We start from the raw sequence: 71,367 nt of genomic DNA, 5'->3' as shown, positions 1-71,367 counted from the left end.
TATTCATCTTCTGGTAAGGTCTGTTGAGGTGAAAGGACATCTTCAACCTTCTAGTGGAAAAGGCAACCCTGCCCATGGCAGGGGGGAGTTGGAACTAGGTGATATTTAAGGTCCCTTCCAACACAAACCATTCTATGATTCTATGAATCCAGGATTATGGGCAAGGGTTGCTTCTCCATGTACTGCCCCAGGGTCCTGGCAGTGTTTGGGACCCAACCCTGGAGGTGGCAACCTGTCCCCAGAGATACCCACAAAGGAGCTGTGGTTTGGTAGAGCCAATTCCTCCCTTTATTTTCCCTGCTGTCACCCCAAGCACGGCCGTGTTTCAGCAAGGGAAGAGCAGACGGAGCAGGCAGGGACCTCTGTGCCCGTGCAACCGGGATAATGCGAAGGGCTGAGACTCCTTGGGAATGAGTCAGATCAGGCTGAGAAATGCTCTCTTCCTAGGAGACTGGCACAGGGGAGCTGTTTTTCCCTAAATGCAGCATGGAAGACAGAAGAATATGCTTTCAGGAAAAAAAAAAAGCTGAGCTTCATTGTGCCCAGTACTGAGCTCACCCCCTGCAGAGACAAGGGCTAGGGCCAGCTCCCATTTGAGATCCCTGAGGCTCCAAATTAAAGTGATCGGGGGAGTGGGGTCGCCCCCCCGACGATCTCCTAATCCCCTTTACATGCTCCTTGTCCCATCCCATTACCCGCCTTGGCGGTTGCCCAAGCAATGATCATACAAGAGCCCTACTCAGACCTACTCAGACCAATGCTGAGCTGCACTTCGTTATTTAATAATATTTAAGGTGAGCAGATTGCAAACAGACACCCACTCCCTTCCCCCCAGAAATCTACATTACTCTGAGGCTGATTATTTTTTTTTTTTTTTCTTTTTCTGCAGTGTCTCTGCTATGTTTTGCAAACACCTAATGGCTGCGGAGCTATTGCAAACTCAGAGCCTGGAAGAAGCCGGATCCCTCCCATTCCATTTTATTTTGTTGTGCTGTACGGATCCCCCCATGAAGGGGTATCACTGCAATGGGCATTTGAAACCGGAGGAGACCTGAGATACAAATAACAGTGACAGCCCTAGTGTGTTGAAACGATGGCTGGCAGGGAGAAAACCCACGGCAGCCAAAACAGGCTCTTTCCCACTGAAAAGTGTATCCCATAGGATACAGGGGTTGAGCAGACAAAGCCAAGGGAATCAGCTGGACACAGCTCCTCACTGGAAACACGGCTCTTGGTTTTCATCCATTTTATCCCCCTCTCCATGGAGGTCCCCAGTCTAGAAAAGCTCCGTAGGGCAGAGCAGTACCAAATAATACAGGGAGCATCACAGGAAAATAGGGAGGGGTCTCCTTAGCCCTAATCGGGTGCCCGCTGTGGGAGAAGAGGATGCAGAGGTAGGATTTGGGTGGTGTGGGTGCAGGGATGTGCATGGCACCGGGGTGTGCTGGCTGGGCTTGGACAAGGGCTTGTGCTGGAAGGGGTGTGGACTGACAGTATTATTTTAGCAATTAGCCCCAAGCTGTTATAAAGAGCTCTGAAGAAGTTCTGGGTGATTTTTTTTTCTAATTTATTTTTCTTCCTCCTGCCTCAGTGTTAACGTGAGCTGTAAGGGCCAGACCTGAGCAGGTGGAAACCTGCTCAGCTCAGCTCAGCACACAGTGCCTGCTTCAAAAATCAAAGGTAGCTACGCCCTGTGAGGCCCCCACGTTTTATCCCATTATGTCTGTGCTGCACAAGCTGACAAACCTTTCTGGGGCTTTTGCAAATCTTGGGGAGGGGGGTCAGAGGAAGCAACAGGTGATCATCCCGAAACCTGGCCACAGTCTTCCCTGTTACACCTCATGCAGTGCAGAAAAATCCCCCTGAAGGTTCTGAGTGCCCCTACGCTGCTCCAAAACCCACCAGCCTCATTGTATGGGAGGACTCAAACCCTGCCCTGATTTCCAGCCTGTCCCAATCAACAGGGAGCCTCCTTGCTGGCCATCTCCAGGGGATTTCGGCAAGGTGGGAGACTGTGGTTAGGGGGGTACAATGCCAAGACCCTAACCTCGCCGTGTCATAGCCGGCATGTCGAACCCCAGTGCTGAACTTCATGGTGGATGGGGTCCCCATCACCCCCACCCCGATGCTCCCCAGGGATCTGGTCCCTGCTGCTACCCCTTTCCGCGAGGCTAGAAAAGCTGGGGGGCCTCTCTGGCACCAGACATCTCTCAGGCAGGTCCCGTACCGGGTTCACGAGGTGTCCCCGGGTTGCAGTGGAGTGTCCCCAGGGTGACTGCGCCCCCTCCCAGCCCTGGCACGGCCAAGCCAATGCCAGCAACAAACTTACCGGGGAATGATTCAGAGGGAAGATTGCGTGGACATCTTGGCTCCCTCCTTCCGCCTTGCGTCTCCAGCTTGATATTTGCAGAGCAGTGTCACCAGTGCCTTCGGGAGACTGTCTCATCCTCCTCTCCGTCTCGCTTCAGAAATCTCTCTGTGTGTGTGGTGTTTTTTTTTTCATTTAAGGGACTTTTTTTTTTTTTCTCCAGCGGTTGCGTCAGGCCTGTTGCCTGGAGACAGGCGAGCTATTCCAGTTTGAGCTTTTCAGTCCAGATTTCCTCTCTCTCTTTCATTCATACCACCAAGCCCTGAACCTACCTCCCACCAAGCAATAACCCTGGAGAGACCTGAAAGGGAGGAGCTGCGCAGCCCGGGTCCTAAACATCCTCGACTCCAGCACCTAAATGAGGGAGGAGGGGTAGCGATGGGGAACAGGGATGACGGTGTGCTTTCAAGGGCATGGACCCAAAAGGCTTGCAGGAGATGCCTGTAGAGCTGGTGTACTCCCAAAGGAGCCTGTGGCTCTTCCCAAAACGAGCCAGGCTGATGTTGTTGCATGCCACAGAGAGCTATGAGCCTTTCTCCAAGGAGTCTGGGGTCCTCTGGCACTCGGGAGAGGTTTGGGATAACATTTTCCAGATGCCACAGCTTGCCCAAGGGTCAGTGTGTGCGTGTGGAGGGCAGAGAGTTTTGCAAAGCTACATCAGCATCTCCGGGAAGCCCTGGGGTGGGTGTCTCGGGGCACCGTGGCAAGTACCCACTTGCTGGCACCATCCATCCCCAGACAGAAACCAGCTCAGAAACCAGCCTTTGCCTGTCTTTTGTACTGGGAAAGAGCCTGTTGCTCCCACGTCTCCTCCAGCGGGGCTAGAAATCATTTTAGCTGCTTCCAAGAAGCAAAGGCAGGGGACAGAGAGGGTTTCGTTCCTTCATCAGGTGCTGAATGTTAACCCCTCAAAGCCTGGGGACAACTCGCAGAAGCATCCCACATGTCTGTCTCCACGTACAGCTGTTGCACATCTGATGTCTCAGGACCACTGGCTGTGCTTGTGAACCTGGTGGTGCGAAGGGTTAAGTATTGACCACCAACACCTGACCATCCAGGTCTCTTCCCACATTCAGCTTTTCTGAAAGAAAACCCCTCACAGTCTCTTTTTTTTCCCTTTTTTTTTTTTTTTTTTTTACACTTCCCTTCTCCTGCCTAAACCATCCCTTGGGCATTGGGGGATTTACAGATTTACAGCCCTTTCCAGAGTTCGGCATGCCAACTGGGGCATTACAAACCCCATCACAGAGCTGGGATTTCCCACCTCCCTTCAAATGCCAGCCAGACCAGCAGTGCCCCTCATCTCCCCCAATTAATTTAGAGGCTGTGCCTGTACCACACCGAGCGCAGGGGGAGCGGGCGTCCTGTGAGATGCGACAACGCAGATTCAAAGAGCGAAGAACAGCATTTTCACATTTTTGATGCAAACGCAATTTTTTTTTTTTTTTTTTTTTTTGCTTTGCCAGCACCCTTTTTTCTCAGATTTCAGATATGCATATGCAAACTCAGTCTGGTGATCAGTTCTTGCTGAGCTGAGCTGCAGGCAGTCACCCGACTGCTTACACCCGCCCTTCCTTGGATTGCTGGCAATGGAGAGGGACCAGGGAGATGGGAGAGCTGTTTGTTGTCTTCACGCAGACCTACAGCTGCATTTAAGCTCTCAGCAGCAAACGGGTGGTTCAACATTTCCTGCAACATCTCATCAAAATAAAAACTGGGTCCGTGCCGATGAACCAAATGATGTCAAGGAATGGGCACAGGAGTCGGGTGAAACACAGTCCTTGGTCTGATTTTGGTGTAGTAGGGGCAATCCTGGGATAAGGATCAGGAATGAGCAAGACCAGGGTCCCTTCCCCACAAACAAGTTGGATGCAGCCACCCAGATTTGATAGCCGAGAGCACTTAATTGCACGGATGTGGCCAGACAGGGTCAGTTGGCCTCAGGGCCAGAGACTAGCTCTAGCATGGGTCAGTTTATTAGCGGAGGTGTCACTGCCAAGGCTGGACAACTATCTCACCACAGTGACAGACCACACACTGTCACCCACTCCCTCTTCTGTAAATGTTTATTTTTAATTCAGTTCTGTAATGGATCTCAAATGAGCTGCCATAAGACACCAGTGAAAAGCTGAAGCCGGGTCCTCTGAAGTCTCTTCATGGGTTTTGAATGTTTTCTGGCCTGGATTTATCTCATTTAAGTTGTCTTCACCCAAAAGACTCGTGATGGGGAGCTGCTGAAGAGCAGTGATGCAGCTCTAACCTCAACCACCTGCAGTGGGCACCTGAGATTAGGTGTGATGAGTCAAAATAAACCTGTGCAACACTAACACTGACTGTACCTATCGATCATTTTTTTTTCCTTTTGAGAGGCCTTTCTGTTGCACTCCAAGGTTCAGAAGCTGCCAGTTCTGTAGGTACATCCCACAGCATCTCTGGGCACAGCACCTCTTCCAGAGAACACCTGCATCCTATAGAACACTTGAGTCCAAGCCTGGGTCTTTGCTGGAATGTGGTTTTGCAAAGACCAAGCTGGGAATTTCCTGCTGTAGTGGTAATTCCCTCCAGACTTTCTTGGGAACCCTAATCTCTTGTGCCAATCTGAGCACCACAACAGATGTGCCCTATAGCCAGCTAAATGTCATCTGAACCTTTTGAGCAGCCTCTATTGCCAGAAATGGGCAGCAATGGTCATTCCTCTACCATAATGGCAGCGGTTCAACACAGCTCAGATTTGAACCATCTGCTTCTTGTCCTGGCTCCTGGCTTTGGGGAATTTCTCCTTGTAGACATCCTGCCAACAGAGCATGGAGGAGCTGGACCTCTCAGCAGGGGCATGCGGCCATTCTGTGGGATCACGTACTTGGGAGCACCTTGGAGGAGCATCAACGGTTGCTTCTCAGTTGGTCACGAAATAAATACCTTTTCCCCAAAGCAAAGTCCTTGGGGCTCACCCTGCCCAGGCTGGGATGGAGAGAGGAGGCTGTGGTTCTCTCGACCATCACTGTCTTATCCTAGCAAAGTACAGTGTCTGCGCTCTTCACAGAGACTTGTACAAGGAAAGTCCTCTGATGTCATTGGAGGGCCACCTGGGAGCCAGTCAACCTGGAAATACAGCAGAGACACCTACAGAGGGCAGCAGGTCTCCAGCTAATGGTGTCCTGTGGTCAACCCAAGGGAACAAATGCAAACATAGAAGACCTGCAGAGGATTGTGGTCACCTGGCTGCTCATCTCCATGGATCACTGAGGGATCTGGGACTGACCTTGTTCAGTATTGCTCTGCTGTTTAGTCTGGGTCAGCTTGTTTAAGAGATGTCTTTTCCCAGCTGGGATGGGTTTCTGAGCAACACAGGGTGAATAGCCCACTGCAAGGGCAAGTGCCCTGGACCCGTGTGTTTGGCCCTGCTCTGCTTCTAGATGATGCTGAGCATCCATCCACTACCCTGCTGAAATGATGTGCATGCTGGGACTGAGGAATTGCCTTTCCCATGGAAAGGGATGTCCACTCCTGCCTTCAGGCCCAGCCTGGAGTGTGGTGCAGATTAACTGTTAATTACTGGAACGTGGCACAGGGAGGAATTGGGCTTCTGGAAATCTGGAATAATGTGTTAGAAAGTGCTGGGGCTGCTTCAGTGCTAGCAATAGGGAAGCTGTTTTTTGGACCACATATCCTGCATGTGGATGGAGGTAGAGCAGTGGTTTAGGGATACAGGGGAAAGACGGTGGCATGTGAAGTGCTTCAAGAACAAGGCAAGGGGCTGTAAATATTTCACTCCTATTTAGAACAGTTCTTAGCCCTGGCCCTCCTCATTCAAATATCATCCCTGTGAGCCGTTAGGTTTCTTTCTCAATATTTTCAGAGGTTGGTATTTTGTTTTACTTTGAATTTCCAAACCAGTGGTATTATTGGTCCATCTGTCAAACCCTCCTACCAAATAACTGGTAAACTTTCTGGTGAATTCTAGCTGAGTGTGGTAAAGGGCAAGATGTTTCAAAGATGCAAAGAGGTGACTGAGCAGAGGAGTGAGGAGGCTAAGCCCACTACAGGAAAAGCTGAACAGTGACCATCACTAGGATGTTAAACACCAAACCATCGAGAGGATATCAGGTTTCATAAGTTTCACAGCCATGGAACATTTTGATGCCTTTTTTATTGTGTGTGGCCTCAGAGTATCAGCGATATTTTCTCCACGAGTTTCTCCCAGGTAAGCCAACCTCAAAGGCAAAAGCAAGGGACAATTGTGCCTGAAGTCCTACTGAAATCATGGCAGGAATTTTCAGCCCACTTGTTTTTTCACAGGTGAAAAGAAATCAATTTGATGACTCCAGAATTAACTTTGCAAGTGTGTATATTGAGTTAGTGAATTATTCCTCCCTCCAACTCTAAAATTTTAAAGTTCCCAAGCCCTGAAGAACTAGAAATAATTTCCAAAGAAAATCAAAACCTTTTCCAAAGATTTGAAGTTACTAATTTGTAATGACTTTCCTTTGATATACCTTCTAATCTGATTCATTGCAGCAACCCATAGTTTGCTTCTGAGATTTAAAGTCTAAGGACTGATACATAGTTTTTTCCACTTCTCTATTTCGCTGTAAAAAGGACTTGAGTTCCACTTGCATCCAAAATACTTGTAAATTAGTTTCCAGAACTGTTAGTGAACCCCAAATTCCCCTTCCAATCTTACCTGGCTACCCAGTAAGGCATCTTCACTGAAAAACAACAAGAGTGGAAGCACCGTGGCTGGACATCATCTCCCCAAACTTCAGTTTAAAAATCCTGTGTTTATGTTCAACTCATTTCCTTAGCTTCCTGAGGCAAGGAAGGGAGAGAGGAGAGGGAGAGGAGAGGGAGAGGAGAGAGAGAGGAGAGGGAGAGGAGAGGGAGAGGGAAGGGAGAGGGGAGGGAGAGGAGAGGGAGAGGGGAGGGAGAGGGGAGGGAGAGGGGAGGGAGAGGGGAGGGGAGGGGAGGGGAGGGGAGGGGAGGGGAGGGGAGGGGGAGGGAAGGGAAGGCAAGGCAAGGCAAGGCAAGGCAAGGCAAGGCAAGGCAAGGCAAGGCAAGGCAAGGCCATCTCAGATACCTGCTTTAGGTTGGGATGAATGAATGACAAAGAGACAAGCTGCAGCATCTCTGTCCTTGTCACTCTCCTCGGTGTCAGTCAGTTTCTACTTGCTCTCATGACAAAAGTTGGGTAAAATTTCCTGAATTTGTAGCTGATTGACAGAAAATATAGTTTCACTTTAGCCCTTAACAAATTGAGTCTGGACAATAGCTTCAGTTCAGGGAAAAAAAAGAAAGATGAATAATTGGTTTTGACTTTTTTTTTTCAGCCCAGCAGTTTGAATTTTCATGTTCCTGGATCAAACTGACCCTTTTAGGGGGCATTAAAATGAAAAAAAAAAAAAAAAAGTTGTTGCTTTTCAGATTCTTCCGCTTTTTTTTTCATGTTTTTGGACCAAACTGACCTATTTTTGGGGCATTAAAATGAAAGCAAGTGAAATATTGTTGCTTATTAGATTCTTCTACTTTGTTGTTTTTTCAGCCTAGTGAATAAACCATAAAATCAAACATTTGCAACACTCCTGATGACCACTATTCCAGAGAGATCCATACTTTGGAGGTTTTCCCCATCTCCCAGACAGCCATCAGCAGGAGGCCATTATCCCAGCCAACAATGCTACCTGAAACTGCAAGACCTAGACCCAAGATTCAATCTTCTTTTACATAAAGTTGTCATCCCTCATCTCAAAAAAGAGTTAAACAGCCTGTCTCTCAACCAGCCACAGGCAGGATACCTGTTGTCCTGTTTGATGAAGCTTTGGCTGGCTTGCCTTTCTGCTTGTCTCCATGCTGCAGAGGCTGTAGGCAAAATCCAGCAGGATCAGTAGGTGACACATATGAGCTTCTTGGCTTTCAGATGGGTTGGCGGGTCTGAAACCCAGCTGATGAGGGTGAAAATGGGAACGATGGAGCTTTGCAGTGTTGCACGGTGCCCAAAGACCCTTGGGGATAGCAGGCACCAAAACATCCCAGTGCAGTGAGATCTGAGCTGGTCCCACCACAGCTTCAGGTGGGCATGGGGTGCTCAGCCCAGGCAAAGCTTTTTGCAGTACAGCAAGTAGCTAATTGCACAAGCTAGAGAGAAGGGAAATCTTACAAGATCTTACATACAAGCGATAAAGAGATATCAAGATGTGCTGTCAGCTGTCTCCTGTATCTCTCTTCCCCCGTGCCCTAAATGACATCAACTGTCTTGTACTCATTGCCGAAAGGCAGCCAGCTCTGAGGAGGAACCCAGCCACTCTCTTTAGATGAGATTTTAAGTAGAAACAGAACCTCAAATGGAAAGTAAGATTACAGCACTGTAACCTAGATGATTACAAAAGGGGAAATTGTTCAGACTAGAACCTGACTGGAGACAAACTCTCCCAAAGGTTAAGCACATGAAATAAATATCTCCAACCCTGCTATTGGCCCAGGCTGCTCGTAGCTGTGAATGGGCCAATCTAGAAAACTCAAGGACCCATATTTCTCCTCCCATTTGCAGACCAGTTTTACACCCCGTGGCTCCAGGGGATGACTTTCAACTCACACTAACCTGAACAAGAGCGATTCAGGGCATCATTTGTAGCAGGACGGTACTTTTTATAGCCCACCGAGCCTTTGCGGGTAACGGCTCTTCTAAGGTAGACACCGTGATAACATTAGCGCTAAATGAGCAGTGTGGTTATACTGCCAGCCCTTAATTGCTATAAGTGTAACAAACCCGTTCGATTTGTCATTCAGCTGTTGTCGACAGGAAACCACTAACAGCAGTCAACTGACAACACCAAGAAGAATTAGGGTTTCTCTTTCTACATGCTCTAAGGATTAAAATTTATTAAGACGAGCTTATGTTCTTACGTGTGCACCCTGCAAGAGATTTTTTAACTCCAGTGGACAGCTAGGATCGAGCAGGATATGATTTAATCTGAACACAGGACTTGCCAGGTAAGTGCAAATGATTTTCCAGCAATTTTGCTTCATTCCTGCTGCCTGTTTATTGCGGGGCACTCCATTGGGTGCATTCCCTTAGAGCACTGAATAATTTGGCCCATCTATGGACCGGTGGTAATTAAGCCCTTAAAGATTGGGAGTGGGATGTTCAATGGGCCATACTGCTGCCGCAGATCAGGGCAGGGTGCATCTCTTTCTTTCCTTCTGGCTGTGCCTCAGTGCTGAAATCAGGGCACTCTCTGAGGTGGGACTGATGCTGTAAGGCAGACGCTGATCCAGCAGATTGTCTCTTGGGCGTAGATCAATCTCTTTCTCTTAAAAAAAAAAAAAGAAGTAAATGAAAGTCCTTTAAATAGCAGAGGATGAATGAGTTTCTTCCAGCCAAATTCCTTGGAGAGGGGAGAAAGTGAAATCGGGGACCCAATTCTGAATTTAAGGGGAGGTGGAAGTTTGGATGCTCAGGGACCAACTCAGCAGCCTTTGCTGATTTGAACCCGTGGATGCTGCATACAATTCAGAGAAGGACTGAGGCTTTAATTCCCCTTCAGCCAAGAGGCACATTTGAGGATGAGGGTCTTTGCTTTCTTTTGCCCCACAGATGGGTTGGATGGTCATCTTGCAGGTAATACTTTAATTTCACCAGCTCCTCCACTCAAGCTGGTAAAACAGTGGCAGATTAATGCTGGTTGTGGAAAAAGCTTCTGGCAAGTTGGACATCTCCAACAGAGTTAGAGGAAGGATGGATTTACTGCTTCTCTCCCTGGTCCCTTCCCATCCCCACACATGCAGAGTCTACACTGAGTCTGTAACTTTCATTCTTGGTTGAAATTTAGGCCAGACTCAAATTTCCACCTGATAACTCTCTCTAGCTATCATATAGCATGGATAGCTCAGAAGCCACCTTGTTTGCTGTGCCACTTTCTGAGGGAAAGAGCAGTTGCAGCATCTTGGGTATTTGCATCTCAGACCTCCTCGGGTGTTTGCTCGGGGCTTTGTGGCCAGCGATGCCAGGCAAGGCAATGCTCTTCAAGGTGCTTTGGTTACCCTACTTGTGAAAGGGAGGCATTTCTTGCTTGTCTTGCAGGGCTGCTGTGATACTTAATTGATTGTGAATCTTTAAAAGTGCAAAATCAGGACAAGGTGGGTACACCGTCAGCAGCGGGGGTTCCTGCTGCACGTAGAGCACGCGCACGTGGTCCCTGCTCTGGTACATGCTGGAGAAGAGAAGGCAGATGGAAATTAAGAAAAAAGGACAGCTGCAGGGCAGCAAAGGCACTCTCATTAATACGCTTGATTAGTCATTCTGTCAAGGTTTAAGTAATTTTTATCAGAAGATTTGAGGGCTGCAAAACTCGTGATTTCGTGCCCACATTTTGTTTTTTCTCCCGGACCTCCTGCAGCATGATCATCACACTGATCCACACTGAGAAAAACTTCTGGCCCGTTCTTGTTTTTTTCTGCTGAAATAGGGCAATTGCTGAACCTTGAGGGTTACGAAGTTGAAGGCTGAATTTTCTGATGGAGGAGGAAAGACCCAAAACATATCTAAGTGAAAATTTCACAAAGATGCTACTATTTTTTCTTTATCTACTTTTCTAATGACTTTCCATGTTCTGCTTCATCAGTGTGAGGTGTTCTGGCATGTGTTTATACCCTGGGCTCTCAGCTGAGACAATGTGCTCCCCAGCCCCCGTTAAATAAGCCTGCAGGCTAAACATCCCATTTCTGCCCGATTTGGGCTGTGCATCCATTTCAGAAAAGGATATAATCTCTTTTATTTCTGCCTTGTGACTTCCTGACTGACTGACGTTTCAGCCTTTAATTCTCCGTGGCACCTTTATGGACACATCAGAATCCAAAAAAGTCCTGTGGACTTATTTAGGTGCAGGCAAGGCTTTCTGTCATCCCGGTCAGGTGTGGAAACAGGTTGTCATGGATTTCGTGGGGGTCGCAGCACTGTGTTGAGCAGAGTAGGAGCACTTGGGCACGATATTACTTCATCATTATTTGTCTTCCTTCCTTATCCTCATTCTTTCCATTCTCTCTATGTTAGAAAGGGAATTTCTTCACCACTCTTCCATGGTTGACAGGACTCTGGAGGCAGCCAAGCGTTGACTCCATGTGAGTGAGGTCCCTTGCAGTCAATCTTTTCCTACAGGCCCACGGGGTTCAATCACAGGCAAGAATTTTGCAAGATACCTGGGGCTAAATAGTGCTGGAGCCCTTGGCAGCCCCAAAGTTTCCATTCAGGACTTCATTCTGTGTGATACAAGTCAGCTTTCTCGTTAAGTCAGCATCACATTGCAAGATTAGAAGCAGGTGAGGGGATAAAAAAGGATGCAATTTCCCCTTGGCCAAGGTCTTGGCAACAAGATTACAGCCTCAGGGTCCTGCTGCTCATTGTGGAAGAAGTGGCTGCACCACTGGACATCTCTGTGAAACTCAGAAGTACGTCACGGTACGAAACAGGATATACAGGGTCATGGTTATTGCTTGAAAATAAATGCTAAGGCACAACACATGCAATATGAATGTAAACCAGACCTTCTGTATTTCATGCTGGATAAGCTACAAGCTTTTCACAGGTCCGTCTGTCTTCCATATCAGGATTAAATCCACGTGAATTTGTTTCACCAGCCAGCCAAAAATACCCCCCCTCAAAAAAAACAAAGCTCAAAACGCAGCAGCTCCTTGTGTTGAAATAAAAAATAGGTTTCTAATTATAATTTTTTCCAAGAAAATGTTGCAACTGAGCTGGAGAACAATGTTTCAGGGTTTTCATGGAGCAATTTTGCCTTTGTTAATGTTGGTCAGTTTTAATTTGGAAAACATTGTGGGCTTTCCTAGTCAAACTTCCAAACCCAATTATAAATGTCGAAAGGAGAGGGACACAGTTGAGAGAAGGTGCAGAAAGTGTGATCAGTGAGGAATTTTTGCAAGAAGTAATATTTTTTCATTTGCTGAGGCCACTGCAAAGAAGGAAGAAATAAACTTGTCCATCATGGGCAGGACAAGCAGATGTAGGTCTTTCAGTGAAGGACATTAGTGCTGCTAGTTAGGAAGTAATTTTAAGGCCATGGGAATAGGAGGGCTGGGATTGACTGGTAGGGAGCAATGAGAATTTCCATCACTGAAAGCGTTGAAGCGCAAGTTAGGTAGTACGTATGTCCACCAGATTAATGACCTTCTAGGGGACAGTCCTACATTTCTTCCATTCCACAAAATATATGTGGCTTCTGAGGTGAAATGTGCTTTTCAAAATCTCTCTCCTGCATTTCCCACTCTTTATTTTTTTATGTATTTGTGAAATTATTCTCCAAATTTGACCGAATCTCACTGATCATTTCTGCTCCTCTGGAAACTGTGACGTGCTATCAATCAAAAAGCAGCGTGCAGGACCCCTCGGGTCCTGTGTGTTAGGCACGTAGGAGACAGAGCAGAAACAGAAAACACATGTTTTACAAATTAATCCGTTGCTACTTAATGAGGGGAGAAGAGTTAAAAATTATTCGGTTGTTCAGGATGTCTGGTCTGCCTTACTGATGGTTGAATATGCAACACTTTTGGTGGCTGAAGGTTGGTTGAAAAACTCTTTCAAGGGTACTTATGGCCAAGATACAGAAGAGGTGATTGGCCCTGTGCCCAGGTCCTTGGGGTCCTGATATACTACATTACGGTGTATCTTTGTACACAGAAGGTCACATCCTCTCTTTTTCTCAGACCTCTCTGCTTCCCCAGGTTATGGTGACTAGTGGTGAAGGACTATCAGATTACATGAGGTGTCTCCATAAGAAGGTACCCCTCTTCTCCACAAAACCCTGGGGTGGGAAAGAAAAACCTTGACAAAATATTACTAGCAGAGGAGCTGCAGGACTTCTTTCAGCAGAGGCTATTGCCTGCCCAACATCAGAGTCATGATGGCATCCACGTTTATATGAATAGCTGCTAATGGTGAATGGCTTGGAACCATGAAAATTTGGGGCAGAACATCTCAAAATAGGTGTATGGGAGGGTGATGCTTGAGAAGTAGGCTTTGAATAGAGGTTAAATGTGATCTATGGAAAAATCAAGACATCATCTGTAATACGTGATGGAAAGAGGGAGAACGAAGGTCATACTAGGCATATGGTGAAATTGATTTAAAAGCTTTAACTTGACTTTTATCTCAAGAGTTTTTCCTGGCTGTCTCTTATGTATTCGGCCTTCACCATTTTAGAAGCACAGGAAGAAGACCAGTTGCTTGAGACATCAATGTAGTAAACTTGTATGGAAACTTATTCTTTTTTTGGTGAAAGACAATATGCATGGTGGTTTTGTACTAGAACCTTTATAAGGGTGACAATTTCCCATGCAATGCTTTTTTTCCCTGGAAATTTTGGTGTAAAAGTGGGAAAAAACATTCCAGGTAAGTCAATGGGTGGGTTGTCAATGAATAATAACTGTGTACAGAAGGGAATTGAGACCGTAGGCTTCTTTACAAGAGAGGTCTTATCCGGGTGGGAAGAAATCCTGGGTGTTTAAATGCAGTACTGCATGCACATCAAACTGTCCCACTGATGTTAGTGAGAGTAGGAACACTAGCAAAGCAAGAAACTTGAGTAAATAAGATTTCTTCCAGCTCTGATGCATTAGAATTAGACCAGATCAAAAATGAGGTAATCTCAGAGTAGATCAGCTCCACCGCTTCTGTGCCATAAATAAAGACTTCTGCAATAGACCTGACTGCAAGGTTTAGCCTTGTTCTGCTGAGTTTCTATCACATTCTTTGATTGCCATAGGAAAGTTTGAATATTCTTTTAATTCTGAAAGTCAAGCTTACCCTCTAATTTTGAATAAGCGATTAAAAAATGGTGAGGTTTTTTTCTTTGCTAGCATCAAAAGGGAAATAATATTGAGGCATGGTCTCACCTGCTGCAAGTAGCCAAGAATATGCATGGTGTGAGCAGTGTAGAGGAAACTTGGCAGGGAGGACTGGTACGGGTAGCAGAAAAGAATCAGCACCATGTCCAGCATGGGCAGGTTCTTGGGAACAGGGACCATACGCTCCTCCAGCAAGGTTTTCTGAGGGCTGATCCTGCCTCAGGGCACAGGGCTGTGCTAGATGCTTCTCCAGTGGCTATTGTCTGCAAGCTGTTGTACTGATTCTGGACAGTGGAAATTCACACTTCCATGAAGTCACCAGAAAAGTTTCTGTTTTAAAATGTTTACATTTCGCCTCATTAGTTCTCTTATGTACATGTGAGAAGAAGAAAATAAGTCACTTTCTCCCTCCAAAAAAAGCTTTTCCTAAGTGAAGTTAGCCAAAACCTCTTTGTCATCCCTATTGGTAGAATATCCCCCAGTTATCATCGGCCAAAGCCACTGCTGCATTTTCATCCCAGTCCTTCTAGACAGCCCTGCAATGCCCATGGGATTCAGCGATAAATAACAATAGTGAGACAAAAGGGAGCCCATCACCACCCTGAGCTCGGGGTGATCTGGTACCTGGGGCTACACAAGGCGCCTGTGTCTGAGTGTCATCCCAAACACAGCGATGTATTTAGGATAGTAAATTAGGGGAAAAGGGACAGCCTGTCTCTTGGAAAGCAGAGACCTAACAGGTGGGCAGTGCAACCTAGGTTAGACTTTCCTAAACACAGTCCAGGAGCTAGTATGGGATGAGGACTACAAGGGGTTTCGATGCAGCCACCTTATTTTGAAGGGTGAGAGGACGTGCCCTGACACTGTCTATTTTACTAGTCGAGATGCTGCCTCAAGGAGCTCAGGAAGTCTAAGTGCTCAAAATGGAAGCTGGTGGGTTGCTTATAATGCATCAGCATCTTCCAGGAGCAACAGTACATTGCATTAAATAATGTGCTGGAGGAATGGAAACAGGGAGGTTCAGATGGTAAATTAGGCTACTTATTCTTAACAGAGAGAGAAAGACATGGTCAGACCATGAAAACAGCATCTGGAGGGAATGAGTTGACTAGCATTCACAGCAGCAGCGTAGGGAAGCAGCCCTGGGGGACAACTGGAAGACGAGAGGTGCCTTTATTCCTCTTGGCAGTTTCAGATCAAAGCCTGAGTCACCTCTACAAGCAGACACCTTAACAGGAAAACTTTTGGTTCAGTGCAAACTGGATAAAATGCAGTGGGAGTGGGCACTGCTGCAGAAGAAGGCTATGCAGTGGGCCACTGGTGTATATGTCTGTCTGTGGGGTCATCTTGATGGGCTGTGGGTCATCTGGAGGGAGGCTGCCAGATTTTCTAGTCCCTCTCCATGTCCTGTGGAGTGGCAGGTCCCTAGAGGTCTTTCTTAGGACCACGCCTAAGAGTCCATGGGCATTTACTGCATGGGCTGGACCTCTGGTCTCCATGCATGTCTTATAGAGGACTGTAAAAGGTAGGAGAGACAAGTCAACCTCGGGATTTCACAGTCATGTAGAAGTCTGCTAAAATACTGGAGAATATCTAGGGACTGACATATGAAAACAGGGTGGAAACCACTGCCAGACAGATACTACTCAACTGGGTGAGATTACAGCCTGTGCTTTCAGGTCGGTGAAGCAGGGGCAGGTGGAGCCCATCTGGAGTGACCGAGGAGCTGTTTATAAGAGACTTTCTCTCTTTAGTGCCCTTTTTCATGTACTTTCTCAGTGTTCTCCTTCCAGTTGCTTTCAAAGGGCAACTCTGGGCTATTGTTTCAGGATTTCTGAGTAAGCAAATTGCAGAAGGACATTCACTGCCTGGGCTGCTTGACTTGGGTCTCATTTCATGTCCATGAGATGCCCAGCCTGAAGGCCACAGAAGAGGCACAGGGATGAAGGGATGTACCCCAGGTGACATGCAGGGGCACAACCAGGATATCTTAGATACAAAAACACCTCTCTGGGATGCAATAGGCAGACCACACCATATCTAACAATTTTTGGTTTGAATTATTTCTTCTGAGCCACTTGAACCATGACCGTCGCTGGAAGGGTCTTTGCAGCAGCCAGGCTGCAGCTGCTGGGTTTTCCCACTGTCAGCATCAAGATTGTGTCTCAAATCAGAGGCAGGTCTCTGTCTGGAGCTGCTGCACTGTCGCCCTTTTTCCCAAGATGACTTGGCAGCTGCTAGCTTATTTCTAAGCCTTTGCTGCACCTCATGGTAGCTCTTCCTTCCTACCTCAGCGGTAGATGACACGCAGCTTTCTAAAAAAGCAACTTCCCTTTTCATAGGAATAAGAAGTGAAGCTCGCTTAACAAAGAGCGGTCAGGTACCACAGATGCACTGTCCACCAAAGGATGAGCCCCTGCCCTAAAGCTCAAAGCGCTCCAGCCAACCCTGAAGCTGTCCTCTCCTTCTCCAGCCCCAACCCATCTGTCTCCATCTGTCTCCTGTCTCCCATGCCTTTAGCTGGAGATGGATTGAGCTGACAAAATGCAAGCCATCAAGGGGGAAGTTTGACGGATCTGAAAGGGCTTCCTCATTTCTGTATCTCCTTGGCATGCAAACGGCAGGCCTGACTCTGCAGCACACCTGGATGAGGGGCGATGGAGTAGGGGTCTGTCTTGGTTGTCTTCAGAGCCACCTTGTGTGGACTCTCCAGGGTAAGAGGCATGGTGTGACCCCCGAGCATTTCCAGACCACTGCTTATTGCCCACACAGCCTTGCAGACAGACTTCCATAGGGTTTTCTTCCTTTGTCAGGAGTGCAGAAGAGTTGCAGAGCCAAGGCTGACTTCCATGCCATGTGTCTGGTGGGGGGTTTACCAGGGAGGGCACTTCACAGCCCCATGAGGGGTACTGGGGCATCAGGCACAGGCATCCTGGAGCAGCTCGCACAGCCTCGTGTCCTCAGCCAGCCTCATCTTGTCCTTGGGTCTTATGACTGGTAAAGGTCCTCTGCCTTGACCTCAGCTTAGATCTGCTCCATGAAGCCTTTCCTTCTGTAAACAACATTGCCAGTGTGTGGGCGACCTTTAGGTTGTGCATCACGCTCGGCGGATGTCGGCTTGTGTTTGTCCTTTTCAGCAAGAGCAGCAGTAGTGCAAACGATGTGAGGTCATTCAGCCTCAAGGTCGCTGGGACCAAGAGTCCCTTCCCTCCCGCTGACCCATATAATGCAAAAATGACATCATGCAATTACCCACAGAGGTTGACATAGTGGGTTTTGGAGGCCTCATCCCTGCAACAGGCTTAAGCAAATACATTGAAAGCACTCTGGAGAAGCCAGCTCTTTATGTACCCTACAGGAAGCCTCAGGAGTCTGTGGAAATAAATCCTGGGTCTTATACAACATTCATCTCCTAAGACAGAGGCGTTTCAGTCTCCCTATTGAACATGCTGAGGCAGAATGAGAAACTCACTTCCTCAGAGTCACCCACAAGTCCCTGTCCAGGTCTTCATTCGTTAGACCATGCTGCTACAGTTGAGTAGGTTCATAGAGGGTTGGGGCTCACTGGAACAAGATGCATTTCATCTGAAAAGGTCTTTTTTTAATCACAGAAAGGAAAGATCATTGCAAAGCCAGTTTGTTCAGCTGTTTCCTAAAATTTGGTGGTTTGCATAGTGGAAACACAACCCATTCACAGTCATTTACAATGACAGCTGTTTTTAATGACAGCCGTTAATAGCCTGCTGGGTTTTGTGTCTGGATTCTCTTTGGGTTTCTCGCCTTCCTCACTGCTGTTTTCATTGGCCAGCTTGTCTGGGAAGTGCATCTCCCACCCCCTCCCAGACGATCATTTTTATATTCAAAATAGAGCAAGGAATCCTCGGGGGAAGAAAAGAGTTGGTTCTGACACAAAGACCTGATTAAAAAAAGAAAGTCCATTAAAAGCATTTGCAAAATCAGGCTGCTCCTGCAATCTAGGGGTGTAACATTCAGAGCGGTCTGTCCCATGGATGGTGTGAACGTGGTGGGAGCCAGAGGTCTCTAACAGAGAAATTCTGCAAGGGTCTTCAGCCCCATGGAGCATCTGTCATGGGTCGGACCGGTGGTTCGTCCATCCTCGGACCGTGCCTCCAGGAGCAGCTCCGTAGGAAGCAGGCAAGTAGGGAACTTCTCATCCCCATCCACATTCCCCTGAGGGTGGGCAGAAGCCCAGCAGGTTTTTCTCTGTCCTCCTCCTCTCTCTCATCCCTCCTTCACGTGATGTCCCCCCTACCCTGTTTCCCCTCCCCAACATCTGTGGGGCAGAGAGATGATGGAGACACTACTCAGCAGCTGCTAGAGATCCAGCCCCAAGGGATGGTTTTACAGGGACACTGTCCCCTTGGTTTATTGCAAAAAGAAAGGAGGACAAGTAAGTGCCAGGTGTGCACACCCTGGTACTCCCATCCTCCCCCGTTACCCCCAGGGCTCAGTAGAGAAGAGAGTGTGTATGTGTGGGAAAGGCTGGGACACAGCTGTGATGAGTAGGGGAAGGGCTCTGCGTCCGGTAGCTATTTCTGACACGGCTTTCCAAGCGATTGGAGATGTTCAGGTGGGAAACTGGAGATGCATATCTTTGCTACAGTCCTTTGCCTCATCTGAGCGTGAAGGGAGGGAGCATCATTGCCCTTGAGACCTGAGCCAAGGAAGGGGTTTCTGACAGCATCGAGTGCCTGAGCACCAGCCTGCCACCAGCTTTGTTGCTCCTCTTAGGACATGGCTAGCAGGTCCCAATAAATGCTGTTCCCTCTCTAGGAAAAGGCAGCCTCTGGGACATGGGACTTCTGGGAATGGCCTTTCCCAGGGCAGAAATGTTCCCTGTTCAGCCTGGAGAAGAGGAGGCTCCGGGGTGACCTTATAGCGGTCTTCCAGTACCTCAAGGGGGCCTACAAGAAAGATGGGGAGAGGCTGTTCAGGAGGGCCAGTTGTGATAGGACAAGGGGTAATGGTTTTAAAATAGAGGGAGGTAGATTCAGGTCGGATATTAGGAAAAAATTTTTTACCATGAGAGTTGTAGAACACTGGAACAGGTTGCCCAGAGAGGTGGTGGATGCTCCATCCCTGGAGACGTTCAAGGCCAGGTTGGATGAGGCCCTGAGCAACGTGATCTAGTTGGAGATATCCCTGTTCCTTGCAGGGGGGTTGGACTAGATGACCTTTGAAGGTCCCTTCCAGCCCTAACCATTCTATGATTCTATGATTCTATGAAATGTGGGTAGCCACACGTAGAGGCGTGGAGAGAAACCCCATCCATCTCATGTCTCCAGGGCTGTGAGAATTAGGACCTCCCCACATCCCTGGAGACCATCGTGATGTGCCTACAAAGTGCTGTAAAAGAGAGCATCATGCATTTTGGCAAAGTGAGCATGGACAGTGCCCACTTCTACAGGACTTAGACCTCAGTTAGGGGTGGCCTTCAGGGAAGATTTCTCTCTGCTGTCCTCCAACTTGCCCATAGCCCATCCATAAGTCTGGCCCGCACGCTTTGGGTACCGGATAGATTTGGGTTGAAATTCCAGCCACCCCAGAAATTACTGTTGACCAGTGCAATTTCATGAGAAGACCTCTCACACCTGAAGAACCTCAGAGATGCTCCCGATACCCAAAGCTATGTGCCTGCTTCTCCTGGCCCCATCCTCCTCCTTCCCCACTCCAGTGCATCCCACCTCTCTGTGCTGCAGGACCTCAGGTCCCACAAAACCATCCCCAGCAGATATCCCACCTGGCTGGTGCAACACGTAGGGTGAGCTCATGAGGAAAGCATGTTTAAGGGAGGTGGGACAGGCAGTCTGTCCTCCTGCTTTTTCCTCCTTGGGACCTCGAGTCCTGGCTGTGCTTCCTGGCCCACAGCCTCTTGCAGCTCAGCCAAGCATCTGCCAGGTTCCTGCAGGGCTCAATGCCCAGTGCAAGCAGCCATTTTTCCTCTAGACTAATGTTTCTATGAGTGAATGACCACTCTGGCAACAGGCACACAACTTTCTCCCAAGGGTTGTCCCAGCTCTTCAGAAAGATGTAAACCAGACAGATTTTCTACTGGGCTCGTTTGCTTGGACCAGGTTCACCTGCAAGACATGGCCTAAGAGAGTAGATTCAGGGCAGACTTAAGTTGCAACAGAAATGGCAAGCTGGCCAGGATTTGATTGCAGCAAGGAAGAGACACCAAAAGAAGCCAGTAGAATCCAATCTCATTTCTGCACTGCATACGCCTCACTGAGGGATAAATCACAGGAGTACAAAACTCATGCATTTGTCCTCCAGCTGCCCTGAGCTGGCAGAGGACAGACATTGCCAAGACCAGTTTGACCATGTTGGCTGTGCTGGAGACTGAGACCTGGAGCAGTAAGGCATCAATATTAGCACCTCACCAGTGTTAGCTGGAGAGCTTGACTGCTCTTCTGGTTTGCTCTTCGTGCACCCTCAAAGGCCTTTTACACGGGTCAGAGTGTTTGAAAGACGTCTCGATGCAAGCACAAATGCAACCTGCTGTCTTTATCCAACAAGGACCAAGACTGGATGGGATATGAACGTTGCCAGTAGGATATTCCCAGTTCTCCAGTAAGGATCATAGAATCATAGAATGGCTTGGATTGGAAGGGACCTTCAAGATCATCTAGTTCCAATCCTTCTGCCACGGACAGGGACATCCTCCACTACACCAGGTTGCTCAAAGCCTCATCCAACCTGGCCTTGAACACTTCCAGGGATAGGGCAGTCACAACTTCTCTGGGCAACCTGTTCCAGTGCCTCACCACCCTCAGAGGGAAGAAGTTCTTCCTTAGATCTAATTGAAATCTCCCCTCTTTCATTTTAAAGCCATTACCCCTTGTCCTATCACTACATGCCCTTGTAAAAAGCCCCTCTCCAGCTTTCTCATAGGCGCCTTTTAAGTACTGGAAGGCTGCTCAAAGGTATCCCCATTGTCTTCTCTTCTCCAGACTGAACAACTCCAACTCTCTCAGCCTGTCTTCATAGGAGAGGTGCTCCAGCCCTTGGATCATCTTTGTAGCCCTACCCTCTAGACTCACTCCCACAGGTCCATGTCCTTATGTTGGGGGCCCCAGAGCTGAATTTCTCATGCAGGATGCAACATGCAAGCCAGACATCTGCTTCACTCCCCAGGAAAAACCCATGGTGCCTCTTGCTCTGGGCTCTCCAGCTCTTCACGAGGACCTTCTACATTACTGTAATTCCTCCACACTCATCCTGGCCCTACTTAGCAGCAGCTTTTGGCTATGAAATTATCCCTGATGTTAGCCGGAGACCCAGCACTGTGTGTACCATTACAGGAGGTCTTGCTGCCCTTTCACTTGCAGGAAGGGGTTTACAGCAAGACTTTGTCTGCTGTGTCCTTCAAGAGGACAGTGGTTGTAACCTCCATCTTCTGTCTCTGAGACAGACCTTCTGCATGGTCGGTGCTGTTTAAAGTACAGTACACTTGTTTGCCACTGTATTCTAACCACCTCCTAGCAACAGTCACTAATCATTCAAAAAAAAAGATAAGAAGAACTTGACCAAAACCCAGAAAAAGCAGGAAACAGTCACAGTAGAAAATGCTTCAGTAGCAAATCTTCTTTCCCATATAAGTAGCTGATCTCACTAAGATCTTCAGTGATTCTCCGGTTTTGTGTCTTGCAAAGCAATCCAAGCGTGCCAGGTTGGGAAATGTAATGAAGAGCTATTTTATTGAGGAAAAAGAGAATTTAATGCATCTGGGATGTGTGTAGAACCGGAGGAAATTTTTTCTTTCTACTGAAAATTTTTGTTCCTCGCTGATGCAAAAATGCAAATCTGGAATAATTAAATTATTGTATCCAAAGTGAGTTGATTTCAGCAATTCTTTCTGGAAAGGGGAAGACTTGCAAAGAGAAATTCAGCATTTAAAATCCTTCATAATTAGCTATATCTGCATTTTCAAAGCATTTTTTTTAGGGTTTTTAATGTAAATTCCTTTTAAAATGCGCTTTCTTAAAAAAGACATTCTGAAGTTTTAAAATGAAGTGAAATATATAATCTTGGTGAACTATGAAAGCACTGTTGGACTCATCCTAGAATCTGAATGGAAACGGTGCTGATGTTGTGATTTTGCTGGGCTTGGGGGGATTTTTGGAGTGCCCTCACACTGAAACACTATTGGCTTGCTCAGATTTTAACCTATTTTCCATGGCACGATTTCATGGGGGTGAGGTAAATGATGAGCTGAGACTTCTGCTTTTCTGCTAGATTCTGTCTTGTTTTTTCCCCGCGCCCACCCATGCAATCCCAAGGCTGTTTGTGTCATCCGCATCCCTGTTGCAGAAGACATTGCTGCATTCACATCAGAAGCATCTTTTGAGTCCTCTTGCTCTGGTAGCGGAAACCAGCCAACCGCAGTAGATGGTGTGCCCATGGTGCAGGGCTGCTTACCGTAAAGATGAGATGGGCAAATAAGCCCATGCTTGCAGCGCTTAGACCTCCATCCTACCCTCCCATCTGTTGCAACAAAAGGAGTAAGTGCATCCAGCAGGTACAATTTGACACTGTTCTGTTTGCTTTAGCCGGCTCTAGGTGCTCAAAACATGCCGAGCACAAGGGCAAAGCAGGTCTCCAAACCCTGTGGTCAACAAAGGCTTGTGTCCACCTCTACCAGACCTTTGTCCTGCTGGAGTTCCAAGTTCAGCTTGATGAGTTGCTCCTGTAGGGTAGGGTATGTTTTCCAAACCTCTTTGAAGATGGGCGAGCAATAGAACATTCGAAGATAGCCTGGAGAAGAAGATACTCTGGGGAGACTTTCTAGCAGCCTTCCAGTACCTAAAGGCAACCTACAAGAAAGCTGGAGAGGGGTTTTTTACAAGGGCAAGTAGTGATAGGACAAGGGGCAATGGCTTTAAACTGAAAGAAGGGAGATTTCGATGAGATCTAAGGAAGAAATTCTTCCCTCTGAGGGTGGTGAGGCACTGGAACAGGTTGCCCAGAAGAGTTGTGGCTGCCCCATCCCTGGAAGTGTCCAAGGATGAGGCTTTGAGCAACCTGGTGTAGTGGAAGGTGTCCCTGCCCACAGTAGGAGGGTTGGAACTAGAAGATGTTTAAGGTCCCTTCCAAACCAAACCATTCTATGATTTTATGATTTAGTCACATCCTCTCCTCTCCACCATGAAAATGTTGTCCAAATGCCAGCAGAAGCACTGCTGCAGCAGGGTTTTGTGGTGTGGTCTTCAGAAGACTTCCCCTTGGCCCATTGCTGCCATCTGTAAAATGCAGAAACATCTGTACCTGCATCCAGCTCTGGCTAGCCAAAATGTCACCTCAGCTGCCCCTCTGGAGGTTACCAAAATTGCCTTCTGTTGTCCTACAATACAAGACACACAGCATATTTTAGAGATCCTATACAGACATCTACTGTGTCGGTGACCTGCATGTCTGTCTCACACGCATTCATAGCTGAATGCTACACAGAACTCACTTTCCTCATGTCTATTGACTTCTTCAGCAAAGGCTTGCTTGACTCTCCCAGGAAGACTTCTGCATTAAATATTTTTACTCAAAACTTATCAGCAGCCAAGCTGGACTATTTTTTGCTAAAAATTTTTCAAGCATACAAAGAATCTTGCGTTGCCTTAAATTTTTTTTGTTCCGTTTTGGTTACTGGTTGCTTTAAAAAGAACTTGTTCTATAAATCTTTTTTTAAACTTGAGTAAAGTTGAGGAAACAAGTTTCCCCGCTCTCAGTTATTAAAAATAAACAAACATTTTTAAATGTGAAAAACTGTGAATTCACAAAAGGAAATTTTCATGCTTTTCTGAGTTACTGTTTTCTCCACAGTGCTCTTTTCCACTGGAAAAAGCACAGCAAAAAATAACAAAAAAAAAAAGGCTGGGAGAACTATCAGTTACTTTTCTCAAAATATTTTTGTGAAGCTAATTTTAAAAAGCATTAATCAGAAGCAGAAACACTGTGGAACAATGTACATTCAACTTAGCCATCTTTTTTTTTGAAAAAACAAACCAACTTTTTAAAAAAATGAAAACTCCACCAGCTGTTGGCTGGAAGTTCACCAGCAACTTGGCATCCGACAGCATTTGTTTGCGGTGCTATTTGGTAGCATCTGCTGGCATGAAGGTTGGCGGCGTTGGCTGCCGAAGGCTGCAGAGGTGACCTGGAGAGGACGAAGGGTGGATTTTGTAGGGACTGTGAATACCTAGAGCTCTGCTAATGTCTTTGTATGTGGGTGGGAGCGAGTGACCTTCGCAGGAGACTTTTCACCGCTTCCGTTTCCCACCCGTGCTGGGAAACGCTGTTTACTTCTCTGAGGCACTTTGCACAGATGTGTCTTCAAAACATGCATGTGGGGAGAAAGCTCAGCTTGTGCAAGCATGCAGAGAGGTGTTCCCAGTCTCGGCATGGTGCAGAAAGGGTTGCAATGCCCCCATGGACAAGGGAGTATTGTGGTGAGAAGCACAGGTTAGAGAATGGCAGCCCCCACTCCTCTCAAACCCTGTCAAAGGAGCTGATGGGACTTGCTGAGGTTGACCTTCCTCCATGCTCTTTCCTACTCTGCTCCACCAGTGCTATCATTGAGAGCAACTTGAAACCCCAAAACATGCATCCATCATCCTGCAAATGATCTGTCAATCCTCTCGTAAGATCATCCTGGTGACACGACTGGCAGTTGAAGCGTATTACCAACTTGTGCTACATCTCTCATCCTCTAACTGCTGAAAAGATGGCAATTGCCACATCTGTATGTCCCGTTCGGGAGCAGAGTATATCAAAGACTCCAAGATGCTCCAGTGAGATGGTAACAAGGATCGTAGATAGATGTCCAACACATAGGTAGACTTTGTGCCTTTCATGGTTGATAATGAATGGTGTCTAAAACTTGTCTGTCATCCAGTCTTGACTTAAAATGATACCTTGCAGTTCCCTGGGTGAAATGGGAAGTCCAGCTACTCTCACTTACTATACTGGCAAATAACACTATTCAGAATCGGAAATCCCGGCACAAAGTTGTCTTCCACCAATTTGCAAGTGGAAGAGTGGGAAAAGCTCACTTAATAAATCATGTGCCATCGCATGACAACCAGATCTTCCAAGCAAAGCAAACCCTGGTTGCAACCTGGAGGGGAAGGTGCCAAATTAAAATGAATTTGCTGCAGGAGATGCTGTGGCTGATTCAGTGGGCAAAACTTCCCCTCCAACTGCGTTGTCAGTGTCCAGAGCGGTGCTGTGACTTGGGAACAGATGGATGGTCCATCTATAAACTCAGGTCAGAGAAGAGCTGAGAGAAGTTTGGATGCTGAAAAACTTTTGGTCGAGGGAAAAAATGTGTATTGGGCTATCCTGAGATATTCCACCAATTCCTTCCATTTTGCTCGCTTTATCAGTGAAACGAAAATTAGGCAGAAGGGAGAAGATATTAAAAAAAAATAACACCTTGAAATATTGGGATGGCTCTGTTAGAAGCCTCATTTCAGAATCCCAGTTTCTGAAATATTACTTTCTAGAAAGAAAAAAAAATGTTGCTTTTACTGGAATATTTTTTTCCCTCAAGTTTGGTTTGCTGGAAGCTTTTTCCAACACATCTGTTGGGAGTCTGACTATCATGACATAGTGCCAGACTGACATTTGGGGGAACTGGCTAACCACATTTGTCCCTGGATCTCCAGTCTCCAGTCCTTCATGTTCGTTGCAGACCTTGAGGTCTTTTGGCAAGAACAGGAGCCAACATGTTGCTTAGGTACAGGAGCCACCGTGTTGCTTCAATACAACTATTTACAGGTTTGGGGTGGATATTTTTTGGACGTGTAGCCCACACCTTTCAATGCCTTTGGTTCAAAGCAGGGGCTGGGGCAGATTTTGGTCTTGGATGGTGTACATACCTTATACACCAGTGGCAACAGCACTTCAGTAACGCTGGCTTCAGCAGCTCCCTACGTTTTCAGGGGGCTGAGAAAGCTGAGTTTGTGATGATTTGGTTATTTTGTCTATTCAGATCCAGTATTAAGCTAGAATTACTGACCAGAGATAAAATTACATTTCTGTGTGGTGAGTTAAACCAACCCTGAAGCACAAGTGTGGAAACTCTAGTGTAGGCTAGAGGATAGCCAATGGAACCCTCAGCAAGTTCGCCGATGACACCAAGCTGTGTGGTTCCGTTGACACGCTGGAAGGGAGGGATGCCATCCAGAGGGACCTCAACAGGCTGGAGAGGTGGGCCCGTACCAACCTCATGAAGTTTAACCAGGCCAAGTGCAAGGTCCTACATCTGGGTCGTGGCAATCCCAGGCACAAATACAGACTGGGCGGAGAATGGATCAAGAGCAGCCCTGAGGAGAAGGACTTGGGAGTACTGGTGGACGAGAAGCTCAATATGAGCCGGCAATGTGCTCTTGCGGCCCAGAAGGCCAACCGCGTCCTGGGCTGCATCAAGAGGAGTATGGCCAGCAGGTCGAGGGAGGTGATTCTCCCCCTCTACTCTGCCCTCGTGAGACCTCACTTGGAGTATTGCGTCCAGTTCTGGAGTCCCCAACATAAGAAGGACATGGACCAGTTGGAGAGGGTCCAGAGGAGGGCCACGAAGATGATAGGAGGGCTGGAGCACCTTTCCTGTGAGGACAGGCTGAAAGAGTTGGGGCTGTTCAGCCTGGAGAAGAGGAGGCTCTGGGGTGACCTTATAGCAGTCTTCCAGTACCTCAAGGGGGCCTACAAGAAAGATGGGGAGAGGCTATTCAGGAGGGCCAGTTGTGATAGGACAAGGGGTAATGGTTTTAAAATAGAGGGAGGTAGATTCAGGTTGGATATTAGGAAAAAATTTTTTACCATGAGAGTTGTAGAACACTGGAACAGGTTGCCCAGAGAGGTGGTGGATGCTCCATCCCTGGAGACGTTGAAGGCCAGGTTGGATGAGGCCCTGAGCAACCTGATCTAGTTGGAGATATCCCTGTTCCTTGCAGGGGGGTTGAACTAGATGACATTTGAAGGTCCCTTCCAGCCCTAACGATTCTATGATTCTATGATTCGATGATTCACTTGCTTCTTGAGGTGCCGAGAGGGTCTGAGACACAGACATGGGGTTGGGAAACAAAATCCAGGATATACAGGAGACTCACACCTTGTGAAATGCCAGGGCACATCAAATGGTACTAGAGCATCTCATATGGACAACTGAGTCAAGCCCTAGTCCCAAGCTTTAGAGGCAGGATGGATGCAAGTTAACCTATGTTTGACTCGCTAAGCCTCTTGCAGTCCTACAAAGTGTCCCATCAGGTCCCATGCCTTTATGGACAAACGGAGAGTGTGTCTGTGCTGCTTCAGCACAAGAAAGGATTGATCAGCACAGGGCTGGATTGAGAGTAGCCCTGAGGAGAACGACTTGAGGTGTTGGTTGATAAGAAGCTCAATAGGAGCCGTCAATGTGCGCTTGCAGCCCAGAAAGCCAGCCGTGTCCTAGGCTGCATTCAAAGCGCCTGGGCAGCAGGTCGAGGGAGAGGATTCTGCCCCTCTACTCTGCTCTTGTGAGACCCCTTCTGCAGTACTGCGTTGAGCTCTGGGGTTCCCAACACAAGAAGGACATGGAGCTGTTGGAGTGGGTCCAGAGGAGGCCATGAAGATGCAAGGGCTGGAGCACCTCTGCTATGAAGACAGGCTGAGAGAGTTGGGGTCATTCAGTCTGGAGAAGAGGAGGCTCTGGGGAGACCTTCTAGCAGCCTTCCAGTACCTAAAGGGGACCTACAAGAAAGCTAGAGAGGAACTTTTGACAAGGACATGTAGTGATAGGACAAGGGGCAATGGCTTTAAACTGAAAGAGGGCAGATTTAGACTAGATCTAAGGAAGAAATTCTTCCCTCTAAGGGTGGTGAGGCATTGGAACAGGTTGCCCAGAGAAGTTGTGACTGCCCCATCCCTGGAAGTGTTCAAGGCCAGGTTGGATGGGAGTTTGAGAAACCTGGTGTAGTGGAAGGTGTCCTTGCCCATGGCAGGGGAATTGGAACTAGATGATTTTTAAAGTCCTTTCCAACTCAAACCATTCTATGATTCTATGAAGGAAGGGGGGCATTGGTATCATGCAGATAGCTACACATCTGTGTGCTGGTCTTGCTGTATGGGGGGGACATGACCTACAGAAGGTACTTAACAGTGTGGGTAGGGCTTGGTCTGGGGACTATGTGGCACTCTTAAAGCTCTTGTACATCTGAACAGTTCAGCACAGGAATATTCTCCAGCACTCTGTCTTCGATCCTCCAGCAGAGCATGCATGGGGCATCATCTGGCTCTGGAGCGAGTCTGCTCATCGCCACCTGGGGATCTCCGCATCGAACAGGGGACATATCCAAAGCATTCATTTTTGCCTATTTTTTTCTGGTGATTTATAGTGTCTGTCTAAGCTGCATCTGCAAAATGTGAAACATCAGAATTGTGTGGGAACAGAAACTATGTGTTTCATAAGATCCAAAGTAGTAGGAGGACTGTAGAGGGGATGATTTTAAACTTTTCTTTCCGTTGCATTCTCATCTTGTCCAATGTGTTCTTCATGAACGAGAAGATTGTTTCGTCCCTCAATATCTGACCTTTTTCCCAAGAGCACTCTCATTAAAAAGTCATTTCTGATCTGCCTTCCAGGATGGGGTTGCTTGGGAGCAAAAACCAGTTGATGTCCAATGAGAAACACACTTCTGGAAGCAACCCAAAAAACAGGAGTAAACCTCCTCTTGCCCCACCCAAGGTAAGCCTGCAGTTTTGTGTCTTTTTGGTGTCTTCCACAGCTCATTTAATGTCTGGAGTGATGCAGGCAATACGGGTATGTGCCAGTAGGAACTTGAGTCCTTCTATTTTCAAAAATTTTGTCACCAATTGGGAAATGTTGTTCAAAGGGCAGAAAACAAATGTTTATGCCTGACTTCAAGGCCAGGTTGGATGAGGCATTGAGCAACCTGGTATAGTGGAGGGTATCCCTGTCCATGGCAGGGGGGGTTGAAGCTAAATGATCTTTGAGGTCCCTTCCAACCCAAACCGTTCTGTGATTCTATGACTTCTTCCCATGAGCTTCTTAATATGGGGTGAAGTGTTCAGTCAACCCTTTCTTGCTCTGGGTTTTTTCTCTGTCAAAAAGGATGTCATTTTCTCTTTGGGAATATGTTCTGGCCGTGAATGTTCAAATGGACTAGGGATGGTGGTGCTCTGAAAGGCTATCTTGTGTTGAGCCTGGCATGGTTATCTGTGTGGGCTGGACCGGAGAGCAGAGCAGGACACAGAGAGAGAAGGTGTAAGAGGCCACTACCTGTGTGTCCGGCATCACTTGGACACAAGTCCTATGAGCTGATCTCCATATCTCTTAGACAGGTCTGCTGCCTTCAGCATTCTGCAACCCGAGCTGGTGTTGCTGACTGGCAAACAGCACAAAGACAGGTCAGATTCAGACTAAGATTCAAAGCTACAAACCGCAATGGAATCTTCAGCATCGGGGAGGACAACAGGTTGGCTAAAGAGTGTCTGCAGCTGATCTGTGTTGGAGTGGGCTGAGAATCAGGAGCACCGAGCACCTGCTGCTCCTTCTGAATCCAAATGGGCTCTCTTTACGTGAACAGAGATCAGTAAGACACTGGGATAGGACCTAGGAGACCTCAAATGACAGACCTCTTGTTTAAACCTGGGAAATCACGTTATCCCTCTGTTGCTGTTCAGAGGACATGAAGTCGTTTCCTCTTTTCCTGCCCTTGCCAGGAGTACATCCAGCAGCCAGCACAGGACAAACTCTAGGTGCAACTGTCATGTGAAAACCATCTTGGGTCTTGAGCTCTGAGGGAGAAAGAATCACCTGTCATTGCTTTTGATGACAGGCGGAGATGTTTTTCACTCCTTTAGTTTCATTTCTGAGTTACCGTGTGGCCATACAGTCCAGTTTTCATGACAGCAAATGTCAGACTGACCAAGAGGATGTTCTTTTCCTAAATTTCCTTCTCTGCAGCTCACTGAAGAGGAGCTGCTATCAGTGTATATACAGTATGATCAATCACCTTATGACATGGTTTTTTTTTTTGCCACAGGTACTAAGCTCTCACATGTCAGTGGAGGTCTGTATTTCTCTCAGCTAAATAAGAAAGGGCAGCAGGTGAGCAGGTCTCCCACCCCACACTGCTGCTAAGTAGGAGCCAAAGGGTGGTATGGACAGAAAGCACTAGATGTTTTTAATTCAGCATCCATGGTTCACTCCTTTTGCACGTGTATGAAAATAGCCGGCAGTGGTCAAACACCACTTCTGTGGGTGTGCTTGGACTGTTCACAGGACTGGTGTTTGAGGTTGGGTAGAGGCCAACAGAACCCACCTGGCTATTTTTGTTCCACTAAACTCTTAGCACACAAGCCAAGGTTGTTGCGTCCCAGCTGTGGATTAGGAGCGGCGTATGGTCAATTGACCACTCTCAGGGTCTGGCCCACACCAAACTAGGGATCATGCCAACATTTTAAAAGTGTGCCTAGATGAATTGTAGAACCTTGCTGCTGTTTAATTTGCTATTACAGTCACTGCCTCCATTTTTTGAACATACCTCTGAGCAAAGGATATTCCATGAGCCTTGGGACAATTATGGCAAAGAGTATTGTGGGTTTTCTGCTTCAAATACATTGCAATTGTCACTTCTCAATGGGAACGTTCATGCCTCATCCCCCATTGATCCAAAATCTGTCATCAGTGAACAAGAGTTAGATAGACCAGGGTCTAAACGAATGGGTAGCAGATTTATGGTTTCATTCAAAGGGGAGCCAAAGATTATTCAAGCTGACTGCCAAGACAGCTAGGAACACATCATGGCAGAATGTGCTAAAGCCATCACGACACATACAAAACCAGATGCAGGGGCTGTTGGCTGACTACAGTGGGCTCCGGATCAGACTCCCACTCATCTGTGAAGCTGAGAGCAAGTCTTCCTGCAAACACAGCGAAATAATAAATGCCTTCTTTTTTCTTTCTATCTCTACCAAAGGGCAGGCAATTTGTCAGCATCCCTCATCTAAACCAAGCCTCTGTACAAGGTAAGATTCTTAGCTCAATTGCTATTTGCTTCACCTTCCCGTGGGATTTTGCAAGGTGGTGGCCCTCCTACAGTACGTCTTGAGAACAAGCCAGCATGTCACAGGCATGCGGTTTCTGTATCTTTAGCATTGCCAGGCGTGGATTTTATCAGCATGTTTCTGAAGATTCAGTTTACATCACTAACTGTTTGTAGCTGCCAGTTTTCCCCTGCTCATCAGAGAAATTAAGAGGGAAAAGCAGTCCTTCTTCATTGGTTGAGCGAAGTGAGATCTGAAACATCAACTGCGTGAGATTTCTGTCTGTTGCCCTGGCTACAGCATGACAACTCGTGGAAGCTATAACCAGCCAGCTGAAAATTTCAGAGGAAATAGCAGGCATCAGAGAGCCCAGAGAGACTACAAAGAGAAGGAGAAGAAAGAAAAGAGTACAAAATAAGAATGCACAGAGCCCTACTTGGAAACTGTTTGTTGGTTTCATCCTCCTCTGCAATTATCTACGGGTTGCAAACGGTGTTTGGTAGATGATTGCCTTTTAGCAGGAAGCCCTCTGCTACCTCTGCCCAGCATCCAACAGCAATTTGTATATATTTGTGTGAAAGAAGTTTTGCAGATTAAGTACAGAGAGAGAGGGAATTAGAAGAGGGTAGAAAATAGAGAAAGCTTGGAAGAAAGCAGTTAGCAACACATAAAAGTTCCCTACATGGGCGAAAGTGTAGGATTAGGGGAGACAGGGCATGAGGAAAGGAAAAAGTGAGGCCAAAAGTAAATAGGATGAGTGGAACAGCAGACCTAGGTCTTAGGTCTTATGGATGGTGGTGGAGGGTCTCTGCCATGGGACAAACAGAAGAACTACAATACCAAAATGTTCTTCAAAACTGACATTTGTTATGGAGATCAAATTTGTGGGAGGTGTAGCTCTTGAAAAATGTGAATGGGGATGCATTTCTGTGGAAGTCTCATTTTTTCCAGAAACCGTGCTTTCTTTTGAAAAATTGTTTTCATAGCACATTTCCAAGTGGCCGTGCTCTCCTACCTCCACAACTGAGCAGACATCACCAGTTTTTCATGGGGTTTTTATCAACCTTCTCTGGTGAGAAGTGCAACAGAAGCTATCTTCAGGGAGGCGACTTTTACTTCTGCTTCATACCAAAAGGCAGAAGTGGAAAGATGCTAAAAAATCCATTAAGTACCATCTTTGCCATTTTCAGCTCTCAAAAGTATTTGGTTTGTTAGATTCAGTTCCAGTTTTGGAGGAATATTCACACTGACCGTCTGGGAAACTTCTTATTTTTCTCTACCGGTGCCCAAGTTTCCAGAAATGATGCTATGTCTGACTCTATCCTGTGTGGCAAGATGGGCTGATAGGAACCATGCAAGATAGTTGATATATCAGATACTCTCATGAAAGCAGGCAAGTCAAGTGAATTGATAGAGAAAGCACAAAATCCAGGCAATTCAATCATAAAAAAAAAATCAAAGAGCTGAATTATATTTTGTGGGAGTACTTCAAATTCAATCATGTAAAATCATTGATTATAGAAGTGTTAAATAAGAGAAAACTTTTTTTTCATTTTTTTGCATTCCTCGCATTTTGATTTTATTTTTTTTTTAATCTCAATGTCATGCAACTTATCTCACAGTCTCAAGCTTTCACCTCACTGTCTCAGAAATAATATATTTATTTATTTATTGTCAACAAAAGTCTAATTCCTCCTGATATTATTTAGTTTAATGGAAGTAACACAAAGGCAGGCAAGGAGTGCATAACTCTGGATTCAACTGCGTCGTTGGCAGCATCGCCAACCCACTTTTAACTCGGAGTGGGTTATTCCATCATGTGAGTTTCATTCATTTTATCATGGTTCCCTAAGCACTCATGATATCTTTAAGGTCAGTTCTTGATCTCTATTAAGTCAAAACTTACTTTTAATTCTGCATCTATAAAGCCCTCGGCACAGCAAAGTCTTGGCCCATGATGATGGTTCTCAAACACAACAGCTCCATCACTACAGCTGCTGCTATTCACTTGCATTGAGTAGATAAGACATAGCAGATGGGTAGAACAACTCCTGCCCTTGCCCTGCAGCTGCTCACAGCTGGATTTAAGTACTACTGATGGAGAACACTGGTTGTTTCAGGTGCTTGTCCTCAGGCATTATAACAACCTGCAACTGCATAAAGAATAGGTCTCTTTGTAAGGCCATCTCTTTCAATTGAGGAACCGCAACTTCTTCCACCTCTTTGCTTGCTTTTGGCTAAACATAATATGGACAGGACTGATTTTCAGAGGGTGAGGGCTAAGCGTGCTCTGGAAATTGAGGTCTTTCGAGACGTCTCAAGATTAGCATCAAAGCTCTTAGTTGGTTTTATGGATTTGAGTTTGAAACAAATGCTGTTAGAAACATGGTTTTGAGCTTAATCAGGAAAAGGAGGAGTTGTCTCTACAGAAACGACTGACTTTTCAATGAGAAATTAAAACTTCTCATAAAAAATGGGAATTTCCAATCAAAAGCAAGAGGGGGGAGGAGGGTGAGAGGGAATTGCCCCAACTGTTCAGATTTCCTAATAAAAAAGTTACGAGTTTAGATCTGATACGATTTTATGAAGAAAGCAGAAATTATCTGCAAAAACATTCACTGTATCAAAACACAAGGCAGAAAGGTATTTGGCAGAAGGCACTCTTGCAGTGCAAGCCTGGATGTCCCAGGAGACATCTCCCGAGCTGTCACACCTGGGCTTGCTGACCAGCTGGGAGACGGAACAGTCCCAGCCCGTAGTCTTCTGCATCTCCACCAACGGGGATCTAAAGGTGTTCCTCTTGGTGGCAGCAGCAATGGGGCCAGTGTGCCACCAGCAGCCGTGTGCTTTGAAGGCACACTTTGCTAGCACACGTTTACCTTGGTAGACTAGCCCGTGTCATGCTAAAATGGAAAGCTAGACCCATTTTCGGCAGCTGTAACTCATCTCTCAGTGCACCCAGCTGGCCAACACATGTGTCGCAAGCTGTCGTTTACTCCTTGACCATCCTAACACAGCTCTAAACCAATTGATGGTCCTCTGGGAGACCCTGTCATAGGCTCAGCCTGGCCCTGTAGCCATGAGATGGTTGCAAAGACCTTCCATTCATGACGGGGCAGGGGTGGGAAGACTGGTTGAATCATTTCTATTAAGCCATCAAACTGGAACTCAGCCTATGCAAACCGAGCTGATATCTAACTTTCCTGACAGCGAATCTGAGCCAAGATGTATTTGGCTCGCAATCAAAGTCTCTGGGCTGCTAGCATTATCTGCAAAGCAGTCACTCCTAACAGCCCCGACGGCTTCTCTGCACCGGGTGCTGTAGAGTCACTCATGATCTAACTTGATCAAATAGGCCAAGAAAGTATTATCGACTCTATTTCTCAGCGGGATGACAGACTCGGAGACGGGAAGAGTCACTTTCATCATGAGACAACAAGTCTTGCTGGCTTGAGCAGAGAGAGCTTTTCTTCTAGCTCACTTAGGAGTGCAGTGTTTCTCAACACGTGTGTTGAGAAGGAGATAAGAGGTGATCATAATATTTTTTCAGCACATAAACCCTTTTTGTCCTTGCTGTATTTGCTCTTTTTCTTTTTCCCTCTCTCCTTTTTGTTTTTGATTTCGTTTATTTGTACTTATGTTAGTTGTTTCAAGATCAAAACTACATTTTTTTATTTTGTTTTCCGGAACACACAGCCACTCTGTGCTTGAAGATGTTTACACATTTGCTTCTATTTTTCAAAGCAAAAGTGCGACCACTGCAGTATTTTTCTTCCAAGAGAAGCAGGACGGAGCATGTGGATGAATACATTGGCTGTGGATGCCTTGCAATAGGCACATGCCCAGAAACCTTTCATGCCAGAGAAGTTGTGTGATAACAACTTTCTCAAGGAGGCAACAAGAGTTTGGGTGCATTGCTAATGCTAAACACTTGAGATCCCTCAAGGGGAAGCCCCCAGCTGTGCAAGCTATTTTAAGAATTCAAAGCCGCCTTCTCCCTTGTGACTGATCATCCTTTATCCCATACGTAGGAGAGAGGGAGGCTCTGCTGAAACTTCTCATGGATCTCCAAGTTCCTCTTCGTAAGCCTGGAGGGAACTGCTCAGGGCTTTGGTTTACAAAGCCACGTTCCATCCCACGCTGACCCTTTCTCCTCCCTCCGCTCCAACAAATTGCCGGCAGAGCAGCAGCCAGACCTTGCACAGACACAAAGCCCAAGTTGCCCAGAGACACGTTATCTTGCGATGACAAAGGGCCAGTCTGGCTCTCTTGCTGATGGCATTATTTGAAAAGGTCACACGGTGACTGTGGCTTGACGGTCTGTTTTGAAAAATGCTATTTATAGACCGTCCGTAGCTCTCAGTGCATTAATTAGGCTGTGTACAAGCTAAAACCTTTCAACAGCAAATGGTCAGCATTTTTTTTCTTTTTGCTTTTTTTAATTTTCTTTTTCCTCTTTTTCTTTTTCTTCTTTTTCTTCTTCTTTTCCTTCTTTTCCTTTTCCTTTTTCCATTTCCATTTTCCTTTTCCTTTTTATTTTTCCTTTTTTTACTTTCTTCCCTTTTGATTTTTCCTTTTCATTTTAATTTTTATTTTCTTTTTTCTTTTTTTTTTTCACTTCTTCCTTTTTATTTTTTCACTTTTTCTTTCTCCTTTTTCTTTTCCACCATGGCGTTTTGGTTTGATTTTTGTGTTTGTGTGCACGTGCCAATCCTCTTTATAAAATTCAGTCAGCCCCAAAATAGCTGCTCGTTTCTGCTTCAGTAGCTGCGAGCCTGCAGAGCACATGCAGAGGGTTGCACGACCTCTCTGAGAGCAGCACCGGCACAATCCGGCTGTACCAATGTGGCAATTCAGCTCCAGCCCGCAGAGATCTGCCCCGGGGTGGGTGAGCAGCCTCGCAGCGCACGTACCAGGAGGCAGCTTTGAGCTTTGCCACGCACAGCACAGCTCGTATGCACCGGAGAGTGAAAGTTCATTTTGCCATGCCAAAATTCAGGCTCAACCAACGTGGCTGGAGTAAAAGCAACATAGGGGTAGGGTAAAATCCCCAGGGTAGGGGCTGGGGATGCAGACTTGCTCACAGCCTCGATCCAGGTGGGTTGCAAGCAAAATGGGAGACACAGAGCACCGGTTTTGCTGTCTGGAGCATCAAAAGTGCATGAGGGCCAGGGAGAGTGAAGGAGATCCTGGAGCACTCCCCGCTCCTGCGGTAATATCGGCGGAGTGGAGTGGCCGGGCATTATAGAGGTGCTGGGTCGAAAGCAGCAGCGTGACTTAAACGTGGTGGCACATCTGCAAGGAACGGTGTGTAAAAGGGATGGCAAGATACAGGCTGAGTCGAGAGCATCTGAAGGGGGAGTTAAATCCCAGCAATAGGCTCAAGTAACAGAAACTGAGACAACTTTATACCTTTTTCAATCAAGAAAGCCTCCTTTTTTTGAGTCAAATCCCAGAGCCACCCTGGGAAATATTGCTACAGCAGTTTTCATTTACCGCCATGTAAAACTCAGGCCAAACACTGACAGGTTATTTATGACCCTCCTTATTCCACACAAGCCCTTTTTTCTTGTTGACACACTGAGTTTTGTGGATAGGGGGGTTTGGAGTGCTTTAAAATCACATACACAGGAAACACTTCGGTGAATGAGCGTTAGTCTCCGAGCAGAGGTTGTGGTTGGCAAGAAAGCTGGGTTGGTGGAAAGCTTGGCTTTTAGGGGGCAAGAGGGTGACAGTCCCCATGTGTCCAACTGTACACCCAGGTTTGCATCGCCCTGCTCAGCAGGGAACCGACAGGATTCAATGGTGCTGCTTCTTCTTTCAGATAACTTGGTCGTGATTGCACTGTACGATTTTCCTGCCTCAAGTGACCGTGACCTGCAGCTGGTCAAGGGAGAGAAACTCCAAGTCCTTTCCAAGTAAGTAATCTGCTGCCAGAGAGGGATTCAACAATGAGCATGGTGAGGCTGGAAATGGGGGAACCTTGGTATCAAACAACAATTTGCACCTGACCAGAGCTGAGCCTATGTCTTAGATTTGCTCCAGAGTGTGGCTCTGGGTACTCTCTTCTCTCTGCAGGATGGAGAAGGTGACAATTCCATGCTTTCCTTGGGTTACAGACACTTTGGAGTTGAGCAGTGTCACTGCCTGGATACTACTGGGGCTTTCTTCACTGCTGATGCGCATGGGAGCAGAAGTAGCATAAATAACAACAATAACCTAGCTCCTACTTCTTATTTTGTGCTGATCGTGCTTCTGCAAAGGATGTGGGTTGGGTGTAGTCAGAAGAAAGGACAGAATTGAGCCAGAGGCGTGCGTGGTTTCATTTCACCTTCTTCTCAAACTCACGAGAGAAGAGGCAGCAGACAGTTCATCTGCCCAGTCCATAACAGGGCAGAGGTGGGCTTGGGTCCCCTGGTCATTTGTCCTTATAGAGCAGCTCCATCCTTGACCTCTCTGTGACGTGGCCTCCACAGGTGACATTTCTTACCCGGATGCCATGGGCTGGGACCCATGGGGTAGGGGGGACTGCTGGGTGTAGATGGCTTTTGGTTATGTCTGGTGGCTGAGTCAGTGGTGGGAGGCAAAGCAGTGCAGTGTCTGGCAGATGAAGAAAGGAGCAGAATGGAGGAACTCTGATGTCCTTATGCATGAGATGAAATAAACCTACGGTGACTCAGATTTCCTTCCTCTCACCTGGGGCACATAGCAAAGTTTGGGTTTCTGGTCACTCTATGCTTCCTCTGCATTCATGGAAAGAGACTGTGATCTCCAGAAGCCTCTGAGAGACCATCAGTCTTCAACCTTATGGTGGTCCTAGGAAATCAAGAGAGACCTGTACAGCAGATTAAGGAGTGCTAGCCTATTTCCAGTGCTTAAAACCCCAGAAACCATGCCATCCCCACAGCCTTACCTTGTCATGAAACCTCCTCTGGGCACTCATGCTTTCTCTTCTACTTGTTTTGCAGAGAGGGGGACTGGTGGCTGGCAAAATCTCTCAGCAGTGGGAGGAAAGGCTACATCCCTAGCAACTTCGTCGCAAAAGTAGACACTTTGGAAGAGGAAAAGTAAGTGTGAAAGCTTATGAATGGCAAACACTGATGCCGGGCTTTCCTTTCCAAAAGAGCTCAGTCTCTCAACAAGCTATGGGAACAGCTTTACTTGACAGCAGGAAGATGCTAGTGCTGGACTGGATGGCAAGAGGTCTTCTATTATCCCCAGCAGCGCTGCGCAAAAGTTCAGGTGAAGTTTTAATCACCATGGAGGCGCAGAGCAGAGAGGATGAGGCTGCTGCGAGGAAGTGGACAATGACTCCTGTCCCATTATTGCACCCACCATGGAAAATGAGGATTTGGGCAAAATAACACAAAGGTTATGTTTGCACTGGTAAATTAGCAGTGCCAGGGACCTTTTTCTGGCCCCACTGGGCCAGTCAACCCATGCACATATTATTAAACTTCCTCAGCCCCCAAGAGGGGATCCGTATGCGAACTGGGACTGAGGGTCACTCAGGAAGGGTGCGTTGATGCCAGTGTCAGATGTGCCAGGGACTACACCAACAATTTAGCTGGGCAGACAACTGAGTGCCAGTGCCCAGACCCACAGCCTGGCACTGTTTGTTTCCTTAGCCCAGATGCAGCCTTCATGTTTGGCTCCCTGCAAAGAAGATGGCAAGAAAGACTGAGCCGAAAGGGTTTATCATGCCTATAATACAATCAGAAGAAGGAATTACTCCCGCGACTTCTCTTTGCATTTATCTAAAAATGACCAGTCCCTCTTGCAATCTCCTCTTGGAGGCACACAACCATCATTGAATTAAGCAAATATTTAGCAGCGTACAGAAATGTGGTTGAGACATAAATGATCTTTATATCCCAAAGGTACATTTAAATGGCTATGGGCACACTGTGCTCAGCCTCCAGCCCACGTATCTGCTTTATAAACAGCCTGCCTGGGCACTGCTCGGGGCTTGCTCACTTGCCAGGTGAGCCGTGGGCCCCTGCGTGCCTCAGAGGCCATGCTCCAACTGAGCCTGCACCTCTCCTGTACGGGGTATTGCACATACCACCTACTCTGCTCTGTGTGAATTGCTGAAACAAGCCCAAAGAGACCGAAATCTGTTGTTAATCTTCTGAAAACTGACTATTACTGGCACTTTCCAGCAGATAAAAAACTATTTGCTGATAAAAATAGCTCACAGTTTCAGAGTGTAATGGTAAAATAAAAATAAAAATCAATCTAACTGGAAAGAATTTGCTTTTTTTTAGGGCTTTTCTTTTTCAAACAATGATTTTGCCTTTTCTGTCTCCCAGGTGGTATTTCAAAACTCTGAGCAGAAAAGATGCTGAACGGCTGCTATTGTCTTCTGGTAACAAAGTCGGCTCTTTCCTTGTCCGAGAGAGTGAAACCAACAAGGGTGAGATCCACAGAGCAAAGATAACTCTTCGTTTTTGCCACGGCTTGGGCAACCTTTCAGGCCTGAGCTGCAAAGTTCAGCTGTGTCAGTGTTTCTTGGATCTCGCTGGGCAAAATAGCAATTGTTAGGCTCAGCAGGGCTGAGGAAGTGAACTGGGGATTTGGAGGACAGAAATTTGCTCTTAATGTTATTTATATGTGTAGTTCAGGCTGTGGTAAGGGCGACTCTTCTCACCATAGTTTGCAGCAGAGATTCGGGAACAGAGATAAGCAGAAAAGACTTTCCAAAACAATGTGTAGGGAGTTTCTTTTCCTTTTCTCCCTGAGGAAATGTTGCTCTATTGGCAAATTGAGATTCTTCTACGCACTCTTGAAGAAGCATTTCTCCTGCTTGCAGCAGAAGCTTGCAGAATTTTGGAAAAAGCCATTTGGTGAAACATTTTCCCAGAGGAAACATGCTTTTCTTGATAGCCTCTAGCAGAAGGAATTGATGTAAAGCAGGACTTTTGGAAGGAGACTGAATGGAGCACAAAAGGTAGACTTCATCCACTTTCCTTTCCTATGAACATGTCTGGCTTTTGAAGACATGATCCAATGAGGATGGGAAGGATAGAGTATTATGGTCACTTCTTTTCGGCAGTGTATATAGTTATTGACCATAATACTTAACTGTGTAATTGCAATTTCTCTATTCTGTGCTGTTAATTTGTAGATAGCTTGGAAACTAGTTTAGGTCATTGCATGGAAATTTCATATTGTTTCTTTTCTACTTTTCTCTTCTTACACTCTTTGGTCCAGCAGGTTTATTTACAGCATGGACGAAATGATGCTTATGGTGGTCCCATGGTTGTGCTCTGAACAAGCTCTGTACAGTCTTCAGAAAAGAACTTCAGTCTTGAAAGAAACCATCTTCCAGCTTGCTTTGGTTTCTTTCCTGTGGAATGGATATAGGAGTCTTTCCTTGCCACATGGGAAAAGGTGGCTTGTGTCTTCCTAATAGATCAGTAGGGACTTGTGGCATTGAGAGAGTTGGGGCTGTTCAGCCTGGAGAAGAGAAGTTTCTGGGGACACCTTCAAGCAGCCTTCCAGTACCTAAAGGGGACCTACAAGAAAGCTGGAGAGGGACTTTTTACAAGGGCATGTAATGATAGGACAAGGGATCATGGCTTTAAAATGAAAGAGGGGAGATTTAGATTAGAGCTAAGGAAGAAATTCTTCCCTCTGAGATTGGCAAGGCACCAGAACACGTTGCCCAGAGAAGTTGTGACTGCCCCATCCCTGGAAGTGTTCAAGGCCAGGCTAGATGAGGCTTTGTGCAACCTGAAGTAGCGGAAGGTGTCCCTGCCCATGGCAGGGAGTTGGAACTAGATGATCTTGAAGACCCTTTCCAACCCAAACCACTCTATGATTCTATGAGCTGATGTAGTATGGGACCTTCTTTTCCTCAGCTTGCTTCCCAAATGCTTCTACAAGGCCCTGGCCAAACAGATAGAGTGGGAACCCATAAACTGGATCCTCCATTTTACAACTAGTTCTTGCCTACAGTAGCTTCTCCTTCTTCCTTTCTTGTTTCTGTTTTCCTCCATTCACATGGGAGGTCTCCAAGGCAATATCTATCTCTTCCTCCACGGCTACATCATTTCCAGTAAATTGAATAGTGCCAGAGTCTGGATGTGACAGCTGGGTCATCCACACAATCTCTGTGCACGTTTTGTCCTGGTGCCAACCAGGCACCATTCCCAATAGCCGTTTGAATGCAGTCGCTCTGTTTCAGAGGCTAAGATAGTTTCAAGGTGTGGATGTGACCCCGGGGCTAGAAAGCAGGCTCTGGCGTGGTGTAGTTTACTCATAGCTGTAGTCTGAGGTTTAGTCATGTTGCAGATCTGATCATTTCAGCCACCTTCCACTGCAGGATCTCGCAACACAAACGGAGTCAAACTGGAGTGCTGGTCTTGAACTGGTGTCATATCTAGTGTGCTAAGTGAGGCAATAAGATGCTCATCTTCCTGTAGCTCTCTCCATCAGCCGTCCAGCAGGGGTACTGTGTTAGCATTATAGCAGCCTGCTTTGACTTCCCCCCCTTGCCCATGCCTGGGCTCACCTCCATGTATCCCTGCTGAGCTGATTCCAAGTAGGAGGGCTGTTCTCCATGCAGATTTGCAGTTTTCAGAATTTTTAGGAAACATTCAGGCCAGGAAACATTTAAGAGACATATTTTTAAGCATTTCCCATTATGAGTAACTTGTCCTGCTTGTATATTGGTTTCCCCACTGCCTTTGTGATGCCTTTGAAATGATCAGGCTTGGACTAGTCACCACATGCTGCTCTTCCGTTTATCCTCTTCCCACTCTCCCCTTTGTTTGCTGGGATATTGAGGTAGCTGGGATGACTATGCATTGCACCCAGGAAAGGTAGGGAGCAACACACGTGCCGTGCCCGAGCCCAGCAGACACCCATGTGTTGTGTCTGAAGACCTGGGAAGGAGTGAGGCCCTCTGTTCACACATGATCCTAGTCTTTGTGCCATCTCTAGATGCGACACATGAATGGGATCAGACCTTTACCTACACGTGCTCAGGACAATTTCACCCTACTTTTGCTGGCCATGAGCTGCCAACTCAAGAGGAAATAATTCCTTGCAATTCTCTGGAGTGTGAGTCGGTCTAGTTTGCACAGAGGTTGGACAGAGGTGATGGAGTCCTGAGATTCAAGGAGAAATAGCCAGATTAGACCTGATCTTTAATGTTCTGTCTTTGCTGTATAGAAGCAGACTTAGCTGGAGGTGTGTGATATTCTGCATTAGCAGATGTGATGTGTTTCACTCCATGAAAGTCCCATGTTAGTCCTAAATGGTCAGAGATCAGCTTCTGCATTGAAATGTGAGTCTCACCTGTGCCTTTTCTGATATTTAGTATTCTGTCTTAAAATATGGCTGTTAATCTTTCAAACACCTCATCCTCTGAATCATCCTATGCAATCAGCTTCTACCTGAATAATCTGAGCTCTAGACTGTCTGAATGGCCATGGTGATACCATTTGATCCATCTTAACCACAGCCTCCTCTAAAAAGAAGGGGAAAGGGAAAGCCCTGCATCTCCAAATATGCCACAAATCTGAGTTCACTAATGTGAAGCACCCTCTGACCCACCACAAGATGTCCAGAGCAATGCCATAGAATTAACCCTTCCCTTCGAATCTCACAGATTCTTCTATTTTCCTCCTCCACTATGTATATTTTCATTTATTTTGCACATCATTAGCAACATTTGACCTTTGAGGCTGAGTACTGAGTCAAGCTAAGGGCAGTAGCTCCTTTAGCTGCACACACTGGAGGGTGGTTGTCACATATTGGGTTGTCTCAGCCACAGTGGGACACATTCTGCACCCTACCTAAGAGCAGCACCTATTCAAGCCCATCCTAATCGGTGTCTCGTTTTGCTTATGGTTAAAGATACTGAAGATCTGCAAACCTGGGGGCTTCACTTTCAGCCAACATTTTGCAGAGGCCATGAAAGGCACACTCAACATCCAGGGAAGATGTGTCCTTGTCAAGAAAGTGTGGGAAGCAGACCAGCAGTGAAATTATCAGTGGAGAGCTAGCCTTGCCGAAGCTGCTGGAAATAAACAAATCTTCCCCGAAAGTAATAATCATTCTGAAACCCGCGGGAACGCAGTCACACAGCTGTGCCGAGTCACGAACTCCTGGCTGACGGCAAGACTGTTGTGTCTGTGCTCCCGGCAGGAGGGACCTCGTGGAGCTCAGCCGCTGTATCTGGCTGAGCTCCTGGGTTTCCGATCGGGAAGGAATTAAGAGCCTGATGAGACCTGTAGGAACAGGAGATGCCACATGAGCAATGTGAAAGTGGGACACAGTCTGAGATGTAGGCATCAAAATGTAGATATCACACGTGGTAGTTGCCTGAGCTCCTGCTGTAGCCTGTGGGGCTTGATTTGGTTGTCAAACCCTGAAAGTCTTGGAATCATCTCTAGGTGTTCCACTAGAAAATGTGGGTTTGCCCCATATTTGCCAAGTCCATGTAAATGTCCTAGAGCATCTCAAGTGGTACCAGACACCCATGTTTAGGTGACTGAATCAGCCCTAGGTATGATGTGAAGTTGAATCCCATCCTTTACGTCTTCTGTTGCTCTTTCCCATACAAAACCTGCTACCCTTTGAAGAGAAAGGACCTGAGAGCCCTTGTAGGGTGATTTTGGGATCCCAGACCCATAATAGGGGGATCTGAGACCCTGAGCTGCCCAGGGCAAGATTTGGTTGTGCTCACGACCTCTGTGTGTCAGCCCAGCTCTGTGCTGGGACGCGATGTGGGACCATAGGACGGGTGAATGTCCCTTGTGACTGAGGAGCAAGAGCTCCCTTCGGCCATCCTGGCTATCATCGGGGGAGATTAGGAGTTCTGCCATCTGTCTGGTTCCACTCAACATTTTTCATTTGCTGCTGCCACTGGGAGAAGGGAAAATTGAAGCTTTTCAGCCCTAATGCTTTGCCTTTACACTGCAGCTCCCAAGGGAACAGTAATCGGACACAGTGAATGACAGGGAAAGCTCTACCACACTCACTCCAGCAAACTAAACTCTGACTTGGGGTGAAATACAGTCATTAGCTCTAATGACAGGATGAGTATTAACGCTGGTAGTAGGTAGCTGATAGATGAACCTGGAGGGTGCTCGGAGCCTCTGTCACCTCTGCGTGCTGTGCATCACTGGTTTGAAAGATGCAGGAGGGTTTAATGGGTCAGTGGGGCCTGGAGAGGAGGTCCTGCAGCAGAGCAGGCGTTTTGGTTGTAATCACACTAACAAACAGACCAGGTCTCCTTTTCTCTGCTGACTCTCAACGCCCAGACACCAGCTTGCACGCATGTTAGTCGTTAATTCCTGTGCTCCCTTCTGCAAAGCTGTCTGTCGTCAGTGCAGCTGGGTTCACACCATGTTTGGCTCCATCTTCTAGTCGGCTTTACCTTGTAAAAATCCCACGCATGCCCTAAGTCACGTCCCAGGCAATGCAAAGCATCCCCTTGGAACTGTGCCATGTAAGCCCAACTCTGATGGGCTGCAGCCTGGCCTGCACGTTATTTCAATCACTTTGAAATTAAAATAACACCATCATCCTCAACAACAATAATAGGTGTTAATAATAATAATAATAATTGTTATTAGTATAACAAAACCAATTATTGTTGTTATTGTGATGATGAAGATTTTTACTATTATTATTATTATTAGCAACTTAGAGACACACAGGTACCACAGAGGAGCCAGAGGACGTCTAGGCCAAGTGCTAGCAAGTGTGAACGTGGTTGATCAACTCTAGCAGGACTTGTGTTGAGCACTGCACACACAAGCCCTAGCAACACCTCTCTGCACCCATCAGGGACCAAAGATCACTCCCTGGGAAAGACATCCTTAGCTGTGTAGTGACCTTTGGTCACTAAGACATGAATTGCAAAAATGATTCATTCCTTTACCCTTCCCTTGAGTTTTCTGTTGCTCTATCGAAGATGCTTCAGGACTGTTTCTCAGATGTTCAGCTGCAGGACTGATAGAGCCAAAAGGGCTTCTGCCTGACACTCATGGTTGAAGGAAAGATTTTCAGAAGAACATCTCAGATGGTGTCCAGAGGAACCTTGGCAGGCTGGAGAGGTGGGCCTGTGCGAAACTCATGACTCATGAAGTTCAACAGGCCAAGTGCAAGGTCCTGCACATGGATTGTGGTAATCTCAAGCACAAATACAGGCTGGGTGGAGAATAGATTGAGAGCAGCCCTGAGGAGAAGGACTTGGGGGTGTTGGTTGATGAGAAGCTCAACAGGAACCGACAATGTGCGCTGGCAGCCCAGAAAGCTAGCCGTATCCTGGGCTGCATCCAAAGCAGTGTGGGCAGCAGGTCAAGGGAGAGGATTCTGTCCCTCTACTCTGCTCTTGTGAGTCCCCTTCTGCAGTACTGTGTTGAGCTCTGGGGCTCCCAACATAAGGACATGGATGTGTTGGAGCAAGTCCAGAGGAGCCCACGAAGATGATCCGAGGGCTGAAGCACCTCTCCTATGAAGACAGGTTAAAAGAGTAGGGGTTGTCGAGCCTGGAGAAGAGAAGACCCCGGGAACACCTTCTAGCAACCTTCCAGCACCTGAAGAGGGCCTACAGGAAAGCTGGAGAGGGGCTTTTGACAAGCGTGTGTAGTGATAGGACACAGGGCAATGGCTTTAAACTGAAAGAGAGGAGATTTCGATCAGATCTAAGGAAGAACTTCTTTCCTCTGAGGATGGTGAGGCACCAGAACAGGTTGCCCAGAGAAGTTGTGGATGGCCCATGCCTGGAGGTGTTCAAAGACAGGTTGGATGAGGCTTTGAGCAACCTGGTGTAGCGGAAAGTGTCCCTGTCCATGGCAGGGGGGTTGGAACGAGATGATCTTTAAGGTCCCTTCCAACCCAAACCATTCTATGATTCCCTGTTGAGAAGGAGACCACCAAGTCAAGGCTGTACTTCCAATCTTGAGGTTCCCTGGCTCTGCATTTAAATCAGCGGATCTTCCATGAACAGTGTGCCACCATACCTCACAGTCTGCTCTCTGCATAAAGGGAGTCCCCCCAAGAACAACTCCTAGCACCTGGAAAAATTTTAGGCTCTCACAAATCCTGCTTGTAGATTTGTAATCACTCCAAAAGAGCAAATATCCACAGAGGTTATTTTCTTTTGTTACTTCTAAAAAATGCAAGTGGTTTCCAGCCGCAGTGTAGGGAACTGCTGGTGCTGCAGTGGAGAAACACCAGCCAGTGAGCATTATATGTTAGTAAACTTCCCTGTCGCATGCAGGATTAGGGTTTCAAAGTCACTGTGGAAGACGCCACTTCTGCTTATGATCCTACATGACAGACACATACTTTTTAACGTATACAGCTTTGCCTTTTCAAACATTGAAAAAGGCAGCCTATCAGCCAGATGACGTGTTAGATTTTTCACAGCCCAGCAGGCTTGTGACGACTTACTTTGGAAATATGATCCAGACAAAAGGAAAAAAAAAAACACATTACGAAGCTGTATTAAAATTTGCACTGACATAGGCTGGAAGTTGCTGCTCTGTAGCAACATCTAGTGATGTTTTTGTGCGCAAAACCACAACTTCATGGTTTAGATTATAAATCCATTATAAGGAGAGAATAACAGGTTGGAATGGTAGATCATTAAGTAGCTTCCTTGAAGTCAAAAGGCACTTGAATCTAGATGTGAATCTAGATGTAGTTTAGCCACGGTCACAAGTTTGTGGCTGAACATGCCAATTCTCCTGAACCCCACTTCTGTATCTCCTTCTGTACCTCCCAGCTCAACCATTGACCTCATCACCAGGGTTAGAGGGGATAATAGAGACATGGGGACCTTGGGCAATGCTGAGAAGGGACAGACATCTCTTGATCTTATCTCTCTCACTAACTGCAATTCTGATGGTGCTGGTGGGATGGTTCAACTCCTTGTCAGTCCCAAGTTTGTACAAGCTGGTGGTTGCTTGTTTCATCCAGATGGGATGGTGGGGTTGGCAGAGCGCAGGAAGGAGATGTGGAGCTGTGGCTAGACCATCCTTGTCTAAGGAGCGCCTGATTGCTCTGGCTGGAGATGTGCTATTGATTGTCACATTGCTTCCTTGGGGCTGTTGGCCACGACGTAGGCAGGTCTCACTCAACGAAGCCTCAACAGATCCAGTTAAGTTCTGATGAAACTTTATCCTCTCCACTTGACTTGGAGAGAAGGAAGTTTGTAGCTTTGCAGCCTAGTGTGACTTGCCCTGAGAAGGCATCAGCAAGGTGTTGGGGCGGTGTCTGCAGCTGTAGGCAGCTGAGGAAAGAGGAGTCAGCTGGTCCCCGAGTAGGGCGCTACTTGTCCTCACTGTTCCTTCTGCTCATTCTCCAGGTGCCTATTCCTTGTCCGTGAGAGACAGTGACTCTGCTCATGGGGACATCATCAAACACTACAGGATCCGCTCCCTAGATGGTGGGGGGTATTACATCTCCCCCAGGACAACTTTCTCCACCCTGCCAGAGCTAATCCATCATTACAGCCGTAAGTTGTTTGCCTTCTCTAATGGGTTTGTCTCCTAGCAGAAGGTGGACCTGTGAACAGAGGCAGGATAGGCTTCCTAGCCACCACCACCACTCTCTCCACTCTCATGGGCCAGGTGTGCTTCTACAAGCAGAACTTGGGCACCCATGTCCTGTTTGTCATCCTGGGGCATTGCGAGGGTGAGCTCTGCCCACAGCCCTGTAATCAGGGAGTGTGTTCCAGCAAGAAAGGAATCAGATGAGTGCTGAAGGGATATACAGGAGGGATGCTTGGTAAGCAGGGTTTGGAATTGCTGGGCAGGAGAATTTGCTCCTCTATGGCTTTCTTTGGGCTTTTTCCTTTCATTGAGTCCATTCTGGGTGCCTTGATCCTTGTGGCCGAATCGTTTGTGTGGTTATGGAGGTTTCCCACAGGTTAACTTTTTCCTGACGTATGTAGATGGAAGAGGAGGTTAGTTCTGCCATCACAATGAACTGTCCTATGCTTCATCTTCATATAGAAAAAGGGGATGGCCTGTGCCAGCGGCTCGCAACTCCTTGCATATCCCTGGTTCCCCAGAGACCCTGGGCACAGGATGAATGGGAGATCCCACGGGAGTCTCTGAAGCTTGTGAAGAAACTTGGCAGTGGGCAGTTTGGGGAAGTGTGGATGGGTGAGTATAATTCCTCCATTCCAGGAGAGAAATATATAAACAGAGGAGATGGAAAGCCCTCTTTCCCTAAGATAAGACTAGTCTGGATGTGGGGATACAAAAGTATGGACACATAGTTATGGGTACACATGCAGAAGTAGATACCATATTCCTGGGAAGGACTGGGCAGGTTGTGTTTGCACACGTCAGTGGTTCATAATCGGTTCCATAGGCTGGATGCATGCAAGAAGTCTTGACCGAACTGTATACTCCTCTCCTGAGGCATGCTCTTGTTCTTCCGGGGAATCCTGGGCACGGTTGTAAGAGGTTAAGTTATACCCAGTAGGGTAGCTGGGTGACACTATCCCACTTTTTCTGCTTCTCTGTTCCACTTTATAACTCAGATCTGAATCCCTTATGCCTTCCTGCCCACTGCTAATTCGTGGGAGAGGAAATGGGGTGAGCTCAGCTTCCTTTGCTGTCGTCTTCATGGTTGCTTGTTGTCTTGGCAATTGAGATTGTGGACAGGTCCAGACTGAGTTGACATCCTGACTGCAGAGTCCTGGCTTTTTTGATGGTGTTTGGATTATCTGAGAGCCCAACTGGTGAGAGGCCCTGGGGGTTTCACTTAGAAGGAGTCTTGCGAGGCTGGGAGGACTGCGTGAGTATGAGCTCATTGCATGAGTGCCCACCAAGCACAGAGCATGGATGATCCCTGATGAAGACACAGGGACTGACAGTTGTGCCATGTCTCTCCCTTCTCCTCTCATACCTGCTAGTTGCTCAGAGTCCACTGGCACTGAGACTTCCCATTTGTTTCTTGCTGGGAGATTGAAAGCTGTTGCTGTGGTTTTCTGCTCCCTGATCCACAAGTTCTTCTGCTCCTTATTGCATGGCCTGATAGAGCCCATAGAGAGGCCAAAATTCCTCAATGCATCATTATCTCTCTGCAGGCTATTACAAGAACAACATCAAAGTGGCTGTGAAGACCATGAAGGAGGGCAGCATGGATCCTGATGCCTTCTTGGCAGAGGCAAACTTGATGAAGAGGCTCCAGCATAACAAACTGGTCCGGCTATATGCAGTAGTCACGAAGCAACCAATCTACATTGTGACAGAGTACATGGCCAACGGTAAAGAGCCTCATGGAGATTTTTTGTTGAGTTTCTGCAAAATCAGATCAATGAGCTGGCTGATACTCCCATTATAAGTGGAGGTGGGGAGGAGGACATTGTGCCAAATCTGTAAGCAAGACTAAGTGGTCCACAAATTCGTTTCCAGTACTGGAAGGGACTTTCTGGATGATGAAATCCTGCCTTTTGTGGTCTCGTATTTCAAAAGCTACTTCACAAGATGGTGGTGCTCCATTTGAAGAATATTTAAAGTTTGCATCTCCACTGTTCCTACTGGAAATTCGTTTCAGATTTTTGCTGCCCTCATAGTGAAATTGTCCTTTCTTTTGCCCCTCTTGTCAACAAGGTTCTGAGTGAAGAATGCCCAGCAGGTTGCAAAAGGTCTGTGCAAAATAGAGGGGAGAAATAGGCTGCGTTTGGAAGCTTTCTTAGTGGAAGATGCTTCCAAGATGTCCCAAGGACACCCACTGTGGTTCCTTGGATTTTCTCTAGGATGTAGGCAGATTCATTGCATTTATTCCGAGAATCACTGGGGAAAGCAGACGTATAGACTTATTCAGAAGTTACAGCAGTCTCTCCTCTTTTGCAGGGTGTTTGCTGGATTACTTGAAAACAGAGGAAGGAAGCCAACTGAATCTCCCCAAACTGATTGACATGTCTGCTCAGGTTAGTGAGCAGCCTCTGGGAAAAAGAGACTCAAGACTATCATTTGTTATTGCCTCAGTGAAACTCTGGCAAGGCTGAAGTCTGTTGATTTCATGGAGAAAAACAGCACCTCCTGGTGTGCTCTCTTAAGGTTTCTCTCTCAATCCTCTCGTGCTGATGTACTTGTCAGCTCAGCAAGGCTCTGCTGTCCTTAGGACAGCCTCTGTGGAACCTGGTGCAGTGCTAGAGAACTCGGGCTTGGTTTTTGGGTTTTGGGCTTGTTTTGTTTTGTTGTTGTTTTTTTTCTTCTGACTTGCTGAGCAGGAAATAAGTTTGTTTGTTTCTCTTTTTTACCGAAAGAAAGAAAACGCTCAACAAAGAGACTTTCAATGTAGAGATACGCTGGCTTTCAGCAGTCCTTCTCTTCTGATAATTAGGCATGAAGGATGTTCTGACCCTCAAATATGGGAATATTGCTCCTTATGAGAACAAATTTTTGTAAGATTGTTTCCCTCTAAGCATCCCCAGGCTGTAAATGTTAATAGTTGCAGCTGCACCATGACGTTTTAGTCCAGAAGTGCATCTAAACTCAAACAGGTCAAAGTCAGGGAAACTGCAACCAGAGTGGCAGCATCTTGGCAACAAATTGTACGTGAAGGATATGATGGGCAAAATCACTTCACTTTGGTCCCAGCCAGCTGTTGACAGAATTTGGCTCACCCAGAGGAGAGTTAGGCGAATTTTGAAAATAGTGGGGAAAAGCCATGAAGCATCAGTGTGACAGCTGAATGCAGTTATTTTGATGTGCAGATCTGGGATTTACGCATGACATCACTAGTCCTCTCTGGGCCAAAGTGAGCCTGAGCAAATGATGTGTAAAGGCTGACCCCTTAATTCCAGCCATCATACAGATTTATTTTATAACGTACTAAACACTGGAGAATCTTAATAGTTGAGCAAATGCTATGTGATAGTAAAAGATTTTCCTTCTTTCCTTAACCAGGATGAAAATATTTAAATCCTTTAAAGCAGTGTCCCCATCTGTCATTTTTATTTTCCTCTGCACCTCTATGAAGGCTGCAGAAAAGCACATTTTGGTGCTTTCCCTCTTCACTACTGATAAATCTTCTGAATCTGCAGATTTATCTTTGTTATCTGTGAGAGGTTATGGGGCCAACTGCAGCCTCCTTCTTTAGTATCTTTCCCTAATTTCTTCTTTCCTTCCCTCCTTCTCTCCCTACCTCCCTATTTCCCACCCTCCCATTTTCATTCTTTCATTCCTTCTCTTGAAAGGTATAGCCTGTGATGTGTTTTAAATTCCTGATGATAAGCAGAATGATCCAAATTCACCTATATTACAGAGCCCTTGAGTTGGTGGGAACATTATCCCAGAAATTGGCTTGATGCATTTGTACGGAAGGGGAAAGCGCCATAGCCAGTGCAATCTGCAGTCAGCTACAGTCAAAGGAGTGATCCAAACAGCTCCATAGCAAAGCTATCAGTCAACATTATACCCAGGTCTGAGACAGGGACACCAGAAGCTATGAGTACTCACGCATTAATTTAACACAACATTACAATTTGCATTGAGTATGTTGAATAAATGTTTCCAGGCAGGTGGGTGAGGAGTGGTCAATGGTCTTGTCTGTCCCAGGCACCGGAGTGGTATAGGTCTGACAACACACTGGCTGCAGGAACCCCTGGGATAGACCAGTTCCAGGGTAACCTTGTGCACCCAAACCTCCTCTCTGAGTTCAGAGTCGAAGCTTTGAATGTGATCCTGTGACGTGGCCTGAGCTGGCCACAAACCCATCCACTACAATGGTCAAACAATCCCCACGGTGGGCACCATCACTGGGTTTGAACAGGTGCACGTGGATGTCACCTCTCCATGGACACCTGGAAGCACTAACACACCCTGCACACCCTTCTGGCACCTCTCCACACAGTGTGCAACATCCTACACAGTGCATTGCTTCCAGGGCCAGAGTAGTTGAACACAGACCGAACGCACGCACCCCAGCCACGTAACACCCCACAGAAGCCACCTGTAGCATGTGGTGTGAGAAGGATTTTGCCCATCCCTCAAGGCATGGGTGCCAATCGGAAGGACAGCTTTCATTGCTCCCCCTCCCACCCCAGCATCACCTCCCAAGGGCAGGGATTCAAACACTCACTGGGTAGCTCCGGAAGGAGGAAAAGGGCAGTCTCTTGAGCTATTTTGCAATCTGTTCATCTGCGGTGTTGGGATGACATCAGAGCCCAACAGGCACCCAGCCTTCCTGAGCGCAATTTTGGATCCAATAGCATCCTTCGGAGTTAAAATTAGCAAGCTCTGGGCCGATGCACTTGATCCTGTGGTCAGTCTCAGGGGTACATGCTCGAAAGCATGCTGTGCTGGAACAAGCCCATCGCCGGGTACTATCTCATTAACATCAGGACAGGAAATTACGTCAGTTCTTCCATTTTCCACTGTAGCAAACAGCACTTGCGCTGAAGGAGTGTTGACACAGGTTAGAAGTGCAGCATTGGAAAGTATGTGTTAGTATCCTGTTTAAACCACATGTGAGTCGAGATGTTGATGTGAACCTATGTGGAGTGGAAAATTGCACTGCCCTCACCCACAAGCACATAAAAGCTTTAATAGGCACTAACCATTACTAGCAGTGGTTGTGTGCATCCACTTACCCTCCCGATAAATGCCTAACCCAAATCTGAGACTGGACTGATAGAGCAACTTTGCAGTCTTTTTTTTCTGTCTCTCCCAGCACTCATAATAATAAAATAAAAAATAAAAGATTATTGCCATCATTCACCAGACACCTCCCCAGGGCTGCTTTCTGCCTCAAGTATCTAAAGAGTAAAAGATGATCTAGAGAGCAAGAACCTCCACAAGTAATGTTTGGAGATAGTTGAAGAAGGTAGCGCATGCCCAGGACAAGAGATTTGTCCAGGGACACGCTGTTCATCCCATTCATGTTTCTATGGATATCTGGGTCTTCTGCTCTAATGCATCCTGTGGGTATCAGAGGGAAACGGTATTGTGTCCTGGGTCCTAGTCTGGATCCAGCACAGGGAAAGAAAATACCAATCTTGGTTTTGTTGTGGAGGGATCTCCAGGGATCTCCTCCCCATCCCAAAGCAGACCAGTGAGGGAGAACAGAGTAGGTTGCTGAAGAACATCTAGTTATCCTAGATCTGGACCTTGCTGCTGTGACTGAGGGACAGATGAGCTCTCGGAGGGTTTTTCTTTTTTTAATTCACATATTTAATCTGGAGTGTTTGTGATTAAAATCCCAACTAGAGGGGAGAGTCTTGTGGCAGAAACTGTGAATCTAGTGATGTGGCTTCACGTTTGCTTCAACATTCTGCATCTTGATCCAGACGCGACTCACAGCTGTAACTTCTGAGCAAAACAGAGAGTGATGCTTCTGTTCTGCTTGACTTGGCTGCTTAAAGCTTTTGGAGGCTCAGTGCCTGCTGGTAGAGCTGCACATATAGAATCATAGAATCATAGAATCATAGAATGGTTAGAGTTGGAAGGGACCTCAAAGATCATCTAGTTGCAACCCCCCTGACATGGGCAGGGAAACCCTCCACTACACCAGGTTGCCCAAAGCACCATCCAACCTGGCCTTGAACACTTCCAGGGATGGGGCAGTCACAACTTCTCTGGGTAAACTGTGCCAGTGCCTCACCACCCTCTGAGTGAAAAATTTTTTCCTTATATCTAGTTGAAATCTCCCCTCTTTCAGTTTAAATCCATTTCCCCTTGTCCTATCACTACACGTCCTTGTAAAAAGTCCCTCTCCAGCTTTCTTGTAGGCCCCCTTTAAGTGCTGGAAGGCTGCAATAAGATCACCCCGGAGCCTTCTCTTCTGCAGGCTGAACAACCCCAACTCTCTCAGCCTGTCTTCATAGCAGAGGTGCTCCAGCCCGCGGATCATCTTCATGGCCCTCCTCTGGACCCACTCCAACATCTCCATGTCCTTCTTGTGTTGGGGACTCCAGAGCTGAACACAGTATTCCAGGTGGGGTCTCATGAGAGCAGAGCAGAGGGGCAGAATCACTTCCCTCAACCTGCTGGCCACACTTCTTTTGATACAGCCAAGGATACGATTGGCTTTCTGGGCTGCCAGTGCACATGGCCAGCTCCTGTTGAGTTTCTCATCCACCAGCACTCCCAAGTCTTTTTCCTCAGGGCTGCTCTCAATCCATTCTCTGCCCAGCCTGTACTTGTGCTTAGGATTGCCCTGACCCACATGCAGGACCTTGCACTTGGCCTTATTGAACTTCATGAGGTTCTCACAGGCCCACCTCTCCAGCCTGTCGAGGTGCCTCTGGATGGCATCCCTTCCCTCCAGCGTGTCCACAACACCACACAACTTGGTGTCATCTGCAAACTTGCTGAGGGTGCACTCGATCCCACTGTCCATGTCTCCAACAAAGATGTTAAATAGCACTGGCCCCAGTACTGACCCCTGAGGAACACCACTCGTCACTGGCCTCCGTTGACCACAACTCTTTGAGTGTGACCATCCAGCCAATTCCTTATCCACCGAGCGGTCCATCCATCAAGACCATGTCTTTCCAGTTTAGAGACAAGGATGTCGTTTGGGACAGTATCAAATGCTTTGGATAAGTCCAGGTAGATGATGTCAGTTGCTCTTCCCCTTTCCATCAATGCTGTAACCTCATTATAAAAGGCCACCAAATTAGTCAGGCAGGACTTGCCCTTAGTGAAGCCATGTTGGCTGTCACCAATCACTTCCTTATTTTCTGTGTGCCTTAGCATAGTCGCCAGGAGGATCTGCTCCATGATCTTGCCGGGCACAGAGGTGAGACTGACTGGCCTGTAATTCCCTGGGTCTTCTTTTTCCCCTTTTTAAAGATGGGGGCTATGTTTCCCCTTTTCCAGTCAGTGGGAACTTCACCAGACTGCCATGACTTCTGAAATGTGATGGATAGTGGCTTAGCACACGTACATGGCCAGTATCTATTTATGTATGTATGCATCTGTCTGTCTATTGATCTATCTGTCCATCCATCCATCCATGGAACATGTATGCATGTCCATGCACATGGAGGCACATGAACAACCCTATACACATTCTGTGCTTTTCTAAAAGTGGGTAAGATGCAGACAGGCAAGCTTGTTGTCATGAGGAGGTGACTGATGAAGATGAACTTTTCCTTATCTCCTAGGTGGCAGAGGGAATGGCATACATCGAGCGCATGAACTCCATCCACCGGGACTTGAGAGCTGCCAACATCCTCGTCTCGGAGACGCTCTGCTGTAAAATTGCTGATTTTGGCCTAGCCAGGATCATTGAGAATGAATACTTGGCACAAGAAGGTGGGTATCGTTCCCAGCATTGCCTCACCAACACATTTCCCTTATCTCCAATCCTTCTGCCATGCAGATGTGCCAAGATACAGGTCATCCAAGAGCTGGGACCAGGCAAGGGGCACCACTGCCGATGGCATGAGACCAGAGCTGCCGTTGCCAGCACCCAGGCAATAGTCAGAGCAAGCAAGAGAGTCAAAAATGGGGTCCCAGGAGAGGCAACAACGCTTAGGGATGATAAAGAGCAAGTGAGGTTTGCAGAGGGAAATGGGAAAAAAGTCTTTTGGCGCTGTTTGAGGGAGTCCTGCCGAATCTCAGGTTGTGTTACTGGAGAAATTTGACCTCCACTAATGAAACCTGCTGCTTGTGCCTACATGTTTACAATGAGTCAGTTGGAAGGGAAGGAAATAGCAGTGTAACTCGGTCGCCACACACCACAGGGCTGCAGAGGGGAGCTGGAGCTACGAATCTGGACCTAATGTAAGTTTCCAGATGTTTCGGGCAAACCAAGCCCAGAACAGATCGGGTCCCTTCCATAACAGAAGGAGGACTTACAAAACATGGGAGAGGGTTTGCAGCTTGGCAGGTGTTTCTCATGGGAACAGAGTACCTTGAGCATTTAAAACAAACCAAACAAAGAAAAAGACATACAAAAACCAGTATTTCCCGTGTTAGCGTTATATCTCCTTATGACTCCACCTGCAAAGCCAAGCCTCTTGCTGGGCCTGAGTGTCTGAACTGGTGGTGGACAGGAGGGCATGGCCATGAGAGGTGACAACTCATCCATCTACAGCCCTTTGACAACAAGGTTAAGACAATTTCCTCTGGTGGCAGCTTCTTCTCTGTACTTTGAGGTCAATTATGAGATCGTGTCATTCAGATCACAAAGAGACTTTATAGAGCATCAGGGAAATGAGCAGAAATTATTGAAATAAAACAATTAAGTCTGTCATAAGTGGCAGTTACCAGAAGATTTTCAAGTTTTCGAAATCTGTTTGCCTCTAGAATTGGGATGAAACTAAAATTCCCCATAAAGAATACTCTGGGGAAAGGAAATTGAATAGATTTTTTTTTCTTTCAAAAAACTTTTCTTTCAAATTGCTGTTCCCAGAATACTTTATGATACAAATTGTGTCCATTTCAACATGTAAAACCATTTCAAAGCAGTAAAAGCTCACAAATGTAATTCATGAAACGTCATGAAGTGGTACTGTGAGATTGCTGCAATTTTTTAAGGCGGTTTTTATCCTTAAGAGAAGTTTTGGTGAAGTCAGCATAATTCTGTTAACATACTCGAAGGAGCTATGTTTCCAATGGAAAACAGTTCCTATCAGCATTTTTCCAGCTAGCTTTAATCTGAAATAACAACTGCCCCTCTATCTACTTTGAACAATTCTCACTTCATAGACTGCGTTTCTGAGCCTCATCAGTCTATTTGTCAGAACTGTGTTGTGCAAGAACAGAGACACTTATTTCACACACTGTATTTGGGCTTTCCATTCTGAAAGGATATATACGAATAAAAATGTGGTTTCCTCTGCAGTCTTCAACACATTGAGTTTCTACTAATCAGGGTGTTTTGGGGTTTTGGTGGGTTTTTTTGGCCTTAGCTAAAATGAAATTGCAATCTTACCATCATTGCTGCCTGCAACATGTGAAGTAAGATCTTGGTGGAGAAAATAAAATGGGACTTCTTTTTGGTCTTAATATAAGTATGAAGCTTTCAGAACCAGATAATTTATATTTTCTGTATTGTTTATGCACTTCTGCTAAAAACAGACCCCTTTCCAGGGAGTGATTTTATACAGAATAAAATCCTGCCATCGTTGTAAATAAAGCTACTCAAGGCATTGGCTCTGAATAGCACAGACACATAGTTTGGGCTACGGAAACCCACTGATTCCCCATGGCAGGTTGCTACTTGAAGAGCGATGGGTCCCTCAAGAGAGGTGCTTGATGCCGAAGGGCTGTGGTAGGTGCTGCTCGCTCCCAATATTGCATCCTACTATTCCTGACTCTATTCCCATGAGATCCCATTGCTAAACACACGAGATGCCTTTGTAAGACTGTAGATTCCTCTGACTTCATTGGTAAAATAGTCTACCTAGATTTTTTTTTAATATATTTATTCTCAGTTACCTGATGCATTAAGTTTTTTCTTTGTTGGGGCTCCGTGTATCAGCATCTATGGATGTTTATATGTGTATATATGTGAAAAAATCTTTTAAGATAAGTAGCCTTGATTGCACTGGAAAAAGAACAAAGACAGACAAAGAGATGCCAGGTAGAAATGACCTTTTAATAGAACTAGGAGACAGGCGGCAATTACTTCCTCTGGACTTATCTCCGTAACTCCACAGTACCATTAACAAGTCCCACCACAGATCCCTGATGCAGTTTTTGGGGAACTGATTACCAGTGCCCATGGGAGCAGAGGGAGATGCTGTACCTCCACCTACTATTTCTCTTTGCTTTCTCCTGACAGGTGCCAAATTCCCAATCAAATGGACGGCACCAGAAGCCATTAATTTTGGAGTTTTCACTATCAAATCTGACGTGTGGTCTTTTGGGATCCTCCTGACAGAGATCATAACCTATGGCAGGATCCCTTACCCAGGTATGCTGAGAATACGGGATGAGTGTCCACCAGCTTCAAAGCATCTATTGCTGCTTTACACTTAGAATCATAGAATCATAGAATGGTTTCGGTTGGAAGGGACCTCAAAAATCATCTGCTTCCAACCCTCCTGCCGTGGGCAGGGACATCTTCCACTAGACCAGGTTGCCCAAAGCCTCATCCAACCTGGCCTTGAACACTTCCAGGGATGGGGCACCCACAACTTCTCTGGGCAACCTGTGCCAGTACCAGACCACACTCTGAGTGAAAAATTTCTTCCTTATATCTAGTCTAAATCTGCCTTCTTTCAGTTTAAAGTCATTAAACTGAAAGAGGGCAGATTTCCATTTCTACTTGGAAACACACACATGAGAATGTGCACGCGTGTGCCCAAACACACCCCCCTGTCTCTTCATGCTGGGTTTCATTTCCCAGGCTCCCATAAGCCTCAGTTATACCCGTGATCAGCAAAACCTATAGAGAGCAGGCAGAGAGGGATGGAGGGCGAAACTGTAACCTTGAAGAAGGAATGGTGCCCAGATATGGTCCAGCATCGCGGTCTCTCATGACCCTCCAGCCTTGCCTGGATGTGAGCTATGGGGACCACTGAGCTTCATCCCAGGATGCTGATCAACTCCTTTGGGCTGTGTTTCCCTCCAGGAATGACCAACCCTGAAGTGATTCGCAACCTGGAGAGGGGCTACCGCATGCCCTGCCCAGACATGTGCCCTGGCGAACTCTACAACATCATTCTGAAATGCTGGCGAAACAAGCCCGAGGAGCGCCCAACCTTCGAGTACCTGCAGTCAGTCCTTGAGGACTTTTACACTGCCACGGAGAAGCAGTATGAGCCGGAGCCTCAGCAGTAAGACACGGTCCCACCAGCAGCTAGGGACACATCTGGAGGAAAGCCATCGTCCTGCATAGCCCAGCGATGGCTCGATCCGGGCCTTTCCCTTTCTCCTGTGTGCCACCACAATGCATTTGGAGACAGGGAACGAGGAGGGCCATGAGGGAGGTGGATGCTGCCAGCTCTGTGGTTATCATGGAGATTAAAGAGGTGGATGAGAGCTGGCGCAGCTCCTTCCCCACCCACCTCGGAGGTCTGTACTCACTTCGCAGACACCGCCTGTGCCGTGAAGGACAATAGACTCCTTTGTGACACATCCGGAGAAAGAAAAGCCCCTCAGCCCTGCAACTGCAGCCCCAAGAAGAAGGGATCATGGCTGGGTGGCGGTAGGGAGGGTGCACAATCTCTCCCCCCACTGCTGGCAATACTACAACCCCCATCACTCCACGGGTAGGGGTGGGAACATGTCCTGTCTGCACCTCCTTCGGCCACACCAGGCCCCCAAGCTCTGGAGTGATGTCTCCAGGTGGTGCCACCCCTCTGCCCCAAGTCAAGAATAAAGAACTGAATGCAACCGTTTCCCATTTCTTTATTTGGGCATCAGGGTGAGAACAAGCCCCTGTGCTTTCCGTGTCCACCCCCAGCCCATGGAGGAGAAGGGGAGAGGCCATGGGGCTCCCCGGGCAGCTAGGGGTGATGCTGGGGTGGTACCTGGGGCGGGAAGGGGGGATGCCCGGGGTACACCCCACCGATCGCAGGCATAGGTGGCCTCGGAGCCCGGAGGCAGGAGAGATGTTCGTGGTCTGGCCACGAGGTGTCCCTCCTTCCCTGCAAATCTGGGTGGCTCCTGCCACCCAGCTAGGCAGGGGGGAATAAAAAAAAAAAAGAAAATAAATTAAAATATCAAAAAAAAACCCCAAACAAACCCCTCCCCGGTTTGCTGAGCCCTTCATTGCACAAGCTCCTGATAAAGCATCGGTGCACCATGCCAGCCCCACTGCAGGTCCTGCTTCATGCCCCACACCAGGAGGGTTCAAATTCCCTTTCCCTGCTCTCCAATGCATCTCAGACCCACTGCTCCAGGGTTAATGCCCATGTCAGGCTGCAGGGTGGTCTCCAATCAGCAGTTGTGCTGGGTTGGAGTGTGGAGGATGAAAAAATAAGGCACAGGTGGCACACTGAAGGGATGTGAGGACCACGGAAGTGAGAGCCAGACTGGGATCCAGGTGGACTCTTCTTCAGCTTATGGCTCTGAGCAGCATCTCCTTGGGGTGCTTGGTCAGCTGTGTTCTACCCCACGAAGCAGATTTTAAGTCCTGCTGTAGAGGGAGCTTCTCATAGCATAACATCAATGGGATGCTACAAAAAGGAAGCAGCATTTTTGATGCATGCCAGAAAAACTACCTGGCCATCGCCAACACGTGACACAGAGTTACCTGTGCCCATCACTGCTGCAAGAAGGAAAAAGGAGTGGGAAGATTCATAACAAATCTGTAGGGACAACGAGGTTATCAGCAGCTACTTTCAGTCCAAGGCCTTGATCTTCAGTGCCATAATGCCCCTGTCCATCACCTGTGACCAGACAAGATCATAGAATCATAGAATCATAGAATGGTTAGAGTTGGAAGGGACCTCAAAGATCATCTAGTTGCAACCCCCCTGACATGGGCAGGGAAACCCTCCACTACACCAGGTTGCCCAAAGCACCATCCAACCTGGCCTTGAACACTTCCAGGGATGGGGCATGTACAACTTCTCTGCGCAACCTGTTCCAGTGCCTCACCACCCTCTGAGTGAAAAATTTTTTCTTTATATCTAATCTAAATCTGCCCTCTTTCAGTTTAAATCCATTTCCCCTTGTCCTATCACTACATGCCCTTGTAAAAAGTCCCTCTCCAGCTTTCTTGTAGGCCCCCTTTAAGTGCTGGAAGGCTGCGATAAGATCACCCCGGAGCCTTCTCTTCTCCAGGCTGAACAGCCACAATTCTCTCAGCCATGTCTTCATAGCATCAAGGCCTTGGACTGAAAGTGCTCCAGCCCGCGGATCATCTTCATGGCCCTCCTCTGGACCCACTCCAACAGCTCCATGTCCTTCTTGTGTTGGGGACTCCAGAGCTGAACACAGTATTCCAGGTGGGGTCTCATGAGAGCAGAGCAGAGGGGCAGAATCACCTCTCTCAACCAGCTGCCCATACTTCTTTTGATGCAGCCCAGGACACAGTTGGCTTTCTGGGCTGCCAGCGCACATTGCCGGCTCATGCTGAGCTTCTCATCCACCAGCACTCCCAAGTCCTCCCATCTCCCATGTCCCTCCAAATCTCCCATCATGATGCCAGCATCGCTTCCCAGGTGTTCCCAATGGGATAAGGTGATCGTATTGGTGTGAAGAGCACTTTGCCTGGCTTCAAATGCTGTTTGTGCCTCCTTTGCAGACCCACAACTGGAAGAAAGAGCAGTAGGGGCTGGTTTAGCATTCACAGGAGATGGCTGGAATATACAGCTTGGAAATGTCATTTCCTGCATCCTCAGGAGAGAAGGGGGATTTAATAGTAGAAAACAAGTGTTCCGGACCAGAAGGATAAGAACTGGGTGAGATGATCCAGTCTCAGAAATCCTAGATCTCGTGGAGACACCCTAGGTTGTCCAGGATGTTTTCACAGGGCTGGTGAATAAGAGTCTATGAGAGACCTGCATCCCTCTAGGACTGCAGATGGAGCTGGATGAGGAACCTCAGGGTGCAGAAAAGAGCCTTAGGCACTTGTGTTCAAGACGTGGGATTTCACCCCTGCAAAGTGTCCAAACCTGGAGGTGACTCAACCTCTGATGTCTCAGAGCTCTTTTCTCATCCCACCCGTAATACATCCAATCTGCAACTGGTTTCCACAGCAGATCCATGGGCAGCTTTGGTCCTTGTGGAAGAAGATGAAGTTTCCTCCCAAGCATTTCTACCAGCTATCAAAAGTACTCTTCCAATTCAACATGAACAGCTAGGGAGCAGCCATGTGGCCAGGGCTTGGACAAGGTTACACACTTCTTTATCGAACCATCAGCAAACCATCTTCATAACCTGGCTCCTGGCGCCTCAAGCCCAGTGCTGGTAGATCCTAGTGCTAATTGAAGACGAATCAGGCTTGGTCCACTTGTTTCATGGTTCCAAGGGACACGTTATATGTGCTATAACTACACAAAGCTCATTTTAAACAAGAAGTCGTATTCAGTAATTTCATTGGAGCTGAAGAAACAGTCTTTCCCCCTGTTTGAACTCCAGATTGGTCTTTCACATTTACCAGGAACTCCATGCAGGACTAGCAGATTTCTATTAGTGAGATGACATGCTGCAAATAAAAACAAATGACAGATATGTGACTCCTTGGCTGAAAATATTTTATTGAATGGAAAACAGTGGATCACTTGTGCTGGAGAAAACCAGGAAGAAGAGTTACAGGGTGTCTGCTAAGCACTTGTGCACTTCATTATCACCCGAGGCCAAAAAGTCAAGCATTGTAGCTCAGTTTAGAAAGGAAATGGGTATTTTTATGGCCAACAGAAACACGTGGCCGAGCCCAGGGTGAACATAACAAAGACACTGTAAGCAGTGCTTCCTCTGCCTTTTTTATTCATGCTGCACAAACATGAATTTGTTGAATTTTGTTCCCTGCCACACCTGTGATAAATTGATAGGGCAGACACTCACCTGGCTGCATAGTCATGTGTGCTTCCACCACAAAGCCATTGCAGAAGATACTAGTACCTCTCCTTCTGCTTAGGGAAATGAGGCTGGGGGCTGTGCTACCAACCTGAGTCTCTCCAGGAGACCATGAGCAGCCATGGTTTTACCCAACAGCCAGCAAAACCACTGTGAAATGGACTCCACAGCTCCACCACAGCAGAGGTCATTCAGCTGGAGAGAAAAGGACCTGCACTCCAGTCTGCATCCTGGACAAGTAGATCAGAGACCTCAGCCAAAAACCCAGGTGAGAAGTGGAATGCTGTCTCCTGTGACCTCCAGCCCAGGAGGCAACTGTATTCCAGGGGACCAAGACGTCTCCAGTGGCCCCATAAAGCTCTGCAAGAGCTCCTTCACCCCCATACCTACCTGGCAGCCTAAGAGATGTCTCTTTGCCATGGGTGAGCTCCAGCCAGAGGCTCACAGGTGAGTGTCAGAGTAGGAGAAAGGTGGTAAAAGTGATCCAGGCTCTCAAATTCAGTTTGTGATTTTTGAGTGATCTGCAGCAGGGACCCTATCACTCGTGCAAACAGCTCTGTTACAAGGACCCGGTGAAGCTACCCAAGAAGAGCAGGTTGTTTATTTTGTGCAGACATCAGGTTAAGCAAGGTGTTCTACAAGATAAGAGGCAATTCCTGCTGTGGACAGAGCATGAACTCTCTGAATGGTCCAGACAAGGATTAAAAGGGCTACTTAATGATATTTATCTTGCACAACAACCAAAATAATCCTTTCATTTCTTCCCCACGTGCCAAGTGATCTTTCCAAAGACCACTGGAATGGTCTTTCCAATCAAATACAGAAAGACCTAGATTGCCATTATCAGTCTTTGCTACTGCTTTCCCATGCAGCCTTGGTCCTGTTATTTCACCCCCCTCCTCTGTCAGAAAATTCATCTGTGCGGGTAATGTCTGGTCTTCTGCTGGTGTCAGTCATCTGCCTTATCACCCTGTTCACAAGTGGTTTGAGGCACTGGAGGGAAGGTTTCTGTGGTATTTCTCATTTCTTTACCTACCAGACGTGGAAATATCGCTCTGGCTGTGACATAAAACCTTCTCCAGGCAATAGCTGTGCATGGTGACATCTTCGCAAAGCAGAAAGTGCCTCTGGAAACTTGGAGCTAGGGCCAGGGGGTGAGACAGGCGTGGAAAAAACAGCAGCTGCTCAGAGGAGAGAGGTAGGAGTGAGAAGGAGAGCAAAGGAAAACCAGTGAGAGGACAAGCAGTAGAGAGCAGCAGCACTGGTGGCTTCTCTAATGGCTAGTAAGGTGTGAGCTCCAGCTGAGGCTTTCCCCATCACCCAGGCATTCATGGCAATGTGGATTTTCTTGTGCCTAATAAAAGATTAAGCACAGCATATGCTATAGGCTTTCCTGAACGTCTTTAGGAAGCTGGGTTAAAATCAGAGCAGAACAAGATTAGATGAGATAGAAGAACAGAGCAGGGAGAATGAAGAGGAGGGACCGCATGGCCCTACCCAGGGGGTAAAGACCTAGGGCTTCCTAAGAAAGGTTCCTCCACTCGATTCTTTCTCCACATACTATATTAACAGCCCGAACTGCCTAACTCTGTCTCACACTGCAACCCTGTGTGTGCACGACTCAGCCAGGGCAGGCGTAAAGAAGAAAAATCCATTACATTTCTACATCTCTGGCTAATGAAGGAGCTTGTCCCCTTTTTCAGAAGGAGATTGCCCAGCAGACAGATTTGCAACTACTTTAACAGGCTGCAGCTGGTCCTTGGAGCTGTGAGATGGGCTTGGTCAGCTGGTGTAAAGCAAAAGCAAAGCAGTGAGGTATCAAACAAGTTACCCAGAGAAGTTGTGGATGGCCCATCCCTGGAGGTATTCAAGGCCAGGTTGGATGAGGCTTTGAGCAACTTGGTGTAGTGGAAGGTATCCCTGCCTGTGGCAGGGGGATTGGAATTAGATGATCTTGAAGGTCCCTTCCAAACCAAACCATTCTATGATTCTGTGATTCTAAAGTCACATCCTGGGAAATGAGCTTTTTTCAATACCATCCTATGCTAAGCTCTTGTCTGGTCCTGAGCAGAGCAGCATTGGCAGGCACAGCCTCACCAACAGTGCACACGGACATGTGGCAGGAGCTCAGGACCTCTCCCAGGGCGATAAAGAGCCTGGCACTCTGACGATCTGAATATCCCCACCCGCTCTGTGCAGGACAGGGTACCTGGAGCTCGCCACGCTGCCACCAAGAAGTGAAGCAGGGCCCCCAGGGAAGGGAGGTGTTGGGGAGCCCTCACCTTGCTCTGTTTTACTTCCACCCACACGTGGCAGAGCAAATATCCCCTGGCAAATACTGGAGAGCAAACATGGGCATCAATGTCCTGCCAGGCTGAGCTCTGGTCTCCAAGCTGCTCCACCAAAGGGAACAATGATCACTCTTTTACTGGAAGGGCCTCCTCCCTGGCCAGGCAGCTAGCTAGCCTAGTGCTTACAGCCAAGCGAGACTTCATCTTGTTTCCTTCTCCAAGAAGAAGTTTTGGTTCAGAGCATACCCAAGGGCTAGCGAAGATCCAGACTGGGTCTGAGAAGCGTATGTGGCCGTGCCTGAGTAGCCCCTAACCGGGGGGGTTAAATGAAAAAGAAGTTGGGGCCAATGGAAAAAGAAGTTGGGGCCATGTGTCACTGCGTGGGTGGCAGAGAGCAGAGACGTGTTACTGATGTGAAGCAGAGACATGAGTCGCCAGCAAACCTGCCCAAGGAAAGGCTTTTTCCATTCCCGCCGGCCACTCAGTACAACATCCCATCTTTGCCAGCAGCCAGAAGAACCCTCAATGGATAATGAGGCTCAAGGGGAGCATTTTCTTTATATGCTTAGGGCCCATGGCTGCTCCAGAGAGATTTGTGGGTTTCCCCTGTTCCGCCCATGTCATCTGCTATTGCCCACCACTGGAGACAGACTTTGCTGTGACCTGTCATGGGTGCTTCTCTTCTAGGCTGCTTCCAGACCTCCTTTCTCCAGAGTTTCCTTTCCCCACCAATCTGTTCAAGGTCAGTCTCGGTTAAAATTAGCAGCTTGTTCGGCGTTGGAGAGAAGGAATGGCCAACTTTCCTGGCCTGCTCACAGTCCTGGGAGCTGTCATCAGGGCATCTGTTTCCGTCTCGCCTTGGAGGTGAGTGAGCCTGACCTTGTTGTCCTTGAGGTCATAAGCAAAGGACTTGCAGCCAGCTCACCCTCTGCCTTAAATCTGAGATCCAGATCTATGCCAGCAAAGCAGGAGGAAGGAGCATCTCCCTGGAGCCTCCAGTTCCCACAACCATCCTCTGAGTGCCAGATGTCACCCCTCCTTGTACCCAAGCCAGATGTTCTACAGATCGTGTCTCTGTGACAGCAAGAGAGTTTCCCCAGCCTTTCAAATCTATATTTAACTCGTCCTCACCTGATCCCTCTTCCTAACCTTCTTATCTTTCTTACCTTTTTATCCAGGACAGGCTGAAGCCACAGTGTGGAGACAGCAGAAAGGCAGCCATGGCAGGGTGATGGGAGTTTCACTACGGTCAGTCCCCTGCCCTGGGTTGGGGATGCTCAAGGGTGTGAAGTCCACCAGGAAAGGACACAGTTGGTAAAGGGAATCAGGACCTCAATCTTGGCTTGGTGCACAGGCCAGGGAAGCATCCCTGGCACAGTGCAGTAGTAACATTCACAGAGCTTGTCCTTCTTGTAGCATATGCACCAAAATTTGGTCCCAAGGAGGAAGAGCATCCTTGGTGTACAAGTCTCTTCCAGGCTGAACTCAACTCTGAACTGTAACATCAGTGCATGAGCTACTGGTAGCTGATGTGGCAACAGAGTGATGGGAGAAAAAAATTAAATCACATGCACCTCACTTGAGAGAGGATGTCCTTCAAAAAGAGAGGTGTCTCCAAGATTAAAAAGAAGCCAAGAGAAACTGCTGTAACCTCCAAGCCTTTCCTTATCACTGCATGCCACCTGAAAACATCTGGACAAAACCAAACTTTTCACAGAAAAAAATACGCTCACTTGAACTGAAGCTGTCAGGCAGTCTTGGGAGGAGAGATTCATACTAAAGAAGAGAAGGATTTGGTGAACATCTTGGGGCAAAACCTGGGTATTTCAAAACTGAATGCCCAGCCTAGCGGTTAGTGCCTTGAAGAACAGCTATTGGGGTGAAACTCTCTGTGCCATAAATCGACACAAAGGGGAAGAGCTGGAAACGATGAGGTTGAGAGAAGCTGTCCTGGACTAGCAGAGCATCATCATCTGGGTCAGGAGAGCAGGGCCTTGGGGACATGATTCCTCCAAATCCTTGGCCTTCCAGTAGCACTGCGGAACCTCATATCACCTGGCTTCTGGCCACCCAGGTGATGGAGGAAAGTGTCTCTTGCTGTAGCCCTGATTCCCTGGCCAGAAGAATGAAGATCATGAGGTAGTACGTTCCGGTGAGCTTCAAGGAAATGGACAGCTGAGGAGAAGAGAGAGCCAATGGATATCCCTTCTGAGGGAAAGCCTGTAGCATGAACACAGTCCTTATTACAGCAGATGAAAGTGATGTTATGAATGCCCCAGATGCAGAAAAAGCTTCAGATTGGAGGATGTATCTTATTAGGCAACAAATAACCCAACTGCAAGGACCCCTCATAGTGAGAATACAGTTCATTCACTCGCACTTCCCAAAACACCTCAGTTGGATGGAAAACTTATCGGGTCTCAGGCAGACCATGAAAACCTCTCAGAAATCTCAAAAATACTGAGACAGTGAAAAAAAACCCCAACACTTCTTCAAATTTTCTCTCTGTACCTCAAACCACCATGTGCCCCAGTGGCCTACCTACAACAAGATCCCTCACAAAGCTTTGGAGAACAACAGTTTTATTTCAGTCTCTGGTCCTGTCTTGCAGCTTTCAGTCTGGCTTTTCCTTCCCAAAGTTGCCACTCTTTTGAGGAAATTCTTCATAGTGAGGCGCAAAACGGAGGTCCTTGTAAGCAAGACAAGGTGCTGAGTCCTTTTGGCAGCAAAGCCTGGACACTGGGCTTCAGGATGGGGTACCTTGCTTATCTCTTATGTTGATGCCCAACTCAGGTATTTACAATACACCTTTCTTTTGGCCTCATGAAGGCCTTAAACATTATTACTTCCGGATTTAGACATTGTGGTGGTTATCACTTCTCCACCAAGGGCGATCTGGCACTAATAGAGAGGTGAGGTGCAATGACCAGCTCATAGTGAAGTCTTTGAAGGATAAAAACAATACATGTGATAAGGTGAGTCACACTCTGAGGAAGGTTCAGTGCATGTAGATGTGGGGCAGCTTATGTGGTCCTGCTGACCAGAAATGGGAGCTATAGCCATATTTATGTCCGGGAATGAGGACATCTGGTTTGGACCTATCTGCTTCTTCTGGCATTTGATGCTCAGTTATCTACATCCCTCTGTGTATGACATTAACAGGGACTGCAGTAAGTTTTCTGAGTTTTCCTGGAATTTGAGCGCCTGCCTAGTGACTCTGAGCAAGTAGCAGAGGAACAACTCCAGATCAGGAATTTCAGTGCATTTCCAAGTGGAGAGTGGCATGTAGGATCCCAGCCCAGAGCTGAGCTCACTTATTTTATTTGGGAAGAAAGCCTTGAAAGAACGATCTGACCCAACCTCCTGGTTCCCTGGTTCCTATGGACTAGCAATGTGTTGTGAGGAACAACAGACCTTCTTCTCACTGAGCCCTACATGCATGGCCTGCTTCTCTCCCCTGCCCCACAATCTGAGGGCCCCAACCAGGCCCCCAGCTTACCCCTAGGGATATGTTAGGAAGGGTAAAGACTGGATCTATATGAGGCAGTGTCCATTGCTAAGAGGTTATCCTCCTTGCAAGGAATGAAGGTAGAACATAGAGCACCTACAAACCATAAGGATAAGCTCTGGCTGGGGCATGCGCTCTTGTAAGCAGAGTGATGTTCAGCTGCTCCAAACAGGTAAATGCGAGAGGCTTTGCCCAATGTTTTCTTATCCAGATCAAACCTTCAGAACAACTGGCCTGGCCTAGCCTGGCCAGGAGGTCAGTAATGGGTGTCACGATAAGCCCTTCTGCACTTGAAATTGGACCTCGCCTTACAGCAAGGGTGTACTCTGAACTTCCTTCTCTACCAGTACTGTGCCTTTGCCATCTCATCTAATGACTTTTGCCTTTGCTATCTTCAGCCAAGGACCTCAAGGACCTTCCTTCTGCAGGACAAACACTGCTAGGACTGTTCTGGCTAGTCTTGACTCTCCAGTACCTTAAACTTTTGAGCCCACTCATTATGGCTGTGCTGATTAACAAAAAAGTACCCAGCCCATCCTCTGACACTGAGGCCAGCTGGCCTGATCTGGCCATGTCTGCACTGGTAAACTCTCTCATCCTCCAGAACAGGGTGGACAGATCCAAAATACATTTTAGGAATGGTCCCTGGTGTGTGCTGTCTCTAATCTGATGTCCAGGGATCGTTTGGGTCTAGGGGACCCAAAATCTTGCTAGCTGAGCTGGGCCAAGCTGATGCTGAGACCATGTTAACAATTTAGCAGTGCAAATGATCAAATTGCTGGCTGTGTTGAGTTTACTAGTACAGATATACCCACTAAACATGAAATCACCAGGATTGGTTTTCATCTGGTGAACAGAGCCACCTTGCTCCACATGGGCCAACTCCACAGAGGAGGTTAATCTGCCCAACTGGTTAGACTGGAAAAAAGCACCTCTGCTCTTTATGGGCTGGTAATTATTTATCCTGCGTGTTTAGATGCTCATATAGGTTCCCAGCCCTGGATCTATATATGGGCCAGGAGTCCCCTGTGTAGACTGTATCTCTAGATCTCCTCTCCTTGAGCTGTAAAAGATCTCCACACAGCTCATGTCGCACCGTAGGTGGTCCTCCAGCCCCACCGCACGGTCGCTTCCCTCTGATAACTCTGAGGTCTTACAGGTCAACCCGAGGGCAGCGGGTGGACATGTATCAACCAGGTTCGACATGCTGCACTCCAGGAGTAGCTGTGTTTAGACCCAGCAACTCTCTGATCTTCAATAACCTGGCAGCAGCTTGTAAACAGTGGGTTGACATGATAGCATCCTCAGTGAGCGATTTACTCCCTTCCCCCCGATCCCCCGACCCTCTTTTCACTCCCATGGCATTGGGAGCCTGAGAGAGAGGCATGCTCTGAGCCAAAATTGCTAAGAGAGGCTCAGCTTGTGGCTGAGTGATGGCTACGGTGGGCTGGGGAGCTGGGGAAGGCTGAAGGCGTGGGAGCACCCATGTGCATGTGCTCTACGTGCACAGCTTTGTGCACAAGGGGCTAGAGGAACACCTACAGGTGCTTCTAAACAATTGCCTTGGTTTCTCTCTTATGTATTTGGTTTAAAAAGAGTGGGATGGTGGAAAAATGTAAAGCCAAAGTACCTATAACATCTCATCCCCAAGGTGTGACTTGCAAATCTAAAGCTATTTGTTGTGATAAAAAAAACAGTCACCAGGCTGGTGTTCTGAACAGACTTCTTGTTTCCCACTCTCAGCATCTTGTACACAAGTAAGGAAGGTGTGAACCCTGGGGACAGACTGTATTTTACTCAGAGGGTTTCTCACAGCCTTGTCCCCCTTGGATGCAAAAGGATGGGACATCAAGATTGACCACAGAGGAAATGCCCAGCCACTGTCTCCTCTGAAGCAGGAGCTCACAAAGACAGATGAAGCGAAAGGGGACCACCATATCGTATCTAGTCTGGCTGTGCTGTCTCACATCGAAACATAGAAAAAAAACCTTTGCACCTCCATCTCCAAATTGTCCATTCTGCTGAGTGTGGTTCAGGTCTGGCTTGGCCTGGCTAGCACCGACCCAGAGGAGTCCCAGGCATGGTTTGGGGGTTATGATGGGCCAGGGACATGCCCAATAGTCAGTTTGAAAGATCTTCTTCTGAAGGTGAAGAGAGCTGGATAGGATGGATCTCATCTATGCTGGTCTGCTTGACTTCGGAACCGGAGAGTGAACACACTCACTGTGCTCCTGTTCGCCCACACCTGGGAAGAAATCAAAGTATGAAGGCAGGAGAAATCAAAGGACTCCTCAGCCAAGTCCCCCCCTTTCCTTTTCCCCTAGCAAAGCAGCGAGGTGAAGGCCACGGGACAGAGCCCAGCTGCGCCGTGTTATTTCCAGCGCAATCTCCCATTTAGTCCCCGCCAGCGGCCCCGCTCCTTCTCCTCCTCCTCCTCCTCCTCCTCCTCTTGCTTCGAGCAAGACTGCAAAACAAGCCGACCGTATCCCTGCTTGCTCCAGAGCTGTTCCCCGGCGCTCAAGGTAACAAGCAGCGCACATCTGCGCCCCAGCCCCCCTGCCCACTCCTCGCCTCCCCATGGGAATGTTCTGTACCAGGGCACAGGAGCGTCATGGTGGGGGAGCTGCCTGCGTCAGGCTCTCCTGCCAACGAGGCCTTGACTTCTGTCTGGGAGTGGGAAGGACAGGCGAGGGCTGCGCTTGCAGACAAGCGTGCAATAACGGGGCTCGGGTGTAGGATGCTCTGGTCCAGAGTCCCCCCTCCGAGCTCCTGGCTCCAGGGTGATGCTTCATTGGGGAGTGGAATGATTTCATTGAAGGAAGGTGCCAGACACACTCAGCAGCAGGATGAGCAGCTCCCATGGGGTATTTCTTCTAG

At 47.3% G+C, this 71,367-nt stretch overlaps 1 protein-coding gene across 1 annotated transcript; it reads left to right on the top strand.

Moving 5' to 3' along the window:
- Window positions 1–28,856: 28,856 nt before the first annotated feature.
- Window positions 28,857–59,004, top strand: BLK (BLK proto-oncogene, Src family tyrosine kinase). Its single transcript, XM_086624144.1, has 12 exons — window positions 28,857–28,958; window positions 31,216–31,264; window positions 37,107–37,200; window positions 38,251–38,349; window positions 39,595–39,698; window positions 47,613–47,762; window positions 48,262–48,414; window positions 49,347–49,526; window positions 50,116–50,192; window positions 55,377–55,527; window positions 58,004–58,135; window positions 58,796–59,004. The coding sequence occupies exons 1-12, from the start codon at window positions 28,857–28,859 to the stop codon at window positions 59,002–59,004; spliced, it is 1,500 nt and encodes a 499-aa protein (XP_086480270.1).
- Window positions 59,005–71,367: the final 12,363 nt, after the last annotated feature.

Source organism: Tauraco erythrolophus, chromosome 2, assembly GCF_009769465.1.
Source record: "Tauraco erythrolophus isolate bTauEry1 chromosome 2, bTauEry1.pri, whole genome shotgun sequence".
NCBI lineage: Eukaryota > Metazoa > Chordata > Aves > Musophagiformes > Musophagidae > Tauraco > Tauraco erythrolophus.
Note: the sequence above shows the minus strand (reverse complement) of the source record. Positions and strands in the feature narration are given on the sequence as shown.

Excerpts from the sequence above, each read along its gene's own strand:
- BLK (XM_086624144.1), top strand. The coding sequence starts at position 28,857 with ATGGGGTTGCTTGGGAGCAAAAACCAGTTGATGTCCAATGAGAAACAC. Across the intron at positions 39,699-47,612 it reads AGAGAGTGAAACCAACAAGG|GTGCCTATTCCTTGTCCGTG; the intron begins GTGAGATCCACA and ends CTCATTCTCCAG. Across the intron at positions 55,528-58,003 it reads TGAATACTTGGCACAAGAAG|GTGCCAAATTCCCAATCAAA; the intron begins GTGGGTATCGTT and ends TTCTCCTGACAG.